Source organism: Neovison vison, chromosome 7 (assembly GCF_020171115.1).
Source record: "Neovison vison isolate M4711 chromosome 7, ASM_NN_V1, whole genome shotgun sequence".
Classification (NCBI taxonomy): Eukaryota; Metazoa; Chordata; class Mammalia; order Carnivora; family Mustelidae; genus Neogale; species Neogale vison.
The window spans coordinates 123,568,684-123,640,772 of NC_058097.1; the positions used below are offsets into that span (position 1 = coordinate 123,568,684).

General features: G+C 40.1%; 1 long non-coding RNA gene across 1 annotated transcript; it reads left to right on the top strand.

Moving 5' to 3' along the window:
* Positions 1-16,863: 16,863 nt before the first annotated feature.
* On the top strand, positions 16,864-42,324 carry LOC122914058. Its single transcript, XR_006385764.1, has 3 exons — positions 16,864-16,891; positions 17,780-17,867; positions 42,248-42,324. It is a non-coding gene; the product is annotated as an uncharacterized LOC122914058 (long non-coding RNA).
* The last annotated feature ends 29,765 nt before the right edge of the window (positions 42,325-72,089 follow it).

Genomic DNA, 72,089 nt, shown 5'->3' on the forward strand with positions numbered 1-72,089 from the left:
AGTTATTAGATCAGCTTTTCACCTGAGACCTCAGTTCTCTAATACATCTAAGAGGAGGTGTTTTGTGTTTGGCTTTTTTTCTTGTTGTGAGGACAAGAACATGGCTTCATTTGGCCTGGCAATGGAATTTTGAATCTGCCTCTTTCCTCAAACCCATCCCTGTTCCTAATTTCCCTTAGCCTAGGAAAAACTGATGATTTTTTTTTTTTTCACTTACAGGAGAAAAAAATGTTATAAAGTGGAGGCATAACCATATTTCAACTCATCTTGTTGTTTGAAAATGGTCTTTGGCACTTTGGAAACCCAAGTGGGTCTGTGGTGGGGAGAGTGTGGAAGGTTGCCAGCAGGTTTTGCTCTTCTTCTCTGAGATGTTTCTCATATTTGTGTACAACTTTACTAACTTATTAAGCAAATCTATATTGTTGTCTTCATCTGCAAGAACACAAGAAAAAATATTTTCTTGTTCTTGACTTCTACCTGCATACACACTCAATCGTTCCATTTAAGGAAGTTTCAGGAACCTGTCCTTCATCCCTCATCTGCCCTGGCATAGTGCTCATTTAGAGGGTCTCAATAAATCCTTGATGAGGTGATAAATGGATAAATGCTCACAGCTCCTTTCTTTAGAGTAACAAAAGCAACCTTCCACACTGTAAGCTTCTGATCAGGATGGGCGGCCTACACGATTTTTAGGGCCCAGTTCCAAATGAAAATGGGGGACCCTGTTCACACATGATTAAGAATTTCAAACTACCCCAAAGACACAGATGTCGTGAAAAGAAGGGCCATCTGTACGCCAATGTTTATAGCAGCAATGGCCACAGTCGCCAAACTATGGAAAGAACCAAGATGCCCTTCAACGGATGAATGGATAAGGAAGATGTGGTCCATATACACTATGGAGTATTATGCCTCCATCAGAAAGGATGAATACCCAACTTTTGTAGCAATATGGACGGGACTGGAAGAGATTATGCTGAGTGAAATAAGTCAAGCAGAGAGAGTCAGTTATCATATGGTTTCACTTATTTGTGGAGCATAACAAATATCATGGAGGACAAGGGGTGTTAGAGAGGAGTGGGGAATTTGGGTAAATTGGAAGGGGAGGTGAACCATGAGAGACTATGGACTCTGAAAAACAATCTGAGGGGTTTGAAGTGGCGGGGGGGTGGGAGGTTGGGGTACCAGGTGGTGGGTATTATAGAGGGCATGGCTTGCATGGAGCAGTGGGTGTGGTGAAAAAATAATGAATACTGTTTTTCTGAAAATAAATAAATTGGGAAAAAAAAGAATTTCAAACTAGTGACAGTAGAGCATTAAAACAAACACAGGGTCCCATGTGATTATATGGCATGCATACCCATTCAACTGGACTGCCTCTGAATCATGTCTTTCTCAGGCTAAGCTCCTGGTCTCCTCCACTATGGCACAGTCCCTCATGTGACATGGTCATCATCCATACCGCCTCAAGTTTCTGTTATCCTGCACACTGGTAATGCAAACAAACCACTTGCAAATTTGTCCTTGCTGTGTGGTACTCTGAGCAATGAGTCCCATTCCTGAATGTTTGTCCTGGAATTGAATCAATGGTTGCCCTGTCCACCTGCCCTAGATGTGACTGCTGAACTTTCTAGCAACACAGACTTAGAGTCATTTCTGGAACCTACATTATGTTGTTAACCATTGTCAGCCTAGTCTCAAGTACAGCCCTTACATTCATACTTTACATTGAGTTAACCAGCTCATGCTTCTATAGTTGTTGAGGTCTTGGAGCTAAGTGCAGAACATTGTCACAAAAAAATCATTTTTGTTAATTTTTATACATTCATGACCTTCTGAATTCTGTGATTTCCAACTTGAAGACTCCACTAACAGTTAAAATTCACCTCATTTAGATCATTTTTTTATTATGTTATGTTAGTGACCATATAATACATCATTAGTTTTTGATGTAGTGTTCCAATATTCATTGTTTAGGTATACCAGCCAGTGCTCCATGCAATACATGTGCGCTCCTTTAAACCCATCAGTAGGCTCACCCATCCCCCTCCATCCCTCCCTTCTAAAACCCTAACTTTGTTTCCCAGAGTCCACAGTGTCTCAGGGTTCATCTCCCCATCCATTCCACCTCCCCCCCTTCATTTTTCCCTTCCTTATCCTAATGTCTTCCATGCTATTTCTTATGCTCCACAGGTAAGGGAAATCATATGATAATTGACTTTCTCTGCTTAACTTATTTCATTCAGCATAATCCCCTTCAGTCCCATCCATGTTGATGCAAAAGTGGGTATTCATCATTTCTGATGGCTGGGTAATACTCCACTGTATATATGGACCATCTTCTTTATACATTAGTCTGTTGAAGGGCATCTCAGCTCTTTCCACAGTTTGGCTATTGTAAACATTGCTGCTATGAACACTGGGGTACATAAGGCTCTTCTTTTCACTATATCTGTATCTTTAATAAAAACATTAACTATGAAGAAATATATTCCTTTTGTAAATGAACCCAAATTTGTCTGCCCAACGGTGTAGCAAAGTCAATCATGGAGACATCAGGTATACAGTGAGGAAAGGGTTCATTTGAGAGACGCCTAAAAGAGACAGGAGAGCAAGTTTCCCCTCTTCTGCTTCCATGAAATGGGAAAGAACATGTTTTTTTTTTTATCATCATAGGGGTTGAGATTACATACATATTGATGAAAAGGGCAAAGAAACATGATAATTAATGAGGAGAGATGGAGTATGTACATCAAGTAAATATATAATAACATATATCCCATGTTCACTCTGGGCGGACACAATACCAGAATGAGGCAAAATTCAGCCCCTGATGTTAGGAGGTTATCTTAGGATAAGGGAAAGGAGCTATAGGCATGCTCTGAGAGCAATACAAACCAGATGGGTTCTTGGGCTGTGTGACAATGCCTTGCAGAAGGAGTTCAGGGCCTTGCTTGTTCACAGGCTGGGTCATATCATTGACTTCTGGCTTCTGTGGAGACAGCTAGTGCTTTTGTTAGTGGGGTCTTAAAAGACATGATAGGTGACTAGGGAGAAATATTTCTAGGAAAAACAAGATTTAGTTTTTCTGCTAGTTTCAATCTTCACTTTGGGTATAATTTCCTTTTGTTTTTAATCTTTAAGAGATCTTGGGGAAACAGAAACCAAAGTCCATCCTTTTTCCAAATATCTGTTAAGGTTCATTTAGCCAGAATAGAAATGTAGGTGAGGCTCCTGCTATCAAAGGACCTGTGAATTAGTCAGAGTTATGGTACATATGAACACCCCCATCCTGGGCCTTGGATGGGAAAGGATGAGTAGGTGTTATAACTATCGCACACTGGTATATCAGAAGAGGGAAGAGTGGGGGCTAATGTGGCAGAGACAGACGTTATGTGAGAAGGTTGCTGAATTTAATATGGGCCAGTACTTAGCATACAAGGACTGAAATGTCTGCAGGGCAATGTCTATAACAGTCATCACCTGGCAAGCCTGGGGCCTGGATGTCCTGTAGGAATTCAGCACATCCAAAGGGAGCTGAGGGGGGTAAGAGGGCAGCCTGAGGGCCAGAGGGACCCACACAAGTGTCAAGGACAAACATTCCCATTTTGCCATGCTGCCAAGGGCCCTCTAGGGACAAGATACTTGTCTCGTTTGCTGACTGGTTTGTACTTCCTGGTCCCCTATCTAGGTGCCTCTATGTCCTTCTCCAAATTCAGTAGCTGAGTTAGTTCTCTAAGACCCAAATAGAAGAAGTATGTGCTAGAGATAAGTGGTAGCCCTGGGAAGGAACATCAGACTGGCTTCTTAGGATTTCATCTGCAAGGTTGCCCTTCTCCTTCTCCTGGATGCCTCTTCTTCCCACCCTCCCTTTCATGGATGCTTATAGCAGGCTCCCAAACTTCTGATTTTGTCCCTCAGACATCTTCCTCAGTTCAGAGAGCTCCGGGGTAGGGGCTCACCTCCTGAGGGTTTGCTGGCTTCCCTGATGGCTGGATGGGCTGAATGTCTCTCTTTTCACAACACTTTGCTCTCAAAAACACTTTGCAGACACATTATTAGTCTACCTGTGTCTGACAGAGATCTAGCTCCAGTCGTCTCTCCCTTCTGGGTAGTGAGGCATCCCTCAGGGCTGCTGTGGCTTCTTCCCCACAGCCATGCTCAATCTCTCTGTCCCTGGCAGCTGTGGCAGAAAAGGAGAGAGCTCAGACCCAGATCCTGGAGGCATGGGACAGCAGCATTGACATGCTTCCAGCAAACACGAATTTGTGAGCTGTGTACAGAGCCCCTGAATGCCATCTGTCTCAGACTATGTCTTTAGGCAGATACAGTATTTGAAAAAGCAAAACCAGTCACCCATGGTGTGTTTCACTTGCTGCCTGGAGGTCTGCTGCACATGGGGCCATGTTTAACACCCTAGGAGACAGGCAGACCTACAGGAAAAGCAGCCCAGGGTTTCATTTATTGAGAATCTAATGAGTCCAGATACTCTGCAGGGATTTTCCCAGTGTTCCTTTGGGAAAACTTCCATAGGCCCTCAGGGCCAGCTCAGGGTCCCTTCTCTTGTTTTTCTATCACGGCAGTCTATAAGAATTTCCTATCCTTTCACTGTGCTAAAATCTCTATGAAGGAAAGAAGTGGATTTGTGCCTTTCTTAGAACAGGTTGTTAATAAATTTTGTATATATTGTATATATTGTATTGTATATATTATTGTATATATTGAATCTTTCCAACAACTCCAAATCATGGATATGATTAGCCCTATTTGAGATTTTTGTTGTTGAATATTCTGGGCAGGGACTAATACGTGTCTGACTCAAAAGCTCAGGTATTTTCATTTGCCTGTGGAACCCTGTCGTGAAAGGAGGGCACAAAGCATTCTGGTCATTGTACTTCCAGGAAGGGATACTGTGTTGAATTGCCTGGCTGCCTTCAAGACTGACTCCAACCTGCAGAAATACTGGTTGACACTTCATTGACCCTCTCCAACAATAACCCTCTCCTGAAGGAAGATGGCCCACCTAAGATGATCCCCTTCACTGGAGACAGCTGCATCCAGAGATTTGTGAATTCAGCATTACAAAACGCCATAAGATACTCCTAATCATAGGAAACAAACTGAGGGTTGCTGGAGGGGAGCAGGGTGGAAGGATGGGTTCACTGGGTGATTGGCATTAAGGAGAGCATGTGATGCAATGGCTATTATGTAAGACTGATGAATCATATACCTGCATCTCTGAAACCAATAATACATTATGCATTAATAAAACAAAACAAAACAAAACCAAAAAACCAAAAAACCAAAAAAGCAAAGCAAAGCAAAACAAAACAAAACAAAGCAAAAAACCCACAAAGGCCTTTCTGGCTTTTGTGGGGACAACTCCAAAGGACATCTCAACTCCAGAACTCCTGGTAAGATAGGCTGTTGAACTCTCTCTTGCAGTTGAATCACTGTTTAACTTCTGTTTATGGCCAAAGTGACTTCTCTAATCTCTTATGGGTGTTATTCCAAGAGCACCTTTCAATAAACTTTCTGTATGCAAATCTTAGAGTCTTGGCGTCTGTTTCCCTGGGAACTCAACCCACATCAGTTGGTACAGGATGTGATCTTAGGATGCAGACTCTAAAATGGGATTTTGGAGATGCATCATCCACTGGGGCTGGCAGCAAGGGCCCATTTCATAGTGAAATGTTAAAACTCTCACTGGTGATGATCTGGGCTGGGATAATAGTGGAAGAAAATACATTTGTGAGGGCATTTATACACACTAGAAGAAGCAGTATCAGGTAATAGAGAAATTTGGGGGAAATCATAATTATTATGGGTGATGGAATTTGATGGTCTTTGTTGGATCATTCAGTGCATTGGAGGAAGACAATAAAAAGTAGGAGGTAATTAATCACCGGTAGAAGGACACATGTGGAAGCAAGAGTTTCTCCTTGGCACTGTATACAGACACTCCTTTCCTCTGCAGACATAGGGCAGAAAAAGCTGAAAATCAGACCCAAACTTTCTATGAGTAACAGAGCTCCAGAGAAGTTGGAATGGAATTCTCAACTTCTTTGCCATGTTCAGGATGTCTTGGCCTGGTAAGACTTCACCCTGATTAGAAAAGCATGGGGCCCTGAAACTGGGAGTAGAAATACTTAGGTCAATGCTCTTGAAATATTGAACGTTAGGATTCTCTGGGTCTTCTGGATCTTCAGAATTCACCTAGTCCTCCTGCCAGAAGGCTGGCACTTGAAGGCATTGTAAAGGCTGCTGCCTTGGAAGACAACAACTGTAACACACCCTCCTGATCGTCATACCAATAATTAGGGTCCCATCATGATGTGGAAGTGTTGGGCTGGCTAAAGAAAGAAAAGGGCAATATGCTGATGTAGCTGAACCAAATGTGTATGGCAGATTCTGGAAGTCATGAGACAGAATCAGTGGACTGGATCAGGGGAGATTATATACAAAGTTAGTAAGGAAGAACATATTGATACAAGAGTAAACTCCTCTGGTACAGAGTTTCATATCAGGCCATAGGCCCCATTGCTCTTATGTTGCTATATTGGCTAGAAGTTTGGGCAGAATGATAGTCCACATTAAGAGAAGTAGAAGTGCCAGTACTTCTAAGCATATGGCAGAAGAAGGGAAGCCTCAGAAAAGTGAGAATAAAAGTGGATAAATCAAAGAGGACAAAACCAAAGAGTTGATTGTGTTTGAAGAACACTCTGAGGATATTTAATTAATTAAAATAATAAGAAATGCACTGGTGAGAAGGGGTACTGAATAACACTAAGCATTGTTTACAGATCTAGAGGTCTAGGATGTGCCTGAGCATCATCTCCAAAATTAAGAACAACTTATTACACAGTACTTCCCAGAACTAAGAAGAAACGTAACAAACATAACAACTTTTAGGTTTATTCAGGCTCTTCAGGCAACAAATCTACACCTGGAAATCCTGTTCCTACTCAATATGGAGTGTGGTCTAAAGAAAGACTGTATGTGGTTTCTGGCAAGCCCCAACAGGAACATCATATTGGAGACACCTAGGGTTTGGGATCAAGAACACAATATCTGAAGCAAAAAATTATATGCACGTTGGAAAAAGAGCTTTTATCTTGGCTTGCTACTGTACTCTGGTAGAGATGAAATTTAAATGTGGGATAATGGATGAGCATGTGGCCATGACCACCCAACATGAGTTGGATTTTATTAGATCTACCAACTCATAAGGTCAGGAAGGACCAACAGCAATGCACTGTAATATGGATTACAATATGGTAAAATCAAGGTAGCTCCAGGTTCAGGTGAAAGCAGGGCTAGAGAGCAAAAGGGAGCTACATAAGTAGGTGAACCCCCATATCATCCTCCAAAGTTGTACCTGTATCTCACCTTCAGATCACACCTGTGGACAGTCCTGTATGACCAGATGGCGGAGTCTAAAAGGATCAAAATTTTTCATAGATGCTTAGGTGGGTGCAAGATAAAAAAGGACCATAATATTCTATAAGATCCCACAGGGGGTCCTTAAAAAACAGTGGTGATGGAAAAGCTTAACACTAGGAAAAGTTTTAATAATGCACTTGGTCATTTACCTTGTGTGGAAAGGAGAGAGGCCAGGAAATATATATGGTTTCATGGTCAGCGGTAAGTAGCTTGACTAGTTGCTCAGGACCCTGAAGCAGGAAAAACTGTAAGACAAGAACAAGGAGGTGTGGAGAAGAATCATGTGGATGGACATACAGTGGACAATATGGAGTAAACATTAGTATCCACCAAGGAGCATTTGCTACAGAAGAGGATAAAACAAGAGGATAAAAGCAGAGAGAGCGATTTCTCCATTTGACATCAGATAGCTCCTACTATTGGCCAGCCTATTCATCTGTTAGTGCCTGAGTGGAGTAGCAGAGATGGGAGAGGTGGAGGTTATGCAGGACTCAGAATATAGGACTTTGCCTTACTCAAGTAGATTTATCTGTTGCTACTGCTATACTTGGAAGCAGGAGAGACCAGCAGAATCCCCAATACTGCACCATTACTTTAAAAGACCAGCCACTCAGTGATAAGCTGATTGTATTGAACCCCTTCCAACTTGGAAAAGGCAAAATGCATTTTCAGAGGAAGCAGTCCATTCTGAGTAAGGGTTTGTCTTTTTTGCTTATAGTATCTCAGCCAGTGACCCTGTTTGAGGGCTTTCTTAGTGTTCATTCTACTAACACTGGTTCCTGCATTATATCACACTGAGCCAAGAGACCTGCTTTGAACTTCTTGTGTCAGAGGCAAGAAATAGAGACACCATTCTGGCAGGAGGAATGGTTCCTCATTACTTCTCATCTTTTGCTCTATAGCTTCCCATAGGACCAACTGAGGCCACTGTTGTAACTGCATCAAGGTTCAAGTTTTCCTTGTGCCCAATCTTGTTTTCCTTACCCCTCACAGACACTGTTGCTAATAAATCTCCCAAATAGGGAAGTCTTGTTTCAGAATCATTTTCCTGGGAAATCCAACCTGTGACACATGCTTTATCAGTACCAGCCAACTCAGTTCCACAGACAGTTTCAGTTGGATGAGAGCTCCATAGGGAAGCGGCAGGGATAAAAGAACCGCTGTCAGCCACACTAGGTAGAATACTTGGACAGACTGGCACAACAGGATTTTGAGTGGTGTGTTTTCAGGAACTAAATGAACCTTACTCCTTTTCCCAGATTAGATTGAAGAGAAGGGAATGGCTGGCCAGATTGCCTTGTGGGGATGAAGTGTGAGTGCCCCAAAACAACTCTAGTTTAAAATAGGGCACAGATTGCATGGAGCACTGGGTGTGGTGCAAAAACAATAAATACTGTTATGCTGAAAAGAAATAAATAATTAAAAAAATAAAACCCTAAATCCTTAAAAAAATAAAAAATAAATAAAATAGTAGCTACTGATGTATCAGAGATTTATAGCAGAGGAAAGAGGGCTGGCTGATCAAAAACAACAAAAGCAAATAGGTAGGGTTTCTGCTACCTTCTAGGCCTGGAGGGAAGCTCTGTCTATTGACACATCAGATGGCAGGTTCCATTCTTATATTCAGTTTGTAGGGATTTGAAAATTGCACTTTCCCTTTGAAATCTCATCGACTGGTGTGTTTTTTCTCTTCCTTAGGGTTGTGTGCACTCTGAGGATAGGAACATGACTTCTTTTCATTTTTCTGATAAATCCCTCCTCCCAGGATAGGGTGACATTCTTGATTTCTATCCCCAGTTTCCCCACATCAGGCTGGCTTACTGGTGAATGTCCGGTATTCATCACCATTCTTGGCACAAAGATGTGTGAATAACTGGGTGCAAGTGTAGAAAACACACACTTTCTGCTGGACAGATGTTCAGCTCTTCACTGTAGAGTCAACAAGACAGGCTTCTTACTCAGGGTTGAAACTGCTGTGTAGCTACATGGAGAATTGGTCAGAAGGAGGTGACAATTTACCTCCACTGTAAGAATACCAGCTGATAGGGCTGCATGTGTGTATGAGCCCAGCTGTCTCTTAGCTCTGTCTAAGGGCTCTTTTCCTTTATCATACTCTATATACCTTATGTTTTATGTATTGAGCAAGGAGAGACATCTCATCAGGTGAATTAATTTTCCACAAAGAATGATAATGCCATTGTGTTTAATGCCTATGTCTATACTTTGAAGTGTAATACGTGTATGGGTGTGGTTTCCCAAAGAGGATCCCAGGGGTCTTGTCTGTGGCTGTGTACTCCTTCTAGGGAGTCCCTGACTGAAACTTTCTTCTAAAGGAGCTGAAGTCAAGATCTGGGCAAACTCGGATGGTTCATTCCCATACTTCTAGGAAAACATGTTGGAGTGGGGACACAAACATGCAGAACACAAGTTAGAGTGGGGACTAGGTGGGGAAGGCATGCAATATAATGATGGTTTCCTTCTGATACTCGTTATGATCTTGTTAAGACCCCTCAGACAGGGGAAGAAAGCATTCTGTCACAATGCTCTGCACCAATGACAAAGCTGAATAGAGTATGACCACCCTGGGGGCCCAAAGGGCCAGCCCAGAGCTGACTACTAGTGAAACAATGACCATACAGGTGGAGGTTGTGCCCCCTGGAGACTCCAACCAGAGGACAGCCATGTATCAGAGGGTACAACTGTGGAAAGTAAAGGCAGGAATTCCTTCAAGGTCCTATGGTCTTAGGGAGATAGTTAGGCTGAAGTGTCCATTGGTCCTTAACCAAAATCAAGAGATCCCCTGAGAACCAGTGGGGAAGCTCCACCAAAATTAACTGGGTATATGAGTAGTCTGGGAGCTTCAGTAACTGCAGAATGCCTTCTGCCTCCCCACCCCCCACCCCCCACCAAGAATCTTGATAGTCCAAGGTCTAGGGAAGCTGTCATAACAGAGTTGGAGCTCAAACTGGAGATAAAGTTGCAGAATCATGCTCATGACCTTCATTAAAGTACTTCTAATTCAGACAGTTTGCCTTCCAGCCCATGCCTTTTGCCTGAGTGTGTGCACTTAATTCATACTTAATATATATACTTACTGTATTTAAATATAGGAGGCCTAGCTGCTTCCCAAATCTCCACATTTTTTATGTCCACATGCAGGCCAGAAGGACCTCTGGAACTTCAGGTCCCAGAGAAGTCAGAAAAAGGATGTATTCTTTATTTCAATGGATTTGTTCCATGAGTAAAGGAAAAGTTAGTCAAGTCCCTTGAAAAAGCTAAAGTTAGTGTCAGCCTCTGAGCAAAGGACATGCCCTATTCAATCCAGACTATTCTGTCTGATAAGTGAGACAACTGAGGTCCAAATATTCCAGGCCTGAGTCTGATCCCAGAGATAAGATGGGGCTTGAATATGCAGAGAAGTCAACATGAGGAACTCTAGGTCCAGCTGATGCTACCAGCTGGACATTGCTGTGATTATAGGCTGCACTCATTCCTCAAGCAGAGCAAAGTGATCTTAGAAAGTCCAGCTGGGACACAGACATACCAGATAAGAATAAATGATAATAGTAATAATTATGCACATGCATTATGAATTTGGCCATAAAAGTTATGGAAAATATACATTTAATTGAAATTATGTATTCTATACAATTTGATTTTTTGCTCCAAAAAATGCTATTATTTGAACAAAATAATAGCATACTTATATTTCTTTCTGTTTTATAAAGTTTCATAACTATTGACTATTTACATGTTGCAGGCTATTTTATTATGTATTTTAAAATATATAAATGTGGGACCTGTATTTACTTATTTCTAAAGGTTTTGTTTTAATCATCCAGTGCTTATTATGACAAGTGTGCTTCTTAATTCCCATCACCTATTTTAACCATCCTCCTACCCATCTCCCTCTGGTAACCATGTTCACTGTCCATTGTTAAAACTGTTTCTTGGTCTCTCTTCCCTTCACTCTGCTCTTTGTTTTGCTTCTTAGCTGTCAGGGACCGCCTCCGGCTGGGAAAGTCCCCGCCATTACAAGACACGCTTGGCTCACTGCCAGCAAAATACGCTGCAAGTAAACAACGAACATTCTGGTGAAGCTCGCCTAAAGGAGGACATAGTCATTGGCTGTTTCAAATTTAATCAGCATAGTAACAGGACTCTCATTGGCTCTCCCCATTGTTTGGCCCCTTATTGGTCACCCTGCTCGCTGATTGGTCATGTAAACGTATATAAGTGTATAGACTTGGGGAAATAAGGAGGGAGATGATACATCTGAACCGGGGCTTCTGGTGCCGAAACCCGGGAATAGTTAATGAGTAAGTAAACTTTGCAAGGAGAAAAACCGCAGGTAAGCAGGGAAGGGACCACGATTAAAGTGGTGGGAATCTTGTACAAGACCGCAATAAGAAGCAGGGCAGCCATAGAGCCGGGATTTTCTTAAGGGACCACGATAAGTGGTCGGAATCTTGTACAAGACCGCAAGAAGAAGCGGGGCGGCCCTAGAGCCGGGATTTTATTCCGCGGTAAAGCGGGGAGTAAAGGTCGACTGAAGTATATGCGTGTAAAAAGTTAATGTGCTAGTTAGTGTCTTTAACGTCCGCTGTTGTCTGTGTGTTCATAATGGGATAAAGCCAATGGAACTCCACTAAAAGCAAAAACTGCTCAGGCCTTTTTGAATATAGTGGAAAAGGTGGCTCCATGGTTCCTAGATGAAGGCTTGCTAAACATACCTCAGTGGGACCACCTGTGATCCAGGGTTTGGCCCATGTGAAACCTATTAATGCCTCGGGGCCATATCAACCTTTTAAGTTGCCCAGGTGCACCAATAACAGGGTATGGCCACCGGAGTGGTCTGGATGTCAGAGTACCTTGCGCTCAGTTTACATCAATGAAATGCATAGCTTTACATTCACTCCACGCTTTCCTACTTATAAAAATAATACCTTTACAGGGTACAATTATTCCTTTCAAAATCCTAAGCAAGGCAATATGCATGGCAGGTCTAAGCAAGGCAATCCCTCCTCTCCCTTTGATGCATGGCAGGTCTGTAACTTGCTAGGAGCATGTACTAATATCTCAGATATTAATACAGAATGTCTCCCCACATCTCTCCCAGTATTTTCAGGGTGCTTGGTCTGACGATTTTCAAAATTTCACACGAATATGCGTGTGCAACCAGTTTCCCTCCCAGAGCTATTTCAAACATTCAGCAATATGTTCCAGTTTACCAAACAATGGGCTGGCACAATTGGTCTTCTTGTCCTCCTTCTTATTGGCATTCTGCTTCTATTCAGAAAAGTTCGCCAATGGAGAACACAGCAGCGAGAGCAGAGCCGAGCTATAGTACAAGCCCTTATGTCAATAGAGGCTGGGACATCTCCCCAGATATGGCTAAGCATGCTAGATCGGTAGTCAAAGACAGGTAAGATCAGTAGAGAAACCTACCAACCTAAGACAGGACAGAGATCATTGATATCTTGTGTCTGATGATGGGTAAGGATGTTTTCTGCTACTGACGACCTAAGACAGGCACGATCTCTGCCATAAAACAAAAAAGGGGGAGATGTCGGGGACCGCCTCCGGCTGGGAAAGTCCCCGCCATTACAAGATGGCGCTTGGCTCACTGCCAGCAAAATATGCTGCAAGTAAACAACGAACATTCTGGTGAAGCTCGCCTAAAGGAGGACATAGTCATTGGCTGTTTCAAATTTAATCAGCATAGTAACAGGACTCTCATTGGCTCTCCCCATTGTTTGGCCCCTTATTGGTCACCCTGCTCGCTGATTGGTCATGTAAACGTATATAAGTGTATAGACTTGGGGAAATAAGGAGGGAGATGATACATCTGAACCGGGGCTTCTTGTCGCCCTTGCGGGTCGAGGGCGACACTTAGCATTATACTCTCTAGTTTCATTAATGTCACTGAAAATCACAAGATTTCATTCTTTTTTATGGCTGAGTCATATTCCAATTTATCTATACCTATATACCTATGCCTATATCATCTATCTATCTATCTATCTATCATCTATCATTTATCACCTCTTCTTTATCTATCAATCTTTATTCATCAATCAATGGACACACTTGGACTGATTTCATATCTTGACTATTGTAAATAATGCTGCTATAAATATAAGGGTGCTTGTATACCTTAAATTAATGTTTTTTCATTCTTTGGGTAAATACCCAGTAGTGGAACTACTGGATCATATAGTAATTCTATTTTTAATTTTTTGAGGAAACTCTATATTGTTTCTAGAGTAGCTACAGCAGTTTGCATTCCCACCAACAGTGCAATAGGATTCCCCTTTCTTCGCATGTTCACCAACATCTGTCATTCTTTATGTTGCCGATTTTAGCCATTCTGACAAGTGTGAGGTGATATCTCATTGTAGTCTTGATTTGCATTTCCCTGATGATCAGTGATGTTGAACATCTTTTCATATGTCTATTGGCCATCTGCATGCTTTTTGAAAAATGTCTATTCATGCTTTCTGCTAATTTTTTATTTGATTGTTCAATTTTTGGGTGTTGGGTTTTGTAAGTTCTTTATAGATTTTGGAGATTAACCCATTCTTATCAGGTGTGTCATTTTCAAATATCTTCTTCCATTCCATAGGTTGCTTTTAGTTTTGTTGATTGTTTCCTTTGTGGTGTGGAAGCTTTTTATTTTGATGATTTCCAATAGTTTATTTTTGCTTCTGTTTCTCTTGCCTCAGGACAAATATCTAGAAAATAAGTGTCTGGACCATCTTTAGCCACAGCTGATGTTAAAGAGGTTAGTTACTTCCTGTGTTCTCCTATAGGATTTTATGGTTTCAGGTCTCACATTTAGGTCTTTAATCTATTTTGAATTTATTTTTATGTATGCAGTAAGAAAGTAGTCCATTTTCATTCTTTTTGCATGTTGCCATCCAGTTTTCCCAACACCATTTTTGAAGAGATTGTTTTTTCCCACTGGGTATTCATTTTTGTATTGTTGAGAATTAATTGACCATATAGTTGTGGGTTCATTTCTGGGTTTTCTATTCTGTTCTATTGATCTATGTGTCTATTTTTCCCAAACAGCATGACTAAATATCCAAACAATAAAATATATTTGTAATATAACTTGAAGTCTGGAACTGGGATGCCTTCAAATTTACTTTTCTTTTTCAAGGTTGCTTTGGCTATTCAGGCTCTATTGTGGTTCCATACACATTTTAGGATTATTTGTGAAAAATATTCAGTATTTTGATAGAGATTGCATTACATGTGCAGGTTGCTTTAGGTAGTATAGACATTTTAACAATATTTGTTCTTCCAACCTATAAGCATGGAACATCTTTCCATTTCTTTGTATTTTGTTCACTATTTTATAATTTTCAGAGTAGAGGCCTTTCACCTCTTTGGTTAGGTTTATTCCTAGTTATCTTGTTTTTTGGTGCAATTGTAAATGGGATTATTCCTTAATTTCTCTTTCTGCACCTCATTATTGATGTATAGAAATGCAGAATATTTCTGTATGTTGATTTTGTATCCTGCACTCTCTGAATTTATGTATCTGTTCTAGCATTTAATTTAATTTAATTTAATTTAATTTTTGTGGAGTCTTTTGGGTTTTCTATATATATAATATTATGTTGTCTGTTAATGGTGAAAACTGACTTCTTCCTTGCTTATTTTGATGTCTTTTATTTATTTTTGTTGTTTGATTACTGTGGCTAGGACTTCCAGTACTATGTTAAATAACAGTGGTGGGAGAGGACATCCCTGTCTTGTTCTTGCCCATAGAGGAAAAGCTCTCAATTTTTCCCCATTGAGGATGATGATAGTTGTGGATTTTTCATAGATAACTTTTGTTATGTTGAGGTATGTTCCCTCTTAAACCTTCTTTATTGAGGGATTTTTATCATGAATTGATATTGTACTTTGTCAAATGCTTTTTTTGCATCTTTTCCTGCATCATATGGTTCTTACCCTTTCCTTTGTGAATGTGGTGAATCATATTGATTGAGCTGTGAATATTGAACTACCCTTGAAACCTTAAGTTAAATCCCACTTGGTTGTAGTGAATGATTATTTTTAATGTATTGTTGTGTTCAGTTTGCCAGTATTTTTTTGAGGATTTTTTCATCCATGTTCATCAGAGATAGTCTTTAGTTCTCTTTTTTAATGACGTATCTATCTGGTTTTGGAATCAGGGTAATTCTGGCCTCACAGAATGAATTTGAAAGCTTTTATTCATCTTCTATTTTTTTTAATAGTTTGAGAAGAATAGGTATTTAATTCTTCTTTCAGTGTTTTGTGGAATTTGCCTGTAAAGCCATCTGGCCCAGAACTTTTGTCTTTGGGAGATTTTTGATTGTTGATTCAATTTATTTGCTAGTTATCAATCTATTCAAGTTTTGTTTCTTCCTACTTAAGTTTTGGTAGATTACATGTTTCTAAGAATTTGTCCATTTCTTCTAGGTCATCCAATTTTTTGGCATATAATTTTACATAATATTATGATTGTTGGTGCTTCTGTGGCTTTGGTTGTTTTCTCTTCTCTCATTTGTGTTTTTATTTATTGGATTTTTTCTTTTTTATTTATTTTTTGATACATATATATTTAATTTCTATATCATTTATATCTGCTGTAGTCTTTATTATTTCCTTCTGGAAAATTTAGGCTTTGTTTATTGTTCTTTTTCTACATCCTTTAAGTGTAAAGTTAGGTTGTTTATTTGAGATTTTTCTTGCTTCTTGTGGTAGGCCTGTATTGCTATATACTTGTCTTTTAGGACAACCTTAATATATCCCAAAGGCTTTGAACCATGATGTTTTAATTTTCATTTTTTTCTATGTACTTTTTAATTTCCTCTCTTATTTTCTGGTTAATCATTTCATTGTATAGCAGCATATTGCTTAACTTCCATATATTCATGGTCTTTCTAGATTTTTTCTTGTGGTCAATTTCTAGTTTCATCACATTATGGTCAGAAAAGATGCATGGTATGATTTCAATTTTTTTTGAATTTGTTGAGGTCTGGATTGTGACCTGATATGTAATGTATTCTGGAGAATGTTCCTTGTGCACTTGAAAAGGTATATATTCTGTTGCTTTAGGATGGAACATTCTGAATACATCTGTTAAGACCCTCTGGCCCAGTGTTTCATTCAAAGCCATTGTTTTCTTATTGATTTTCTGCTTAGATCATCTGTCCATTGACATAAATGGGTGTTAAAATGCCTTACTATTATTGTATTATTATCAATGAGTTCCTTTATGTTTGTTATTTATTGCTTTATATATTTGGGGGCACCCATATTGGGTGTATACATATTTACAATTGTTAGATCTTCTTGTTGGATCGTTCACTTTATGGTTACCTTCTTCAACTCTCGTTACAGTTTTTGAACTTCCTAAAGCCTACAGGACATCCTTCTTTTCTTTAATGAAATGAAGTGAAATGAAATGGTAAGAAATAGTAAGAATGAATACGGACAATGACAAAATTCATTTTGACCTGAAGAACTGCTTTTATGGGGTGTTAGTCCAGATAAATACCAAGATAAATTGGTATTTATCTTGATGATATCAAGATAAATATCTCCTCAACAAAAGCATACACGTGTGGGTTCTTAGGATTTTACTCACCAGGAACAGCATGCTTTATACTTGTAAGAATTAGTTTCTAACTCTCAGAAAACGTTTATCCACTTTGAACCTGCATGCTTGTTTTTGTCACTTAGGTTGCCTACATCTTAAATTTATCACATAGGCTTTCCATATCCATGGTGTCCATTTTAAAACACTCTAAAGCACACTGGATGCCATCACATGTTAAATATTTCTTTCTCAGGAGAAATGATTTTATAGCACTGAATAAAACTTGTGATGTCAAAGTTGGGTTTAAAGCAAGTTATGGTTTTAGTCAAGAAATTAACAAAGTTCTGGTTAACTTGGCTTCTCTTTTCTGGTGACACTATTTTGAGTAAAAAAGTGGTCTTGTAATAAAAAAAAAAGTAAGCCACTTGCCACTTTGTGATATTTTTTGAAACCCACACATAACCCCAAACAGCTTAGATGAAATCTGCTCTTCTTTTTCTTGCTTTCTATGGCCTCCTCCAGTTTAGAGAAAGAGCATAGAAACATTTATTTTACTGTAACCCTTCTCTCCATTTTCATCCCAAGTGTATTTCCAAACTAGACATGGTCGTTTATTCTCACAGTTGGAAAATATGAATTGATGGTAGGCCAACACTTGTAAAACAATGTCAGTAATGTGGTAAGACTATGACTAAGGAAGTGAAATCTTCCAACTCCATCAAATTAGAAGTCTTTGTGTTTCTGTCCATTAATGAGGAACTGAAAAGTGACCCAGTCTCACAGAGAAGCAGACTGCACACTACTGAAGTTGTGTGGTGTACAAAGTGTGCAGGAGAGTTAACAGGTAAGTCCTTTTCATTTTCTTTGGTAAGTTTACAGACTGAGCTGAATTTGCCAAAATTCACATTTGCACAGTCTGCTAAATATGCAGATATATGAGCAAAGTCTAGCTTATATTTGGACAATAAAATATCTTCTCAGGTTTCATTACAATCTTCATAGAAATCAAGATGATTTGAAACTCTTTTTCTCCCCCCAAATCAAAGTGTCTAAGAGTTTGGAGACTGTTTTTTTTGTTGATGTGATTCCACACATCACCTAATACATTGTACAAAGTATGATTGCTAGTAAGATCTGACAGAAACAGTTCTTAGTTTCAAAGACCGACACATCTGTCGTCAAAATTTTATTTTTGTTCTCCCACTGAGCATCCTAGTTGCAACTTCTCAATGAAGGAATATTACTTAGCTCAGTGGCATAGAACATTCAAGAGAACAATACAAAAAGACAATAATGAATATTCATTCATGCTGTAGGTCCAAGCCAATTCAAGTATTACTATTTACAACTGAGCTTTGGTATTTTTTTAGATGAAAACTTTTAATTGATTGAGAAGTAGTTACCTGAGTCTGGACTTGTGAGATTTGGTTTCCACATATACCTTCTTATCTTCATCATGCCCAGTCCCCATTTTCTGTATGTTGTGCAGGGAGCTCTGCTTTGGGTTTTGTGTATCTGTCATTAAAGTGAAGCAATCCTTTAGCCGTCTTTTTCATTGATATCTGGGTCATACTGACATTGATATTGCAACTATTCTCCTTTTTTTTAAACTTTTTTATTTTTTATAAACATATTTTTTATCCCCAGGGGTACAGGTCTGTGAATCGCCAGGTTTACACACTTCACAGCACTCACCAAAGCACATACCCTCCCCAAGGTCCATAACCCCACCCCCCTTCTCCCAAACCCCTCTCCCCAGCAACCCTCAGTTTGTTTTGTGAGATTAAGAGTCACTTATGGTTTGTCTCCCTCCCAATCCCATCTTGTTCCATTTACTCTTCTCCTAGCCACTTATGCCCCCATGTTGCATCACCACTTCCTCATATCAGGGAGATCATATGATAGTTGTCTTTCTCCGATTGACTTATTTCGCTAAGCATGATATGCTCTAGTTCCATCCATGTTGTCGCAAATGGCAAGATTTCATTTCTTTTGATGGCTGCATAGTATTCCATTGTGTATATATACCACCTCTTCTTTATCCATTCATCTGTTGATGGACATCTAGGTTCTAACATAGTTTGGCTATTGTTTATTTGTTATATTGTTATAAGTTTATTTTCGCTTTTGTTTCCTTTGCCTTTGGAGACGTATCTTGAAAGAAGTTGCTGTGGCTGATATCAAAGAGATTACTGCCTATGTTCTCCTCTAGGATTCTGATGGATTCCTGTCTCACGTTGAGGTCTTTTATCCATTTTGAGTTGATCTTTGTGTGTTTGGAGATTTTTGATGACTGTTTCAATCTCCTTATTGATTATGGGTCTGTTCAGGCTTTCTATTTCTTCCTGGTTCAGTTGTGGTAGTTTATATGTTTCTAGGAATGCATCCATTTCTTCCAGATTGTCAAATTTGTTAACGTAGAGTTGCTCATAGTATGTTCTTACAATAGTTTGTATTTATTTGGTGTTAGTTGTGTTCTCTCCTCTTTCATTCATGATTTTATTTATTTGGGTCCTTTCTCTTTTCTTTTTGATAAGTCTGGCCAGGGGTTTATCAATTTTATTAATTCTTTCAAAGAACCAGCTCCTAGTTTTGTTGATTTGTTCTTTTTTTTTTTTTTTTTGGTTTCTATTTCATTGATTTCTGCTCTGATCTTTACGATTTCTCTTCTCCTGCTGGGCTTAGGGCTTCTTTCTTGTACTTTCTCCAGCTCCTTTAGGTGTAGGGTTAGGTTGTGTACCTGAGACCTTTCTTGTTTCTTGAGAAAGCTTGTACCGCTATACATTTTCCTCTCAGGACTGCCTTTGTGGTGTCCCACAGATTTTGAACCGTTGTATTTTCATTATCATTTGTTTCCATGATTTTTTTCAATTCTTCTTTAATTTCCCGGTTGACCCATTCATTCTTTAGAAGGATGCTGTTTAGTCTCCACGTACTTGGGTTCTTTCAAACTGCCTCTTGTGGTTGAGTTCTAGCTTCAGAGCATTGTGGTCTGAAAATATGCAGGGAATGATCCCAATCTTTTGATACTGGTTGAGTTAAAATATTTAGCAGAAGAAGAGAAAAAAAATGAAAAAGAAAAAAATTAAATTAACTGCAAGACTAAAAAAATTACAGGGAGAAAGCCATGAGTTATGTGCTTTGCTTTCTCCTCCTCTGGAATTCTGCTGCTCTCCTTGGTATTGAAACCACACTCCTTGGTAGGTGAACTTGGTCTTGGCTGGATTTCTTGTTGATCTTCTGGGGGAGGGGCCTGGTCTAGTGATTCTCAAGTGTCTTTGCCCCTGGCGGAATTGCACCGCCCTTTCCAGGGGCCGGGTTGAGTAATCTGCTCGGGTTTGCTTTCAGGAACTTTTGTTCCCTGAGCGCTTTCCGTAGAGTTCTGGCGGACAGGAATACAAGTGGCGGCCTCCTGGTCTCCATCCCGGGGGAGCCGAGAGCCTGGGGCCCCACTCCTCAGTGTGCCCTCAGAGAACAGCGCCCAGTAAGTCCTGTCTGCCTGACCTCCAGCCGCGCTCCGAGCTCACCAAGCCTGCGGCTGGTTCAAGGTAATCTCGAGCTGTGAGCTTACTGTTGGCTCTGTCTCTGTAACCGGCTTTCCCGTTCCAATCCCACAAGCTCTGCGACACTCAGACACCCCCGATCCTTCTGTGACCCTGCAGGACATGGGGCCACGCTGACCCCGCGTAGGCTTCACCCCAGTTTAGCCTCTGGAGTGATGTCCCTCAGCGGAACAGACTTTTAAAAGTCCTGATTTTGTGCTCCGTTGCTCCACCACTTGCCGGGGTCTATCTTCCCATCGCTTTGGATTGACTTCCCCGCCAGTCCTACCTTTCAGAAAGTGGTTGTTTTTCTGTTTCTAGAATTGCTGTTCTTCTCTTTGATCTGCCTATGGATTTGCAGGTGTTTGCAATCTTTAGATAAGCTCTCTAGCTGATCTCCTGCTAGCTGAAGTAGTCTCAGCCTGCTACTTCTCGGCCATCTTGACTCCTCCCTGCAACTATTCTCCTATTCATGATCTGAACTCTCAGGAAACATGGTCACAATATTCACCATTTTAAAAATCAGACTAGTGCATTTTTTTTTTTTTAGTTTTATTTTTTCAGTGTTCCAAGATTCATTGTTTATGCATCACACCCAGTGCTCCATGCAATACACACATTCTTGATAGAGAGCATGACAATTATTCCACAGACAATGTCAACGATGGAGCTGCTGTTCACCACTACACCACAGTTGCACTTGTTAAGTCACATCACTCCAAAGGATGCAACGATGTATATACAACATTGATGTTAGCTGCAAATCATGGTGGCCAACATCAAGAGGAGAATAAGGGTCACTCTGTAAGGTAGCTAATCTGTGCCATTGTCATGTCACACTCAGACAAGTGTTGCTCCTAACCCGTGTTTGGGGGACTGAAATATGAGTTTTGTATATTTTCCTTAAACTTCTGTATCCATTCCCCAAAATCAGAAGAGAGTTTCCCAGGATGCAGAATTTTCAGTGCTAAAACCAGGATAGCTTTGAACTAATAAGGATGGTTGTGCAACAGAGCATATACACCTGGTCCACATCTATCTCTTTTTTTGAATGACCCCACCTCTCCAGAAGTTTCTTATAGGAAACTTATCTGAGAAAGATTCTGTTACTATTTCTGTGAGCTGCTAGCTCACAGCTGCTTAGCAAAGTGATTCCAGCTTTTGCATGGCAGTAACTGTTACAAGGTAAACATGTTTTTATTGAAATACTTCTGCCCATTAGCATTTTTATTTTATTTTACCTTACTTTACTTTTATTTTAATTTATTATATTATTGTATTTTGGAGGAATGGCTTTCTGCACTTCTGCCACTGAGTGAGGGAAGGACTGAGAATAGTTTACTTTTTTTTTTTTTTTTTTGATCACAAGAGGCTAGCAGATTGGGTCTGGCAAACTCACAGAGCCCATGTGTCAGCATAATGTGGATTACAGTATGCCCACAAAGTTGTGCAAACCTGAGTAAGTCATTCATCCTCTTTGGCTCTTGTTTTCAAATCTCAGAGAAAAAAGCCAAATAGACTAATTAAAAATTAAAAAAAAAGCCTTCAAAAGATAGTTTTCCAAAGAAGATGTACAAGTGGCCAATAAGCACATGAAAGACAATAAATGTTACTGATCATCAGGGAAATGCAAAATAAAGCACAATGAGATATCATCTCACATCGTTAAGATGGCTATCATCAAACAACCCAAAAGATAGCAAATGTGGGCAAGGATGTGGAGAAATTGGAACCCTGTGCACTGTTGGTGGGAATGTAAAATGGTGCAGTTACTATGGGAAACAGTATGGAGGTTCTTCAAAAAATTAAAAATAGAAATACCATATGATTTCACTTCTGGGTATTTATCTAAAAGAGTTGAAATTTGGATGTCAAAGAGATATTTTCACTCCCATGCTCACTGCAGTGTTATTCACAGTAGCCAGGATATGAAAACAACCTAAGTGTCCGTCAATGGATTAATGGATAGAGTAAATGTGGTATCACATACAATGGAATATTAGCCCTGGAAAGGAAGAAAAGCCTGATCTTTGTAACCATATGGATGGACCTGATAATCTGATATTCTAATATTCTGAACCTATGTTAGGATATTATGCTAAATGAGATAAGCTAGTTACAGAAAGACAAATACCGCATGATTCCACTTACATGAAGTATCTAAAATAGTCAAACTCATAGAAAAATAGTAGAAGGTATTTGCCAGGGGTTGGAGGAAGAGTGGAAAGTTGCTAATCAACAGGTATAAAGTTACAGTTCAATATGAATAAATTCTAGAGAGCTGATGGACAACACAGAGCCTGTAGTTCACAATATTATATTGCATGTTTAAAAATTTTTTAAGAGGGTAGATCTCATGTTAAATGTTCTTACTAGAATAAAATAAATAAATAAGAAATGAGGTCTCTGCTCTTCTTTTATGGAATTTTCTGGGTGCTGTTATGTGTTAATAAGCACTCTGCTAGGTGTATTGGTGAGCTGTCTATCACTGACCCAAATAGACAGGATGCTTGCCTGAAACACATTTGCCTCGGGGAAGAAAGATTGGCAGATGTACCCTTAGGAATTTCAGTATCCTCTCGGAGTCCTGGTCTCGTGCCAATTATTGGCTGAGTTTCCTGTTCTCTCCTCAGGCCCCATAGATACCAAGATGTTAGCTACATTTTTCCCAAGGGTGCCACCAGTCTAAGAACTGGGAAAGCAGTCTGCACACCTGATTCTAAAGAGTTACAGAACTTCTTTACACCCCATCTTTAAAATGGGTAAGTAATAAAGTTGGGATAGGATTTAATTAGATGGTACTTAAAAGACTGCAAATGGTGCCCACCACCTAATAAGCAATCAGTGAATATTTGCTTTTGTTTTTATTACATCTCAGAACTACATGATTGCTGGGGTCCTCCACACTCTGAACCTCCATTTCTCAGAGACCCCAGCGTCTTTTATAGAAGATGATTATTCTAGCTCTTTGGTCAACCTTCAGCAGTATCACCTTTGATATCATTGTCTCTTGGAATTTTTTTTTTCTAATTTCAAGTCAAACCCCACTCATAGATATTTTAGTTATTTTTCTCTTATTTCCCTCCTACCACTTCCAGAAATGATAACTCCAATTATTATAATAAAATAATAAATTAATTCCAATTAACAATAAATAATTATTATTTATAATAATTATAAAATAATAAAATAATTCCAATCCCTTCCTTGCATAACAGTGCAAGGTTCTTTTTTTAAAAATTTTTTAAATTTATCTATTTTCAGAAAAACAGTATTCATTATTTTTTCACCACACCCAGTGCTCCATGCAATCCATGCCCTCTATAATACCCACCACCTGGTACCCCAACCTCCCGCCCCCTTCAAACCCCTCAGATTGTTTTTCAGAGTCCATAGTCTCTCATGATTCACCTCCCCTTCCAATTTACCCCAACTCCCTTCTCTCTAACACCCCTTGTCCTCCATGCTATTTGTTATGCTCCACAAATAAGTGAAACCATATGATAATTGACTCTCTCTGCTTGACTTATTTCACTCAGCATAATCTCTTCCAGTCCCGTCCATGTTGCTACAAAAGTTGGGTATTCGTCCTTTCTGATGGAGGCATAATACTCCATAGTGTATATGGACCACATCTTCCTTATCCATTCATCCGTTGAAGGGCATCTTGGTTCTTTCCATAGTTTGGCGACCGTGGCCATTGCTGCTATAAACATTGGGGTACAGGTGGCCCTTCTTTTCACGACATCTTTATCTTTGGGGTAAATACCCAGGAGTGAAATGGCAGGGTCATAGGGAAGTTCTATTTTTAATTTCTTGAGGACTCTCCACACTGTTCTCCAAAGAGGCTTCACCAACTTGCATTCCCACCAACAGTGTAAGAGGGTTCCCCTTTCTCCACATCCCCTCCAACACATGTTGTTTCCTGTCTTGTTAATTTTGGCCATTCTAACTGGTGTAAGGTGATATCTCAATGTGGTTTTAATTTGAATCTCCCTGAGGGCTAATGATGATGAACATTTTTTCATGTGTCTGATAGCCGTTTGTATGTCTCGATGGGAGAACTGTCTGTTCATATCTTCTGCCCATTTTTTGATGTGTTTGCCTGTTTCGTGTGTGTTGAGTTTGAGGAGTTCATTATAGATCCTAGATAACAACCTTTTGTCTGTACTGTCATTTGCAAATATCTTCTCCCATTCCGTGGGTTGCCTCTTTGTTTCGTTGACTGTTTCCTTTGCTGTGCAGAAGCTTTTGATTTTGATGAAGTCCCAAAAGTTTATTTTCGCTTTTGTTTCCTTTGCCTTTGGAGACATATCTTGAAAGAAGTTGCTGTGGCTGATATCGAAGAGATTACTGCCTATGTTCTCCTCTAGGATTCTGATGGATTCCTGTCTCACGTTAAGGTCTTTTATCCATTTTGAGTTTATCTTTGTGTACGGTGTAAGAGAATGGTCGAGTTTCATTCTTCTACATATAGCTGTCCAGTTTTCCCAGCACCATTTATTGAAGAGACTGTCTTTTTTCCACTGTATATTTTTTCCTGTTTTGTCGAAGATTAATTGGCCATAGAGCTGAGGGTCCATATCTGGGCTCTCTACTCTGTTCCACTGGTCTATGTGTCTGTTTTTATGCCAGTACCATGCTGTCTTGGTGATCACAGCTTTGTAATAAAGCTTGAAATCAGGTAACGTGATGCCCCCAGCTTTATTTTTGTTTTTCAACATTTTCTTAGCAATTCGGGGATTCTTCTGATTGCATACAAATTTTATGATTATTTGCTCCAGCTCTTTGAAGAATGCCGGTGGAATTTTGATCGGAATGGCATTAAAAGTATATATTGCTCTAGGCAGTAGAGACATTTTAACAATGTTTATTCTTCTGATCTAAGAGCATGGAATGGTCTTCCATCTTTTTGTGTCTTCTTCAATTTCTTTCATGAGTGTTCTGTAGTCCTTGAGTACAGATTCTTTACCTCTTTGGTTAGGTTTATTCCCAGGTATCTTATGGTTCTTGGTGCTATAGTAAATGGAATCGATTCTCTAATTTCCCTTTCTGTATTTTCATTGTTAGTGTATAAGAAAGCCACTGATTTCTGCACATTGACTTTGTATCCTGCCACGTTGCTGAATTGTTGTATGAGTTCTATTAGTTTGGGGGTAGAGTCTTTTGGGTTTTCCATATAAAGAATCATGTCATCTGTGAAGAGAGAGAGTTTGACTTCTTCATTACCAAATTGGATACCTTTTATTTCTCTTTGTTGTCTGATTGTTGTTGCTAGGACTTCTAGCAAATCGAATCATTAAGAAAATGTTGAAAAACAAAAATAAAGCTGGGGGCATCTATGTTGAACAGGAGTTGTGAAAGTGGGCATCCTTGTCTTGGTCCTTCCTGATCTCAACAGGAAGGCTGCAAGCTTTTTCCCATTGAGGATGATATTTGCTGTGGGTCTTTCATAGATAGATTTGATGAGGTTCAGGAATGTTCCCTTTATCCCTATACTTTGAAGCATTTTAATCAGGAACGAATGCTGGATTTTGTCAAATGTATTTTCTGCATCAATTCAGAGGACCATGTGGTTCTTCTCATATTAATTTGTTGTATCACATTGATTGATTTGTGAATGTTGAACCATCCTTGTAGCCCAAAATGAGTCCCACCTGGTCATGGTGGATAATCTTTTTAATGTGCTGTTGGATCCTGTTGGCTAGGATCTTGTTGAGAATCTTAGCTTCCATATTCATCAGTGATATTGGTCCAAAATATTCCTTTTTGGTAGAGTCTTTGCCTGGTTTAGGGATTAGGGTAATGCTGACTTCATAGAAAGATTCTGGAAGTTTTCCTTCTGCTTCAATTTTTTGAAACAGCTTCAGGAGAATAGGTGTTATTTTTTCTTTGAAGGTTTGGTAGAATTCCCCAGGGAATCCGTCAGGTCCTGGGCTCTTGTTTTTTGGGATGTTTTTGATCACTGCTTCAATCTCGTTATTAGATATCAGTCTATTCAGGTTGTCGATTTCTTCCTCGTTCAATTTTGGTAGTTTATATTTTTCCAGGAATGCATCCATTTCATCTAGGTTGCTAAGCTTATTGGCATATAACTGTTGATAATAACTTCTGATGATTGTTTCTACTTCCTTGGTGTTAGTTGTGATCTCTCCCTTTTCATTCATAATTTTATGAATTTGGGCTTTCTCTCTTTTCTTTTGGATTAGTGTGGCCAATGGTTTATTGATCTTATTGATTCTTTCAAAAAACCAGCTTCTAGTTTCATTAATACATTCTACTGTATCTCTGGTTTCTACCTCATTGATATCAGCTCTAATCTTGATGATTTCCCTTCTTATGTGTGGAGTTGGTTTGATTTGTTGTTGATTCTCCAGTTCTTTAAGGTGTAGAGACAGATGTTGTATTCTGGATTTTTCAATTTTTTTGAGGGAGGCTTGGATGGCTATGTATTTCCCCCTTAGGACAGCCTTTGCTGTATCCCATAGGTTTTGGACCAAAGTGTCTTCATTCTCATTGGTTTCCATGAATTGTTTCAGTTCTTCTTTGATCTCCTGGTTGATCCAAGCATTCTTAAGCAAGGTGGTCTTTAGCTTCCAGGTGTTTGAGTTCCTTCAGAACTTTTCCTTGTGATTGAGCTCCAGTTTCAAAGCATAGTGATCTGAGAATATGCAGGGAATCATCTCAGTCTTTTGGTATTGGTTGAGTCCTGATTTGTGACCCAGTATGTGGTCTATTCTGGAGAAGGTTCCATGTGCACTTGAGAAGAATGAGTATTCTGTTGTTTTAGGGTGGAATGTTCTGTATATATCTATGAGGTCCATCAGGTCCAATGTGTCATTCAATGCTCTTGTTTCTTTATTGATTTTCTGCTTTGATGATCTGTCTATTTCTGAGAGAGGTGTGTTAAGATCTCCTACAATTAGTGTATTCATATCAATATGACTATCTTGATTAACAGTTTTCTTAAGTAATTGGCTGCTCCCATATTGGGAGCATAGATATTTACAATTGTTAGATCATCTTGGTGGATAGTCCCTTTAAGGATTATGTAGTGTCCTTCTGTATCTCTGACTACAGTCTTTAGTTTGAAGTCTAATTTATCTGATATGAGAATCGCTACCCCAGCCTTCTTTTGAGGCCCATTGGCATGAAAGATGCTTCTCCATCCCTTCACTTTCAGTCTGGGTGTATCTTTAGGTTCAAAATGGGTCTCTTGGAGACAACATATGGATGGGTCCTGTCGTTTTATCCAATCTGCAACTCTGTGCTGTTTTATGGGTGCATTTAGGCCATTCACATTGAGAGTGATTATTGATAGATACGTTTTTATTGACATCAAGTTACCTTTGAAGTCTTTCTTTCTGTAGACTGTCTCTATATTTCTGTTCAATGCTATTCTTGGGATTTTTCCTCTTTTATAGAACTCACCTTAATATTTCCTGCAGTGTCGGCTTGGTGGTTGCATAGTCTTTTAAGCCTTGCCGGTCTTGAAAACTCTTTATATCTCCATCCATTTTGAATGTCAGTCTTGCTGGATAAAGTATTCTTGGCTGCATGTTCTTCTCATTTAGTGCCCTGAATATATCTTGCCAGCCTCTTCTGGCTTGCTAGGTCTCTGTGGACAGGTCTGATGTTATTCTGATGGGCTTTCCTCTGTAAGTAAGGAGCCTCTTTGCCCTGGCGGCTTTCAAGAGATTATACCTACAATTATAATTCCTCAATTTGACTATCAGGTGTCGTGACTTTTTTTGAGGTGTATAATCTTTGGTGCAGACCTTTCAGCCTCTAGTACATGAATGCTGGTTCCATTCGTGAGATTGGGAAAATTGTCATGAAGGACTTGTTCCACTATATCTTCTAGACTTCTTTTTTTCTCCTCCCCTTCAGGGATTCCAATAATGCTGATGTTGGAACGCTTCATGGCATCATTTAGTTCCCTGATTCTGTTTTCATGGTTTCTAAGCTGTTTCTTCCAGGCTTCCTCCTGGTCCTTTCTCTCTATCTGTTTGTCTTCCAATCACTAATTCTATCTTCTGTCTCAGTTACCCTAGCTTTGAGAGAGTTTAGATTAGATTGGAACTCATTGAGAGCATTGTGAACCTCCTCCCTGGTAGCTTTAAGCTCCGCCCTAACATTGTGAACATTCTGTCTGGTCGCTTTCAGTTCGGCCCTAATCAATTCGGTTTGGTCATCCATGGCTTTCTCCAACCTAGCTATTGCCTGAATAATTGTTAGCCTGAATTCTCTTTCTGACATATTGTCTATGTTGATAGCTGCTAGCTCTGTTGCAGAAAGTCCATCCTCTGTATTTTTCTTCCTTTGGGCATTCCTCCTCCTAGTCATTTTGGTGGGAGATGACTGAACAGATGTAGCTGGATGTATCAACTGTGGTGCAGTCAAGGTGCACCCTGGAACACTTCTGAGCAATCAGGATTCCCCACCCAAACAAGAGACAAAAGAAAAGAAAAAGAAAAAGAAAGAAAAGAAGAAAAAAGAGAGAGAAAGAGAGAGAGAGAGACAGGAAAGAAGGGGAATATGAAAAAGAAGGTTCAGCCCAGATGGCCCCAAGGTAAGATTTATGAAGTAGACAAACAAAAAGAGATAAAAAGACTGATACAAGTATATGACAAGAGAAAAATATATATATATACAAATAAAGAAAGAACCTCGTCAAAAAGAACCCCAAGTGCAAAATTTATATGCTATCAGGACAAACACATAAAACACAGAAACACTGGTGGAAGAAGATGGGAGAGTTCTTATAAATTCTCAGTGTGTACGAGGAAGGTTGTTTTGATTCTTCCTGGATGTATCTTGATATCGTTGTTAAAGGACTCAACTTTCCTAAGATAAAGGGGATTAAAAATTGGTTTACCTATAGGGGTAGTATTGATTGGGGAAAGGGCTTACTTTGAAGTTTAACTCTATATGAATATTAGAGGATAAAAATAAAAAGGAATAAACTAGACTAAACTAAACTAAAATTTAAAAAAAGGAATTCAAAAAATAAAAATGCAAAAAAGCCCACATAGGTGTATGTATCAAAAAGTTCAGGTTAGAAAGGTATTATGGAATTTGATGTACTGTACAGCTCGCTATGATGGTAAATAGGTTAAAAAATTACCTATGTGTTTAAAAAAAAAAAAAAAAAAAAGAACCGGAATAGTGGGAACGAGTGAACAATCTTTCCTATGAAGTAGTGGTTGTTCTCTTGTAGTCCTTTTTTTTTTTTTCTCTTTTTTTTTTTTTTTTTCTTTCTTGGTTTGTTTTCTGGGGGAGGGGCCTGCCCCGTAGGTTGTCAGTCAATGATGTTTCCTGAGTTAAGTCCTCCCGCCCCCCTCAAGGGGGTGGGCTCAGAGGAAATTGGTTTTTTTTCAGGCTTTTGTTCTCTGGTAGTTTTTATGCTTGTTTACTTTTTTTTTCTCTCACCTTGACCGCCTTTGATGGTTTTTGTAGTTTTAGAGGAAAACAAACCGCACCCTGATCTCCCTCTCAGAGAGAAGCCTCAGTCTGGGTGCAGAGCCTAAATAAGTTCCCCCTTGGCCGCTGGCAGAGAAGGTTCCAAGTTGCAGACCCTGGGAACGCAGGATCTTTTGCTTGTACCCAAAGCCAAGGTAGTGTCAGCTGTCTGGGAGCTCCCAACTGTCAGAGAGGTTCGATTGATCACACACTGAGATTTTGCCTCTGGCCCGGGCTGGGAGTGCCCAGCTTGCGTGCACCTCTTTCAGAGGCGGCTATGGGTCATGCACATGTCTCAGGCACTGAGAACGGGGCACAAGTCCACAAGCACCAGGCTGGGCTTTTGCGCACCTCTGTCAGGGGAGAGTTTGGGGTGCGCTGCTTAGGCTTTGAAACAGTGGCACGGGTCAAAGAGCACCAGCCGGGACTTTGTAACTCAGGGGAGCATGAGGGACGTGCGCGCGTATCTCAAGCTTTGTAGCAGGGCTCGCACATTCTGCCCACTGGCTTGGCTCCCATTTCCTCACAGGAGCTAGAACCCATGCATTCTCTGGCGTGCAGGTGGCTTAGGGACCAAGAGCTGGTTTCTCCGCGGCATTCTCTCTGCCTCAGCGCCGGGGAGGCTGTCTGGGACCGGGGACTTAAGCTCCTGTCCCTAGCCGCCCCGATTGCCACAGTTTCCCCCCGCGATCCTTTGCTCTTTGGAGTGCTTTCAACCAGTCTCCAAGTTAATGCTGGTCCCCAGACGCAGGGCACTCTCGCTCGTATTGGGGTATTACTTTCCAACCAGTCACGTCTGGTGGCTCCCTCCCCCTTTTGTTTATCTTCCGATATCAGTCAGACTTTCCCACTCCACTTTACCTGCCCACTGGCGTCTTCTGCCCCTGTAGAGATCCAGACGTGTATAATTCTGATCTCAGGCTGATTTCATGGGTGATCGGAGTTCTTTGGTAGGTAATCAGCTCACTTTGGGGTACCGGCTGAAAAGGCGCTTCCTCCTACTCCCCCCTCATCTTGTCCCTCTGTGCAAGGTTCTTTGAGTTGTTAACACAGCTCCGGGCTTGGCCCCCTCCCTTCCACCCCTATTCTGTCCTGGATCTCTACAGCCTTGCTCATTTGCACATTCGGAGTGTTCTTTATTACTCTTTCTTGTGTGTTTAATTTTTTCTTCCAACCTCATCCTCAGACCAGAAGCCCCCAGACCAAAGTCTGTATATCCCTTATGACATGTCTTACTTGCTGCTTTATGCTTTCTCAGAATGTTTTCTGATTTATTATCTTATTTGATCTCCACATAAACACATACAAAACCTTTGAACTCTGTAGTGAGAGAGTTATCTGTCTCATCCAAGAAACTGAGATCCAGAGAATTTTCAGGTCGTCATAGGGAAGGAGGATGTTTACAGCCAGGCCCTTGACTTCCCATTAAGAGAGGGTCTTCTACTTATACCAGGTAGCTTTGATTCACTCACACTGAGTCTGTTTTGGTTGTTTCCTACATGCACTTGCTAAACTTGTCCTGGTTGGTTCTGTAACAGGACTTGACATGACTGTCCACAGTCAAGGGGCTCTTCTGGGTGATTATTTCTGGTTGCTGCCAGCTGGTAGACCTCAATGTACCACTCTCTGTATGTGCTCTCTGAAGCTTTCTGCTTGTAAGAACATCCACTGGAGAGTATCTTTCGTGTGTACACTCATCCCCCTGAGCATGTTGCTATGTCGTCTCTTGGGGAGGATACAAGTCTTCTTTTGCCTTCTAGGGGGCTTCTGATAGGGAAGCTTAAATGCCCCTCACATCCAAATACCTCTGCACAGTTTTTGGGAGCCCCTCAAGGGAAGATCATGTGCATGGGTCTGCTCTTCCCAGGACAGCAGCACAGGAATGCTGGCTGTAAATTTCACTGCGGGCACTCTCTCTGCCCTTAGCACTTTCTCAGCTACCTTTTGGTCATGCAGACAAACCTAGAATCATCAGGGAACTGGTTTAAAATTCCCGAGTCACACAAGGAAGGTAAAAGCATAATCTTGGTCCCCTGAGTTTCATTTTTCAGATGCAGAAGAGAGGAGACTGTTTGTAACTATGCAGGTATCTATGGAGGCTGCTGGTGGGTCACCATGCTGGGAAGAATCAGTAGCCTGGGGTAGGGCAGGTCTGCAGCCAATCTCTCCATTGAATGCTGATGTGCTCACAGAACTGGCAGGGCACTAGGGCTTCCACAGGTGTCCTGAAGCCAGAAAGTTGTCTCTGAGCTGCCAGTTTTATACAAAGCGATTGTATCTCTGCTCTCCAAAATCCCAGAACTTCCTAGATTAGACTGTAGAGACATTCATTTCATAATTTGTAAGATTGATTTTTACTTTTCTCTCGGTGTTTTTCTCTCTTGTTTTCTTCTCCATTTTATTATTGATTTTCTCCCCATTGAGTCTAATGAAGTTTGTGTTTCCATATTCTGTTTTGGACCTGAAATCCTAAGGCCTCAATGAAGTTCTGCTTTGCTGTGGCTCCTTCTACTGTTTCTGTAGCAGAGCCTGGGGAGGGGGCCCAAGGGCCAGGTATCAAGTGGGCTGGATCTTTTCAAAATAACCCAAACAATATGGGAATATGGACTGTGATATTGTCCCGTTACATAACCTCTGTGGGTTTCCTTTTTCTTGTCTATAAAATGAGGATAATAATATGTGGCTGCATTTATAGTGTAAGTAGTAAGACAACATGTCCATGTATTTTTCCTTTCATTTGTTCATTTTATTCTTTTGTCAGTAGACTCCTTTATGCTAGATCTGCACACTGAGGATATTATAATGAACAAGATAGAAAATTGTGACATTCATATTCTAGAAGGGAACCCAGATAATAAACAACTATATGAATCAGAAAGGAGTCTGTGTATGTATGGAGATATAGTATATTATGATGGAGAATCCTGTGTTTGCCAATTATGAAATTAGACAAATACACTGATCTTTACCAAGTCCAGCACATACAGCCTGGAAGAAATTCCATGAATGATCCCTCTGAGGATCTCTTTAGGTAATGCAGTGCTGCTAACAGGATGTCTGGTGTTTGGGCAGACCCATGCAGGAGAGAAATGTGCTTTGAAAGAGAGAAAGATGGGATGGCTCGGAGCAGGAAATTTGGTGTCAGAGCATTGTTGCATACTAATATATAACCTTGGGTATGTTACTTAACCTTCCTAAGTTTCAGTTTTCCAAGCAGGACTGATAATGCCTACCTTCACAAAGCCTTTGAATATAATCAGTACTCAATAAATGTTATTTTTAAATGACTTTTCCAGAATGCCATATGATTGGAATTAGGCACTTTGTAGATACTTTCTCTTAGTTACAGGGTTTCTTTCACTTAGTAGTATGCATTAAAGTTTCTTCCATGTCTTTTTTATGGCTTGAAAGCTCATACCTTTTTAGTGTTGAATAATATTCAATTGTCTGGATGTACCACAGTTTCTTTCTTTATTCACCTGCTGAAGGACATATTGGTTGTTTCCAAGTTTTGGCAGTTTTGAATAAAGCTGTTAAAAGCATCCATGTATAAGCTTCTGTGGGCACTAATTTTCAACTCCTTTGTGTATATACTGATAGCCTGATATTCTTTTATTGACATATTAGCAGAAAAAATCATTTTCTAACTTATTTTAAAAATATAATTGACCTGTCAATTCATAACTATTCATTGCTGCTTCAGAGTTATTGATTCAGATAGGATCAACCTCATTTGTTCATTAATTCAGTCAATATTTACAAAGTTTCTCATAAGATACTGAACATGGGGCTGGAGATAGAGGGAGAAATCGGCTGTCACCTCTAAGACTAGTTCAGAAACACAGACAAGGAAATAAAGGAGTGCAATATAAAGGAATGCACAAGAGTGAACAGATGTGAATAGAATGTAAAGGCCAGTTTCTGCATGGTGAGGCTGCTTTAGGAAAGGGTTTTAGAGGAGGCAAAATGGCAAGTCGTCCCCTGAGCCTCCCTTCATGTCTTCCCCAACCCCTACAGTTAAGGTTGTGCTACACTCTCCTGAAGCATTGCACTTTGATGGGTATGCATGGTAAACTGTCTCTGCAGTGAAGATAACTGTCTTCCAACAGCGATGACTGAATTCACATAAGATTAGAGTGAAGGGAAATAAATTGATGCAGCAACAGCCATTTTGCATGTTCGATCAATAGAAGTTAGTCACTAAGGGGATAAAGTGACAAAATTGAGAGGAAAGATGAATTCCTAGGGTAAGCCTGGACTATATATGTTTATCTATGGGTGGACATGCAAAACATGCATGGACATGTAATTTCTCTGCCTCGAGAAGAATTTGATATGATTGCGGCCATGATTTTTAATCAGGTGACATGAAGATCATGTCCTGGAGGTTGACAGGAGGCTTCCCTGCTCATTAGTTAGGAAAGCATTTTTTTTTTTTTTTAACTTTACTGAGGATAAGATGAGTTGTTTTTGATACATTTATTCAACATGACCAGTATTGTATTTTGGCTTCCCTGAGCAGCCTCTGCCATCCTCTCATCTCACTGATCACAACTGATAGCTAACTGGATTCCATGATACCTGCCCCTGGAAATCCAGAAGAATCATTTCCCTTTTTTTCTGCTTCACCTGCAGCAGATCCCTCTGATTGAGCTGTGTGACCAGGCTCAGTCCCTATTCACAGTTCCATCTCGTATAGCTGATTTGTGATTCCTCTCTACAAACATGCTGATTACTTAAATTGAGTCTTTATGCTCAGACATTTAGCAGAAGTTTCAGATGCAAAATTGTTTACAAATTCAGCCTTTCTTGAGTCTGAACTCTAGATGTGAGAACTATATTTACATAAATCTATGAGTGCTAAAAGGCAGGGACAGGTCCCTTTAAGTACTCATCATGCCAGCTTTCTGCTTGCCACAGGTGTGCTAGAGTAGCTGAGACCCTGTAGGTATTTGGGTAATTTCTTATCTTGGGTATTGTCATGCTAAGATGAGCTGGATACATCTCTGGGTAAGAATACTCTTCAGTTCCTCTTCATAATCTCCTACCACTGAACCATCCCTACACTATGAATACATTTTTACCAGTACCATCATCCCCTCCCCTGCCCTGGCTGCTAGTCAAGGCCCTGGATTTTAATCCCTTATATAAAACCTTCCTGACTTCAGTCTACAGTGGCTGTTAGACATTTCTTAGGTATCTCTTCATATTTCCTCACCTTGTCAGCCTCTCAGTCCTATGGACTTTTCCCATGTATTAGCTGCTACCATACTCACTGGGCCATGAGATTCTGTAATAGGTCTTGATGAATGTCTTGTCCTGGAGTGTGTGGTTTCCCAGTGGCTCTTACTATGAAGCCATGCCTACTAGTCACTTTCTGAGGGTATGGCTTCTTTGACTACATTCAGGTGTGGATGAACTCCATGTCATATTTAGGATCTTGCTGTCCAAGCAGCTGCCAAAAGCCTGGATGGCAGGATCCAACAGAAGGGGAGTTAACTCCCCATGAAGTAAACTAGACAAATTCAAACTAGGATACAAGATGGAAACAGAGAGTTAAATTTTCACCCTACTCTGCCATGGCACTTGTGTGCTTTTTCCTGTAGCCTATGTGAAGAAATTCCATATAATCAAACACATAAATATGCAGAATGATGGTGATTCTCCAATGCTCATTATGAAGCAAAGACCAGTGCAGTATCTCATAATCCTGAATTACTTTTCCTTCTTTTCTCCATCTATTATTTCTTTCACTTTCATGCTAAGAATACATTTTCTAAATAAAGCATGTTTATTTTTAAAAAAATTTTTTATGTAATGTTAGACACTATACAGTATATCATTAGTTTTTGATGTAGTGTTCCATGATTTATTTTTTGTGCATAAAACCCAGTGCTCCATGCAATCTGTGCTTTCCTTAATACCCATCACCAGGCTCACTCATCCCCCTACCCCCTCCCTTCTGAAACTCTCAGTTTGTTTCCTGGAGTCCATAGTCTTTCAAGGTTCATCTTCCACTCCAATTTCCTCCCCTTAATTTTTCCCTTCCTTCTCATAATGTTCTTCAAAAATAAAGCATAAGTTTAAATCTTTATATCAGTTTTTCCCCTCTAAAGAAAGTAGGCTAAATGAATCATACCAGGAATAGTTCTAGAAAGCTAACTATCAAAGTGCAATTTTGGAATTGTATTATGTTGTAACTTTGTTGACATTTGTTAATTGTGGAGCATAGGGTGCTGATGGTAAATCACAGTTCTATAACAGACAACAAGAAAAATTGAAATGGAGAAGTTTATTACCCACAGGTCCTCAAGGAAGTACACAGGATACTTCAAGAGGCTACATGGAAAGGTCAAGACAGAGTGCAGACAGAGAGCAATCAGACCTGGGGCACATCCCTGTATTAGGATCTGTGGGTAGAGTGTTTTGGGACTCCTGGGCTAAGGCTAGATTGTCAATTCAAACCAAAAGAAGAGAGTTTGGTAAGTTCTATGGAGGTTCATATCTAAGGACTGCACAGGGGAATGCAGTGGAGGCACAAGAGTTTGTTGATCACAAGGGCTACTGGGAGATTATATTGGGAATTTCTGTGGGCTGTTTTCTAGGGTGTGCTCTTTCCTGAAGATTTAGTGTCAGTTTATGGTCCCTGCAGGCTGCCTGGACAAACGGAACGAATGCTGGGGCAGTGATACCATGGAGTAGCTTAGCTCAACTATCAACACATTGCTTGTTTGACAGCAATTAGAATTGTATTGATGATGGTAAGTGGTATAGTAGGAACCTCTAGTATTCAGGGTATCTTATATGGTTTTCTTTGAAAGAAGAGCCTAAGACCAGTTGTTGAATGCAGGAAGTTTCTGTGGGATGTGATCTCAGGGAGCAGAAGTGAGGAAGAGGGGAGATTAGAAAAGAATGAAGTATCGTATGGTTTCACTTACTTGTGGAGAATAAGGAATAACATGGAGGACATTGAGAGATGGAGGGAAGTGAGATGGGGGAAAACTGGAGGGGGAGACAAATCATGAGAGACTATAGACTCTGAGAAACAAACAGAGGGTTTTGGGGGGGGTGTGGGTGAGCCTGGTGGTGGGTATTATGAAGGGTGTGTATTGCATGGAGCACTGGGTGTGGTGCATAAACAATGAATTTTGGAACACTGAAAAGAAATAAAATAAAATAAAATGGAAAGAAAGAGAAAAGAATGAAAGAAGGCCAATATAAATATGTGTTATTGAGATAACCTGTATGAGGAAAAAAGTTTAAATTTTGCAGGACTCTTGATACAGAATGACTCCCAGAATCTTTCATTTGAAAATAATGAGAATGAATTTAATCAGAGTCCCATCTTACATTGTTTAAGAATTGTGTAACTGTCCCTCAGAACAACAAACTGCTTAAAATATAACCTATGAGAAATTATACTAGTTACCAAGCATGCTTAGATATAACCTTAAGAAAAACATGTACTGGCAATAGGCCTCTGAGGGTGAGAACGATATATGTCCTTGAAGCTGAGCAACTGGGAACACCTGGCTCGCTCAGGACAGAACCCCACCTGCTTCATTTTTCCATTATCTCCCCTTCCCCAGAGAACATCAGCCGTTATTCAATCATTCTGTTTGAGCTTGCTCACTGTAGGTCATGTACTATGTAACCAGACATAGTATGCCCTTCTTCTTACATATCTACAAGACTCAGGTCAATGTGTAATCTACTCCGGCTTCTTCGTTGGTTGTTAACTCACTTTCTAATAAATATGAGACTGAGGGGTTGTTCGGGGTGACAGTCTTTTCTAGTGTCGTCCCCTGCTCCCATTCTTTTGCAGCTGACTTGTTTGTGCCTCATTCTTCTCCCATACGCTGTCAGGAAGTGGCAAATTTTTTCCAGAGATGTCAGCTCCCCAGGACTTCTACATTACTCTTGTGCTTCAGATAGTAAACCAAGGCAAGAGATGGTTCAGTGTCACATAACAGAATCTCAATATCCAAGTGTAACAGATTAACTCTGGTAGCAAGAGGCTATGGGAGAGGAGGCAAGAGTGAGGAAGGAAGAGGAATGAGATGACATTTGTTGCTTGAAGGGGGACACTTCCACCAGGAGGTGAATCTGGGTTTGTGCGGTATTATCTGTCTCAGGAATGGCTAAAATCAGAGGTGGCCTAAAGGAATGCTATGGGAAATCAAAGAGATCTGCTCTGGTCTGTCCTAGCATCATTTCGATGAGCTGTGCTTTAGTTTATATCTTTATAGGAGTCCATCTTCCTTGCCTCAGGGAACAACTATTGAACCATAGCAATTCATGGAGTACTACCATGAATTTAACTAGGGGAAATCTGTAGTCACAGCTACTATTCTGTATATGGTAAAATTAGTGGAGTAGATAAAAACAGTGTGCCAACTATCATTTTATTATCTCTCACCTCCAAACCTATCTTTCTTTGCCTGGCTTTATGATATTAAATCTGGACCCTGTAAACATTACCAGTGGGTACAGTGTTGCTAGTATATTTTATCAGTATACTTTATCAGTAGTAGGCCCTCAAGGAAAGCTACAGGGCATAACAAAGGTTAGGACTTCTATTGCTGATTCTAGTGTATTTGCTTTTTTTCTACTACAGAGTGGTTGGCTGATGGAGGCATGCAGGGGCCACAGTGGTTCTCCAGTGAGTTTCTCTGGCAATCCAGAGGACAGCTTCCTGTTGACCAGTTCTGGTCCACCAAACTCTGGAGGACTTCCCAACCACCTAGCTGACCACAGCCATAAAGTCTGACTCTTAGCTTTGTGGGTGAGCCTTCTTCCTTCTTTGGCTACACCCCTTCTCTTCTAGAAGTAGTAAGCTACTTCATACATTTGTTATGCCTCTATTCCTTAGAGTTGTTTATTTTTTTATACTTTTTTCAGTAATTGAATTTTACCGTTTTACTAGTAACCAGTTCTTTATATTAAGATTTCCCTGTTCAGATTATTCAAATGGCTGCTCTCTTGACTGGAAGGGTCCAGTCAAGAGCCATTTGAATAACCATTACATCATTACCATTATTCTGACTCTTGACACACAGCAACTTATCTGGTTAGTACTTCTTTGCCAAATCTCATAATAAGGAAGAGCCCAGGCAGCTTGTCTTTATATACCCAGGACAGAATGTACTTGTCCTTGTGCCTCTTAGCTATGCTAACCTTGATCGCTTATCATAATATAGCTCAGGAGAATTTGGATGACCCTGACATTCTAGGGATCATTGTGATGGTCAACCAGAGAACATTGTGCTAGGAACTGGATGGCAAAAACTGGAAATTATACACATAACTTCATAAGATGCAGACATACCAAAAAAATGGGAGATACAAATCATGGCAGTGCATTAATTTCTATAAAACATTGGGTCTAGGTCTAGAGTGTGATGGTGCACCCCATTTAAGATGAAGGTTAAATTGCTACACCTCACATTTTCTATAAGAAGAGGCTTGTTGGTGTCTTTGGATTTTAAGTGCACTTTTCATTGCATTTGCAAATACTTCACTACCAGTGAGCCCCACTGTGATTTGTGACAATTGTCCTGGAAATGCTTCCAGACCCTTGTTCTTCCTGCCCTGTTCTTGCCTGACTCCTTTCTCTTCCAGATCCTAATTGCTAGCTTTGTGACCTTTCCACTCTTCAGGTGTTGAATCGGCTCTCAGGGTTGCATCATAGGTTTCCCTAGAAGATTTTGGCTTGGCTGTGCCTTTGGCTTTCAGCACTGTCAATGCCTATAGTAAAAATTCTCCACTCCAGCTCCAGTGCCGGGCCTGTGTCCTGGCAACGCCAGTAGACTCTCTGAAGTGCAACCCAATCCATGTAGCTAGCTACTTCTGGAGCTGAGTATGGGTTATCTGACTTCACTGAAGCCCTTGTTGGATAGGAGGGTATCCCAGATAGGGTGCTTTGCTCCTTACATGAGTAGGAGTTTTGCAGATAGAAATCAGAGAATTAGTATGGGGCCCATGTTGAGGTTGGCACTGCAGCTAATACAGGACAACTATAACATGCAAAGGGGAAATGAGGCTTTTGTGGAACACAGAAATTGCCTAGGGCTGATAGGAGAAACCCAAGACTCTGGGAATTTCCAGTTTCAGAAGGGCAATAGAACGTAGACTCTCCCACATGTAAGGATTTAAGCCAATTTCATCTAGAAGCTCAGGAGGAGGGTGAACTCAGATTATCTGACTTAAGCAAAGTAAAAGTAAAAATTTTATAAATGCAGGGGCACCTGGGTGGCTCAGTCAGTTAAGCATTTGCCCTTGGCTCAGGTAATGATATTGGGGTCCTGGAATTAAGCCCCAAATGAGGCTCCCTGCTCAGCAGGGAGTCTGCTTCTCCCTTTCCCTCTGCCCTCTTCCCCCTGTTATCTCTCTCCCCCCTCCAAATAAATAAATAAAATCTTCTAAAAAATAAAAAGAAGCTATAAGCATAGATCAAATCACAGTTAGGTCCAATCTTGAGCTTGTGTGATTAATGAGCCCCTTCCTCCTTTATGTCTTTTGGTCCACACCTGCTGTCCAGTTATTTGGGAAGTTTCAGCCCCTGTACCCATAGGCTGCTCTAAGAAGGACTGGCTCCACACTCTGAGCTTCGAGAGAGCAGCCCTGCTGTGCTGTGATTCCTCTTTTCCTAATTGACTGTAGGTCATATGGCAACCAATGTCATCAATGACAAAAGGATCTGTCACATGGAAGGAAACAGGGCTAAAGAGCAACTGCCAGAAAAATCCACATGGAGAAATCAGCATGGTCTAGAGAAGGTGAGAAGGTATGAGGGACACTGAGGCAGATTAAATTGTGCAGGGAGTATGTTGGGTAGTGGCAAGAGTCAAGAAAGGTTAAAAAGTGGGGTCTCTTGAAACCTTCCCAAGACTAACACCCCACCCCCTTATGTTCTTTGCATCAGAGGTGATGGCGGAGGCTCTTGGGACAGCACTGGTCAGCATGGCTGGAGTGAGAGGCAGGCCAGTGCATTGGGGCTCATCTCTGCAGCATGAAGATGTTAAGTTTTATTGTCTGAGTGACCTGAGGCAAATGACTTAAACTCTTTAAGCCTTAGCTTCCTATTCTATAAAAGAGGGGTAATGATTTTATATATATATATATATATATATATATATATATATATACACACACACACACACACACACACATATACATGCACACACATAAAAGATTTTTATATATTTATATATAAATATGCATATTTATATATATCTAAAATATTTAATTTATTTATTTGGCAGAGAGAGGGCACAAGTAGACAGAACAGTAGACAGAGGGAATCAGAGAGGTAGCCTCCCTTGCTGAGCAGGGATTCCCCACATGGGGCTTGATCCCAGGACCCTGAAATCATGACCTAAGCTGAAGGCAGATTCTTGACCGACTGAGCCACCCAGTTGTCCTATACTTACATTTCATGGGACTGTTGGTGAAGAATAAAATGATATCAAGCATATTAAAGATTTACCTAAGTACCTGACACACAGCAAGTGCTCAGCAAATGTGAACTGTCCTTATTATACTTCAAGGGAAAAGTGGGGCCAGACATTCTGGAGGGGAAATGCCACCTGACCCAGGTCTCAGAACCTGTTCCATCCTTGTTCTCCTTCCTGGGGGGCAGTATACAGAAGTGAGAGCAGCATCAGAATGAGGCCCAGGAACCCAGGGCCCCACGCTGTTGTGCTAATTTACTCTTGCCTCTTGATTTATTCTCTCTGTATCTCACTTTCTTTGTTTACAAAATGGGTCATTTCTCTCTGATATCATGTGAATATTTGGGGCCTGAAACAACATGGACAGAAGAAATTCACAAGATTGAAGGGGTCACAGATGGTATAGACAGGAAGGAGGAACATTCCGGGGAAGTCTCAAAGATGATGCTGATGGTTGATCCCCATTCCTGTGCTGAAGGTAGCATGAAATCTGTGTCTACAAGGGGAGCAGGAAGAGAGAAGGTGCTAAGATGGAGAGGGCAGGGTGTCAAGGGGGTGTTTCAGATTGGAGCACCGGGATGACAGGACTTTGGATCCCAGCCCTCTGTGCTCTGAGGCAATCCAGTGAGACCCCTCAACCCTCAGTGTGTGGGCCAATGGGAAATACCTCTCCAATGTTGATAAGCTGTGCTTTGGACATAAACACATGAGACTGTTCTGTATTTCCACTGGGACACAATGATGAAAGGTTGATTGTTTTCATGTAGGGGAAGAGACCAAGGGCAGCTGTAACAAAATTCAGACAAAGGAGGAGAGCACAGTCCTGCCCCAGAAAAATCTCTAGACTAAGGAGGAAGAAGGTACGTTTCACACTGTAAATAGTACATAGACAGCTGAGAATTAATATGATTGCTCAGGAGACTTCTAGGATGTCATGGGAACAAAGCACTGAACAGTGATGAGAAGCCTTGGGCCCACCACTTACCACTTGTACATCCTTGAGCCAGTCTCATAACCTCTCAGAGACTTAGCTGTCCGTGAAGCTTTTGGTTCTGCAGAGAGGTGTTTGGCAGGACTCCAAACATCACTCTGACATGTAAGTATGTCAGTTCTATGACATGTCCCTGGAGCACAGCAACAATTTACAACTTGATGCAGAGGAACTAAGCCTTCCTGTTTGCATACTGGGTTAAATATGGGGAAGAGCAAATGGAGTCTGGTTTTGGAAATTTGTCTCTTCTACAGTTCCCTTTCTTTTCACAAGGACTCATAGCGCAAAAAAATCATGGCTTAAATCAGAAGTATTTAAATTCTTCCCCGTACTATGACCTTGAGCAAATCCTATGATGATCAATGAGGTGCTAGGGGTTAAAGCTTTCTGTAACTTTGAAAGACCTATGGTAATAGTGGAGCTTTGATATTATAATCTCTAAAAGCCTGTCGTTTCTCCTCTGGGCATTACCACCACAAGGTGTTAGGCTTGAGCTGCCTGAGTCCATCTTATGGCATCGGAGTGGATCCACAAGCCTGTGCAGGAACATGGAAAATGCTTCCAGGCTGTTTCCTAAAAGGAAGTTCTCCAGACATTCCTATGACTAGGCAGCTTTCTGGAAACACCACCCCCCAAGGTACTGATGGCTCTTCTCTACAAAAAGCTTCTCTGGCCAGGCGGGCTAGGTTTTTGAGGAAACCCCTGTCACCTACAGTCCTCTTTGGTCTCCTTTTTGCACTGCCTATCAATATGAGGTTAGAGTTTGTGGTGTCAGAGAACAATTTACATCTGAAGACATATGTGGAATTTTAGCCTAAGGAGCAACTTTTGGTTTAGTGCTGATTAACCCAGCTGGTGGGCCCCTCACAGATTATTTCCCCAGTGTTTTTGTGAGGAAGTTGGCCCATTTCTTGGGCTCAATCATTGAATGACAGATTATTTGTCTAAGAACACATCTTTTCATGTACTCTTGTTGAGATTTTCTCAGTCTCCCAGGACCAATTCAAAAGTGAAAACTCTTTTTTTTTTTTTAAAGATGTGATTTATTTATTTGACAGACAGAGATCACAAGTAGGCAGAGAGGCAGGCAGAGAGAGAGGAGGAAGCAGACTTCCCGCTGAGCAGGGAGCCCAGAACCCTGGGATCATGACCCAAGCCGAAGGCAGAGGCTTAACTGACTGAGCCACCAGGCACCCCAGGTGAAAACTTTTGTACACATACCACCCACCCATTCCATATCGAACACATGGAAGCATGATGCTTTGCTTATAACTTGATCATGATGTTTTCATTTTCTGGCCATATCCTGTTGCCATTTTTGTAAGTGGCTTATCTCCTTCCAAATATTCTGGTTTTCCATGAGGCCAGGGATCCTCTTCATCTTTTTTGTACCCTCTGCTCTAAACTCTGCCCTGTGTCCATCAGTCATGATGATCAGCCATGGTCCCTGAGCTCAAGAGGCACTGTAGTTCTTAACGTAGCTTTGGGCACATAAGAGTGTCTATTGAGTGGATTCTGAAGGGGTTGTCCTCATTATGGAGGTGAGAAAACAGAGGCCCATTGAGCTTAAGTGACCATTTTAATGTAGGTAAGCATTAGAGGCTAGACACAAATTCAGGTTTTTTTGTTTTTTTTTTAAAGATTTTATTTATTTGTCAGAGAGAGAGAGAGAGAGAGCGAGCACAGGCAAACAGAATGGCAGTCAGAGGCAGAGGGAGAAGCAGGCTCCCAGCCGAGCAGAGAGCCCGATGTGGGACTCAATCCCAGGACGCTGGGATCATAACCTGAGCCGAAGGCAGCTGCTTAACCAACTGAGCCACCCTGGTGTCCCAGGTTTTCCAATTCTAATGGCAACACTTTTTCTAGCAGAAGAGAATCCAGTAAGGGGTACAATCATTATAAGGCTATGATTATGTTTCTTAGCCTCCTTGGTCAGAAGAAAACATGGTCTTTTCCACTGTGGCTCCTGGCCTGTCTTTCTATTCCAGCTCAAATATTGCTCATTCTTGAATACGAATCCCAAAGCTAAAACCAGAACTTCCTAACAAGTGGGCATGGTGGCTGGTTGTTCTGAAAGCAGGTTCACACATAGGCTGAGATTTGGATTCCTCGTCCCTCCACATTGGGGCTTAGCACTGCCAGGGATCCCAGTTATAGGGATCCTGCCTCCAGGCAGCCAATAACAGCGTCATCAATTGATCCTTGCTTGACTTAGCAATTCTACCATACTCCTTGTGTGCCTGCCATAAAATAAAACAGGGACAAGGTAAGCATCATCCATACCCAATACACGCACGCACACACACACAACACACACATACACCCCTCCTCCTCTAAATAGCTCCTGGTTGCAGAACACCTCTCCTAAACAGGTCATAGACAGTTTTCCTGGTTGTCTCACCCTTATCCAGGCTGCGGTGTGCCCTCCCTAGCTCACTTTAAAGAAATGTCCCTCTTCCTTCCATTCCCCAGAGAGCATCCCATGTGGGATGCCTTCTTGCACCCAAGTCACCCAACCCCACAGAGGGTTAGATGAACCAGGCTTTGGAGTGAGACCGATCTGGGCTCAATTCTAGCTTCTCAGGTTCCAGCTGTATACCCTGGGCAACCATTTATTTAGTCCCTCTGTTCATCCACTTCCTCCTCTGTAAGATGAAGAAGGACTGGAATGGGGAAAAAAAAATGTGTGACATTTGTTACCACCATCATCATTATTATGATTACCCAGATTTCGCTATCATCTGAAAACCTCCATCTGGATGCATCAGTTTGACAAAATCAGATACCATGCAATAAGAATGCAAGAGCATTATGAAATATTCCTGCACAACAGTAAGCAAGAAGCTAATCAAACCTCTATATTTAAGCTCCAGGTTATGCTTAAGTTAAACTTACCATTTGGCTAAATACAAAATGTGGGAAATTCTATAGGAACAAATGAACCAGTTTCAACAAAATAAATGGCATGCAAAAAGGGGGAAAGGAGTAGTGTGACAGATTTAAAGTCAACAACTCCAATGTGCGCATTTTATATAGATCCTGATTAAATATGCCAAATGTAAGAAGGCTTTTTTTTTTCTTTTTTTTTCCAATTTATTTATTTTCAGAAAAACATTATTCATTATTTTTTCACCACACTCAGTGCTCCATGCAAGCCATGCCCTCTATAATACCCACCACCTGGTACCCCAACCTCCCACCCCCCCGCCACTTCAAACCCCTCAGACTGTTTTTCAGAGTCCATAGTCTCTCATGGTTTTTTTAAGAAAATCAAAAAATTTGAACATAAGCCAAGTATTATTTGATATTAAAGAATTGTTAGAGATTTTATTAGATGTGATTATAGAATTGCAGTCATTAAAATATTATAATCATAAAATATTTATAATCATAAATAAACTTGAAGTTTTTTCAGATAAAATTAGTATAATGCCTGGGATTTGCTTTAAAATCTGCAGTGGGAGAGGAGGGTGGGTAGGTGAAATAAGATGGGCACAAGTAGATACTTTGAAGCCATAAGATGGGTACAAAAGGGTTAAGTGGACTGTTCTTTACTATTCTTTTCTTTTCATGCATGTTGGGAAATTTCCATAATGAGATAGGTATAAAAGTAAACAAAGCTCTCACTGATCTGACTTTTCCATTGTCCTCCATTTGTGGCACAGCTGCATATACTTTGGCGGGGGTACTTTTCCAGACCCAGTAATCAGAGGGGACTGGCTCCCACAAATTATCAACCCACCTATCCCACCATATCTGCCACCTGCCACTCAGGACCCTGCACCAGCCCTTGACCTATTCAGCCATATACTAGATATGCGTGATCTCTGGTCAATGACCTAAACCCTCTGAGCCTCAGAATCTCTTCTCAAAACTGGAAATGGTGACATGAATGTCCTAGCTTGAATATTCATGACACATTACTCTTTCCTCCTCTCCCAACCTCTAGTTTCTCCTGGTTTAGACAAACCTCAGATGGCTAGGCAAGCCAAGCACTTGTAACCCTATAGACAGAACACTGACAGTATGAAGGAGGAAGACCTAACTGTCTTTGGTGTATGGAATACAGCTTGTGGCCAAGCTGTCTCCTCTTTCCTGTGCAACTTTGTGAATCATAGCTTCAAGATTCTCAGCTAAAAATGTATCATTCACTGTCACGAAGAAGTTCCACATGAAATCAAGAGTTCTTAGCTATACAAGTTTTATATATTGGCCTAGAAATGGGAAATCTGGGCCAACTTAATATCTTTGTTCAAGAATTTGTAGGTATTAATGCCAAGAATATTTTACTAGCTTTCTACAGCTCCGGTGAGGAATGAACCAAAGGAGCCCAAAGGAGCTGCATTTGACCCCTGTGGATTCAGATTCCACCACAGGTGTGGGCTTGAGACACAGGTGTGGGCAAGAGGTGGAGCCTAGCGTCTGCCACTGTCTCAGCAGAGGGGACGAACATGGAGGATCAGTAGCCCAGACAGTGTCAGGCCTTGGAGGCAATGGTAAGAATTTTGATTTATATTTAAAGGAATTGGGAGAGTTTGGAAAGTGATGCAATCTGATTTTCATTTATAAAATGACCACAACTGGACTCATATCTTTAATTAGTTGTAATTAGTTCATCCCCAAATTAATAAAATTAATGAAGGTTTTAGATCAGGTGGTATTCTGTAATGAGCCTGCACCTGGGATATTTGTTAAGACCTCAGAGGTCGGCAGAGTAACAGAACAAGTCATGCTCGTATGACCCAGGCACCTGGTGAGGTAGAGTCCCCATTGATGCCCTGACAGGAAGATGCAGGCCTCCCAGGCCACACTGGAAGAATGAAGCGTGGTAGATCTGGATGTTGCTCAGTAACCTTATCCTCTTTCCCAGTCTCTGCTAGAGGTCATTTAGTTTGTGTTGCCCAGCTGTTTAGTTGCTCATGGCATGTGGCCAAGGCCTGAAGGTGACCTGCTGGTACACCATCTCCTGCCTACTGGCTCCCTCCCCATTACCAGACAGGTCCCTGGCAAGCTGGCCTCAGCCTCATAAGAGGCTGCTCCACAACTCCTGGCATCAGGAAATCTTCTTGGAATCTCAGACAAGTCTCCTCCTGTGCCAAGAACCTTCTGTTTTTACCTCCAGGAGTTAAGCAATAGTTGGTCCTCCCCCTCCTGCAGGTCACCCATTATCCATCTGTCGCCACCCAGGGTTTGTTTCTGTAGCCCGTTTCCATTTCATTCCGTGCCCTTCTCCCAGTCTTCCAAACCAGGAAGGCTTTTTCCTCCATCAGAACTGTCTAGAGCTACTGGTGGGGATGTATAAAAAGCCTGTATCCACTCCCTTTTTTTTTTTGATTAATTTTCTTTGCTTTATAGTTAATATTTCAATAACTATTGTATTTTATGCTACATCTTGTTTTTTAATCTTCTATAATAAGCATTTTTCACCTTATTTATACCATACATTAGTATGTATGTATGTATGTATTTTTAATTTAATTTTATTTTTTTCAGTGTTCCAAGATTCGTTGTTTATGCAACACACACAGTAATCCAAGCAATATGTGCCCTCCTTAATACCCACCAGCAGGCTCACCTTATCCGCTATCCATCTCCCCTCCAACCCTCTTACACTGTTGGTGAGAATGCATGTTGGTGCAGCCACTTTGGAAAACAGTGTGGAGATTCCTTAAGAAATTAAGACTAGAGATACCCTATGACCCTGTAATTGCACTATTGGGTATTTACCCCAAAGATACAGATGTAGTGAAAGGAAGGGCCATCTGTACCCCAATGTTCATAGTAGCAATGACCACAAGCCCCAAACTGTGGAAAGAGCCAAGATGTCCTTCAACAGACAAATGAATAAAGAAGATATGGTCCATATACATGGAATACTATGCCTCCGTCAGAAAGGATGCATACCCAATATGGGTATCCTCCATCAACATGGAGGGGACTGGGGAGATTATGCAGAGTGAAATAAGTCAAGCAGAGAGAGTCACCCACTCCTATTTTAACTTCAACAATTGGGTAAATCTCTTTGGCATCTTCAGAGGAAAAATTTTATTATAATTCTTAAAAAAACTTTTAGAAATATCAGTGTGATCATTATAATGCATTATTCAGCTAGTTAAATGTGCTTTAAAAAAGTACCACGAAATCTATCTTCATTGTAAGGGCATCTGTTGTTTCTTCAAATGATTAGCTGTCACTGAATCATGAATTTTTTATTTTATTGTGTGTCTAAGGCTATTTGTCCTAATTGAGGGCATGCATGGAGCGAAACAAACTTACCTCAACCTGTAGAAACAGAGCTTTCAGCCTTGTTCTAACAATCCTAAATATCCTGGATCAAACCCCAAGAGTGGCAAGTTCCAAGCCTGTGAACAGGGATGTGAAAGTCCTGTGATTTCAATCCCAGCATTGCAGGAACACTGAAGCCTACCAGGACCACTGAGGCATCACAAACAGGAGTTCAGCCCTTGTCCTCCCCGCCGGCCCATTGTCATGCTGATTCACTAGAGAGGACTGTCTGAAGAGAGGGAGCCCTGGGAGTTCACTGTCTTGCTACTGCTGGCTCAGCTTGGTGCTGGGGAGATTCAGGGCCACTGTGACAAGTGGGAAGCTGGGATTGCAAGAAACAAAAGCTGGCAATAAGGGAGGTCCTGAAACTAGGATTCCCCCCTGAGATGCTTTCCCTGAGAGATTCATCCTCAACCTGTTGGCTCATCTACCAGGTTCCAGGGCACAGACAGGAGGAAGGGGCAGTCTGAGACAGTGCAGGTGAGGGTTGGGCTTGAGGGGGCAGGGAAGGAGAATGCATGTTTACTAAGAGGCCTCTGTGTAATGAGTGTTATAGAGAATAAGGCAAAACTAAAGAGTGACAATGATAATGAGCTGATGTAAGACAGTTTTATGGTTTTCCCTCAGGCCATACGAAATCTACCAAGCATAAAAAATGGAAATAAAAACAGAAATAGAGTTGTCCCTTTCAAAGGACTGTTCTGAAGCGAACACCTCACATAGATGGATTTGGCCTTGTATGGGATGTGTGTCATACTGCAAACTCATTCTTATCCCTTTCCCTAAGTGACCCCCACATTCCCTCCCCCTGCATAGGTCCTTCAGTGAGACATCTCATCCCCACTTCATTCCAACACCCAGAGACCCTGTCTTTCCCATCTTCCAGATTCTTCCTAAGACCTTACTTGATAGCCCCACTCTGGCAGACTATCCTTCCGTCCCCAGGGCTTTTTCATTCTTTGAAGATGATCCAAGATATTCTATGGCTAAAAGGCTTAGAAATCCAAACAATCTGTTGGATCATAGTCCAGTTATAGAAAGCTTATGTGATTTGGCAAAGGTGTTAGTATCAAGACTCATAATGCTGTTGAGCTCTGAGTGTGTGTGTGTGTGTGTGTGTATGCATGACAGAGAGAGAGAGAGAGAGAGAGGGAGAACACCTTACGCTACAGGATCCCTACACTCAGTGATGTGATATTCCTGGGGTAGGATTCCAGTCCTGGTTGCTCTTCTACAAAATTAGAAGAAACCACATTAGGTTCTTTTGAGTATGATATGGAATGATTTATGCACTGTTGACTCATAGGCTCCTGGCATAAAACTCCCTTTTTATATTTTGTGATATTATTATTGGGACACAATAATACAAGTGTGATTCCACACCTTCTAATTCCTTGTCTGTTAGTGTAATTGAGAAGACATACAGATCAAGGTGTTTATTATGTTCTAGACTACTTGGGGTGCATAAGGCAAACAAACACAGGCCTTTGATTTAGACGTGACATAGTCCAGAAGTGTGGGGACGTTAAGTTCCCATGAGGCTAAGGAACAATAGGGGGAAGAGAAGGGAGAATGGGTACATTGGCTTTTGGTTCTGGGATGTAGTAGTCCTGAGATGCAGTAGTGCATATGACCTCTGTCTTGATAACATAGGCCTAATATTTGCTCTCTCTCCTTCTCTCATTCCATCCTGCCTCTCAGGAGTACCACCCCAATGAAATGGTACCACATAAATTTCTTTGTTTTTAATTTGACTTTTAATTTGACTTTTCACTTTAAGATAATTATAGATTCATAGGTAATTGAAAGAAATAATGGAGGAAGATCCTTGTGTCCTTTACTCCTTTTCCCCTGATGATAACATCATGCAAAGCTATAATGCAATATCACAACCATGATATTGATTTGATATCGCCAGAACACATCCCAAGAATACTTACATTGCCCTTGTGTAGGGATACTCCTTTCTGTCTTGTCCTTTTTCCTTTTCCCTTGGTAATTATTAATCTGCTTTCCATTTTTATAATTTTATCATTTCAAGAATGTCATATGAATGGAATTAAACAGTATGCAACTTATTGGGATTGGTGTTTCTTACTTGTCATAATTCCCTGGAGATTCACCCACATCAGTTACTTGCTGAGAGCCTTCCCATGGTATGGAAGTGCCACCATTCTGTGTTTAACCATTAATCTGTAGAAGGACATCTAAGTGGTTTCCAGTTTGGGCTATTATAAATAAAGTTGTATGGGCATTTGTGTGGATGTTTTGTGTGAAAATAGATTTTCATTTTTCTGGAATAAATGTCCGGAAATGCAATTTCTGGCTTGTACGATAGAGTACAGTATGGCTGTACCAGTTTATATTCCCACCATTTTATACCCTCAGTATATGGCTAATCCTGTTTCTCTGCAATCTCATCAACATTTGGCACTATCACAGTTTTCTTTTTTTAAATTTTAGGCAATCTAATAGGTGTTTAGTGATATCTTATTGTGGTTTTTCTTTGTATTTCTCTAATTACTAATTCAACATGTTGAATATCTTCTCTTGCAGTTATTTACTATCTGCATATTCTTCTCTATTCTCTATTCATATCTTTTCCCATTTTCCTGTTGCTTTATTGTCATTTTTCATTTCTAGAGTTCTTTATATATTCTAGATATTACTCCCTTATTGGTTATTTGGTTTGCATAAATATTTTCTCCCATTTATGAGCTTATCTTTTTATTCCCTGATAGAGCCTTTTGCAGAGCAAAACCTTTTAATTTTGATGAAGTCCAATTTACCAATTTTTTTTTCTTTTATGGATTATGCTTCTAATTTCAAGTTTGTCCCTAAACCCCCAAATCCTTGCCTATTTTTAAAAATATTTATAGATTTATATTTTGTATGTAAGTTTGAAGTTGATTTTTATACAAAATATAAGACTTAAGTCAATGTTATTATTTATTTTTTTAAATCTTTTGGCCATAGATAGGCGTCTAATTGCTCTAGCACCATTTCTTAAAAGGGTTGTCCTTCTTTCATTGAATTCTTTTGCACCTTGGTAAAAATCAGGTGGACATATTTATGGGTCTATTTCCGAACTCTCCTTCTTGTTTCATTAATCTGTATGTCTATCCCTCTACCAACACCATGTAATCTTGGTCACTTTAGTTGTATAATATGTCCTAGAATATACTAGAGTGATTTCTCCAACTTTCTTCTTTTTCAAAGTTGTTTTAGCTTTTCTCATACTTCCCCCCTTCCATGTAAATTTCAGAATAATCCTGTTTGTGTTTATAGAAGAAAAACCTTGCTAGATTCATGATGTTATGAGTACTAGTTGTTATATACAACTAATGAATCAATGAACACTACATCAAAAACTAATGATGTATATATGTTGGCTAATTGCATTTAAATTAAAAAAAAAGAATTGCTTTAAAGCTATATTCCAATTCAGGGAAGAATTGACACCTTTGCTATGTTGTCTTCTAACACTTACAATTCTTGAACATGGTGTGTCTCCACTTATTTAGACCTTGTCCTATTTCTTCCATTAGGATTTTATAGTTTTCAGCATACAAGTCCTTTTATGTTTTGTTAGATTTACTCTTAAGTGTTTCACATTGCTTTCAATCATTATAAATGGTATTGTAACTTTAATTTTGGTATGCATGTGTTCATTGTTAGTATTTAGAAATATGATTTTTTTAAGGTTAATATCCTACGTTGTGACCTTATGAACTTACTTATTAATTCTAGACATGTTTTATGAATTCTTGGTGATTTTTTCCTTAGGCAATCATATCTGCAAATAGCAACAATTTTTTTCTTTTAAAACAGATTATTTATTTATTTATTTGAAAGAGAGAGAGAGAGAGATAGAGAGCAAACATGAGTGGGAGGGGCAGGGCAGAGGGAAAGGGAGAAGCAGGTTTTCTGCTGAGCAGAGAGCCTGACATGGAGTTACATCCTGGGACCCCAGGATCATGACCTGAGCTAAAGGCAGGCATTTAACCAACTGAGCCAACCAGGTCCCCACGTTTATTCTTTTCTAATCTGCAGGCCTTTTATTTCCATTTTTTGTCTTATTGTGCAGACCAAAATTTGTAATGTATGTTGAATGAAAGTTGTTGAATGGACATTCTTGTCTTATACCACATAATGGAAAGTATTTAATCTTTCATCATTGAGTATAATGCTAGCTAGAGCTTTTTCAGGCATTCTTGATCAAGTTGAAGAAGTTGCCTCTATCATTAGTTTTCTGAGAATTTCAAGAAGTTACTTTCTTGATAGTGTTTTTGTCCAATCATCACTTACTCCAACTTCCCAAAGATTTATTCTTATGTTTTCCTCTAATAGAATATTTTAGTTTTAATTTTATATTCAGTTGGTTTTGTCTTCCATTTTGAGTTAATTTTTACACACGGTGCAAGATAAGAGTCTAATATCATTTTTTTATATGTGGATATCTAGTTGTATCAGCACCATTTGTTGAAAAAAATCTTATTTCTCCATTGAACTGTCTTGGAATTCTTTTATTTATATATTATTTATTTATTTTCTTTTTTGTTGTTGAAAATCAATTAGCCATAAATCTATGGATTTATTACATTCATTACATAAATGTATAAGTCTATGTTAGACTTTCAATTTTATTTCATTGATCTATATGTCTATTTTAACACTGATACAACACAATCTTGATTACTATAGTTTTTAATGTTTTGAAATTAGGTGTGTGAGTCCTCTACTTGGTTTTACTTTTTTAAGATTGTTTTGTCAACTCTAGGTCCCTTTACTTTCCATAAGGATTTTAGGATTAGCTTTTCTATTTCTGCAAAATAGACAGCTGAGATTTTGATAACAATAGTGTTAAATCTGTAGATCAGTTTGGGGTGCATTGTCATTTTAACAATATTGCATCTTCCAGTCCATGACCACAGAATGTCTTCCCATATACTTAGATATTCTATAATTTCTTTCAATGATTTTTGTAGTTTTCAGGATGCAAGTCTTGTACTTTTTATCCTAAAATTTATTTCCTAAGATTATTCCTAAGTATTTTACCATTATGATGTTTTGTATATTGAATTATTTTCTTAATTTCTTTTTCAGATTGCCCATTGCTAGCACAGAGAAATTAACTCATTTTTGCATGTTGATTTTCACACTGAAATTTTACTGAAATAATTAGTCGTAATAGTAGTTTAGAGGATTACTTAGCATTTTTTTATAGTGGAAAATGCAGATATTCTTGTCCTATTCCTAATGGTAGAAAAATTTTGTCTTTCACCTTTAAGCATTTCAAAACGGGTTTTTGTTTTTTGTTTTTTTTAAAGATTTTATTTATCCATTAGAGAGATGGAGAGAGAGGCCACAAGTAGGCAGAGCAGCAAGCACAGGGAGAGGGAGAAGCAGGCTCCCCTACCGAGAAGGGACCCCAAAGTGGGGCTTGACCCCAGGACCCAGCGATCATGACCCCAGCCAAAGGCAGCCGTCCAACCGAATGAGCCACCTAGGCGCCCCTCAAAACGGGTTTTTTTTCCCCAAAGATGTTGGTAATTAAGTCAAGAAAGTTCTCTTCTATACCTAGTTCATTGATTGTTTTTATCATGAAAGAGCATTGGATTTTCTCAAGTGATTTTTCTGTCTTTTGAGATATTTATGTTTTGTTTTCATTATTCCATAATCTATTGTTTCACATTTATATTTCTTGATATTTATATGTTGAGCTAGCCTTGAATTCTTCATAATAATGTTTCTGGGATCCATGTTGCTGGATTTTGTTTGCTAGTATTTTATTGAGAAATTTTGCACTTATATTCATAAAAGATACTGATATGTAGCTCTTTTCCTGTGGTTTCTGTGTCTAGTTTTTACATCAGGTTAATATCAGATCATAAAATGAGCTGAATTATGTTCCCTCTCTTCTGTATTTTGGAAGAGTTTGTGAAGGGTTGGTGTTATTCTGTAAATGTTTGGTAAAATTCACCAATAAAGTCATCTGACCTTGAGTTTTATTTGTGATAGTTCTTTAATTTTTTTTAAATTGCTAACTCAACCTGTCTACTTATTACAGGTCTATTTAGATTTTTTGTTTCTTCTTGAGTCAGATTTTGCAGTTTATGTCTTTCTAGGAACTTGTTTATCTCCTTTAAGGTTATCTAATTTGTTAGCATAAAATTATTCATAATCTCATTTTTTTTTATTTCTGTAAAGTTGGTAGTAGTGGCTTCTCTTTCATTTCTACTTTTAATAATTTGACTTTTCTTTTCTTGGTCAGTCTAGCTAAAGATCTGTCAATTTTATTGGTTAAAAAAAACCCACTTCTGTTTTGATTTTTTTCTATTAATTTTTAGTCCTTATTCCTTTTTCCTCAACATAATGATGATTGTTTCCTTCCATTTGCTGGGTTTAGTTTGCTCTTCTTGTAGTTTCTTGAAGTGGAAAGTTAGGTTATTGATTTCAGATTTTTTTTTAATATAGATATTTGCAAGGTTTGTCTCATATGTTTTATATGTTTTGGGTTTGCTTCTGTTTTACAATATTTTCTAATTTTTATGGGATATATTCTTTGACATATTGCCTGTTTAGAAATGTTTTGCTATTGTTTTACATATTTGTGAATTTCTTAAATTCCCTGGCTTTTTAAAAAAATTTCTAATGTAATCCTTTTTATAAATAGAGAATGTGCTTTGCATGATTTAAATCCTCTTAAATGTATTGGCATTTGTTTTATGACCTAACTTAATGGTCTACATGTTCCCTGTGTACTTGAGAAGAATATATAATCTGGTACGTTGGATGGAGTGTTCTATAGATGTAAATCAGATGTAGTTGGTTTATAGTTATATCTTTTTGTTGATCTTCTATCTTGTTGTTTAATCCCATATTGAAAGTAGGATATTGAAATGTCCAACTATTATTGTTGAATTATCTTTTTCTCTTTTCAATTCTGTCAGTTTTTCTTTCATGTATTTTGGAGATTTCTTTTCAGTATATGTGTGTTCATAATTGTTTTATCTTCTTGATAAATTTGCACTTTTATCATTATAAAATGACATTTTTGTTTGTAATAACAACCTTTGTGTTAAAGTGCAATTTGTCTGATATTAGCATAACTGTTCCAGTTCATTTTTCACTACTGTTTATGTGGTATGTCTTTCTGTCTATTTACTTTCAATTTAATTTTGTCTTTGAATCTTAAGTGTGTCTCCTGGAGTAGCATGTAGCTGGGTCCTGTTTTTCTAAATAAATTCTGATAATCTCTATTTTTAAGTTAGGGTTTTAAATCCATTTTTAGTATAATTACAACAAGTAAAGACTTACTGGGGCACCTGGGTGGCTCAGTCATTAAGCGTCTGTCATGATCCAGGATCCTGGGATTAAGCTCAGCATCAGGCTCCCAGCTCAGTGGTGATTCTGCTTCACCCTCTCCCACTACCCCTGCTTGTGTTCCTTCTTTCACTGTGTCTCTCTGTATTCAATAAATAAATAAAATCTTTAAAAAAAGTAAGACTTACTCTTGCATTTTGCTACTTATGTCTTATGTCATTTTTCTCCTTTATTTCTGTTACTTTATTTTGCATTTAAAAATACCTTCTGGGGCGCCTGGGTGGCTCAGTGGGTTAAAGCCTCTGCCTTTGGCTAAGGTCATGATCCCAGGGTTCTGGGATTGAGCCCCACATCGGGCTCTCTGCTCAGCAGGGAGCCTGCTTCTTCCTTTCTCTCTGCCTGCCTTTCTGCCTTCTTGTGATCTCTGCCTATCAAATAAATAAATAAAATCTTTAAAAAAAAATAAAAATACCTTCTAATGTAACATTTTGATTCCCTTGTCATTAATTTCACTCTTTTTGAGTTAATTTCTTAGTGCTTGCCCTGGAGATTACAATTAACATTTTAACTCATAACCATGAAATCTGAATGAATACTAACTTAATTTAGTATAAAAAACCGTTGCTGCAGTGTGAGTGAGGTGTAAAACCCCTCCCACAGTTTACAACCCTTTACCCTCCCCATTTATAATGTAATTGTCTTAAGCATTTCTTCCATATACATTTAGAAATACATTACACTGTGTTATAATTTTTGCTTAAAGTTCCAAGCAGAATTTGAAAAACTCAGTAAGAATCCTAAAGCTATGTTATTTACCCATATTTCTGCTGTTGCCATGTCTTTTTGTCATATGCTCCAAGACCTCCTTTTTTATTATTTTATTTCTGTTTAGAGAATTTTCTTGTTTTGCTTTAAAGAATGTCTCTGGCAATAAATTGTTTTGATTTTTCCTCTTTTTTTTTTTTTCCCCCAATTTATTTATTTTCAGAAAAACAGTATTCATTATTTTTTCACCACACCCAGTGCTCCATGCAAGCTGTGCCCTCTATAATACCCACCACCCGGTACCCCAACCTCCCACCCCCCCGCCACTTCAAACCCCTCAGACTGTTTTTCAGAGTCCATAGTCTCTCATGGTTCACCTCCCCTTCCAATTTACCCAAATTCCCTACTACTCTCTAATGCCCCTTGTCCTCCATGCTATTGGTTATGCTCCACAAATGAGTGAAACCATATGATAATTGATTTTTCCTCTTTTGACACTGTCTTGATATCTGTTTCATTACTGCAGGATATTTTTTCTCGATATATAATTCTGGATTGATAGTTCTTTCTTTGGCACTTGAAAAATATTGTGTCCGTACTTTATTGCCTTCATGGTTTCTGTTAAGAAATACATTTCCATTCAAATTGTTTTTCCCATATAAGTAAGACGTCTTTAGTTTTCATGAATTTGACTGTGGTGTGCCTGGATGTCTTTGGGATTAGTTTGGCTTCTTAAAACTGTTGGCTTATGTTTTTTGACAAAGTTGAGAAAATTTCAGTCATTATTTCTTTGAATATTTTTTCAATCCCAACAGTTTTCTCATCTTCTTCCAGGACTCTGATGACACATGTGTTAGATATTTTGTATAGTACCACTGTTCCCTGAATCTCTGTTCAGTTTTCCCCCTCCATCTATTTTTTCCTGTTGTTCAGATTGGGTAATTTCTATTGTTAAATTTCAAATTCACTGATTCTTTTCTTTGTCCCGTCCATTCTAAAATTCATTGAGTTTTTAAATGTTTTTTATTGTGTTTTTCAGTTCTAAACTTTCTATTTGTTTTTTCTTATCTCCTATTTCTTTGCTGAGATTTTAAAAATTCCATTTGTATGGAACATTTGCATTATTTATTATTGAAATATTTTAACAATGACTGTTTTAAAATCTTTTTCAGGTAATTCTAACACCTGCTTTTTTGGTATCTGTCAACTATTTTACCATTCAAGTTGACATTTTTTTGTTTCTTGGCATGACCGATGATTTTTAATTTGGACCTAGATTTTGAATATTATGGAATGTAACTCCATATCTTATTTAAATCTTTTGATTCTACTGCCATGTGGCAGTAGGTATTCAGATTACCAGTTGATCTCGATTGACTAGGTAGGGAGATCTGCTTGTTACTTCTGGGTAGGAGTTGAGATTCTGGTTCCCAGGGTCTTCCACTGCCAGCAGCCTGGTTGAGAAATAGGAACACTCCGTTCCTTCTCCTCAGTTGTCCTCCACTGACACCAGAGGCAGAAGTGCTTCTTTACCATAGGCAATAGTGAAAGTTTTGATTTCATGAGATCTCTCCTGATCCCTCTCAGCAGAGATGGGAAAGGAACATTTCATTACTGCCAGGTAAAAATGAAAGTCCATGTTCCCTATATGGTCTTCACTGACATATGCCCAAAAGAGATAAAATCTGTTTCCTACTCAGTCTTCTCTGCCACAGTCCTGATGAGGTAAGTAGGTATGGTGAGATGCTTCAGTATAGCATTGTAAGGATGGAAATCAAGACTCACCACTCTGCCTTTCCTGACATTGGGTAACTTGAGACCACAGGTATTTTCTGTGGTGTTTGCCTGGATGAAAGTAATTATTGTCTACTTTTTCTGTCTTCTGTGCTGTCCTTTTCCTGATCATTTGACTAGAGAGAGTATATTTTGTTGGGGTCATTTTTGTTGCTGTTGTTTATTCTTTTTGGTGTTTCTGACTTCCTGTCCTTGTCTCCAAATCTGGAATATGAGATAGAAAATTCAGAGAACTGAACATGGTGTTATTCCTCAAGATTTCATACTGGTCTGCCTTTTCTTTCCACCTTTTAGTGTTTTCTTATATTTTTTAAAAAGGTAATGTACAGTGTTTTTAGTCATACTTAATAGGAATAATAGGGAAAATAACTTCTACTCCACCTTCCCAGAGCCATACACCTCAGTACCACATAATCTGTTGCCACATAATCTTGAGTGCCCAAATTTGACAACGGCACTTATAATCAAATCCTCAGAATGAGATTTTAGGTACCACACTGTTGTTAATGAGTGGGATAGTGAGTGATAGTATTGGCTATATATTGGCCTCAAAATTCTAAGGATTTTGTATTGGGATAAAGTGAAATTAGAAGTTGAGAATTTGGGATGTGAATAGTGATAATGCTTGATTTATATGTGTGCAGTGTAAATACAAAAATGTGGTATTGGCTGACATTTATTGTGGCATTTGAAATCTTGCAAATGTATGTGGTATTTAAATGCATATATACAGATGAAAATATTTCTTCTCATTTATTTATCTCCTAGGCTGAATGAAAGGTATAGTTCTTTCCATGAGGGGCAATCACTTAATTGCCAAAGAAGTTGCAGAATCTGGCTAGTGTTGCACGAGTATGGAAATTGGAACAATTGTGGAAGTATTCTGAGAGGGTGTTTTAGAAGATCCTTGAAGTTTAGCTATGACAAAGGTGAATAGTGAATGTGGTAGAGATGTTGGAGCTTCCTTGCTGTAGCATTGAGGAAGGGCTCAGAAGTCTCACGAATTTAAATAAGCTAGAATACATTTACCATGTAAATCTTGGGAATACATCTTCTGACCATGTTTCCTTGAATGGACAGGAGAAAATTATTCTTACTAAAGCAAGAAGAATTCAGTGGTTAGAAGGGCATTAGAGTATGGAGAAGATTAGTGAAAGAGGAACTATGAAGACTAGCATTTACAGAAAAGGACTATGCAAGAAACCTGTGTTCTCTAACATCAACAAGGTCTGTGGAATTCTGGAATGGGATGGGAGAAGCCAGATCTTAAGTATTAGAAGAAAGGTGGACATAATTACCATAATGTGCAGAAAAATGAAATGTTAATCAGTATGTTTTGACTTATAAGGATTCACAGCAATGACTAACAAGCTATCGTATCTAGGGACAAAATACGTACACTGGGGCATAGGATACAGCTTGGTTTATATGATGATGACGCCAGACTGGGGCTTTCTGCATGGGCAGACATGGGAATGGTGGGGAGTCCTAGCAATGTGATCTCTCTTTGGGGTCTGTTTTACACAAACAACATGCCACCAGTGAAACAAAGATTCCTGCAGGTGGTGGACGTGGGCTGCACTCTTCCTTTGCTCCCCCTACAAGACGGGACTGCAGGTATGAGGCCCTGGCCTTACTTTCTGGTGCTGCACAAACCAGAGTCTTAGAGGTTCTAAAAAAGACATTGCTTTCATGGTTTTCTTTTTTCCTTCTTTCCCTTCTTTCCTTCCTTTCATCCTTTCCTTCCTTTCTGCCTTCCCCCCACCTTTTTCTTGTCTCTTCTCCTCCCTCTTTTCTCTCATTTTAAATCAAATATCTCTTGGCAAACTCCAGAATTTAACAAGGAGGATGTACTTCTCACTCTGATCTTTGAGATAATTTGGTTCATTCAGTCTGCTGTTCAAAGTAACTAAGTTACTAAGTTACTAGGGGCGCCTGGGTGGCTCAGTGGGTTAAGCCGCTGCCTTCGGCTCGGGTCATGATCTCAGGGTCCTGGGATCGAGTCCCGTATCGGGCTCTCTGCTCGGCGGGGAGCCTGCTTCCCTCTCTCTCTCTCTGCCTGCCTCTCCATCTACTTGTGATTTCTCTCTGTCAAATAAATAAATAAAATCTTTAAAAAAAAAAAGTAACTAAGTTACTATATGTTTTATGGATTCTCACCATACTTGTTGAAAAACAAATAAATTTCAGTTTGGCTGAACAAAGTGATTTATCCTTGGATGCTAAGAAATACCCATGGTTAGAATTCTAGTCAGGGCTGGAGCTCCTAGGTGGCCTGGTCACCTGTCCCTGATGACAAGAGCCAAGCATGGCTCCTCCCCTATGCTGTCCCCAGAATTGTTAGGCCTTTTGATCCCACAGATCTACTTGTGGGCACCCAACTCTTTCTCTTTCCTGGCCCAGGAGATATCTACTCTGTTGTGAATGCTTCTCAAAAAAGTTCAGTGGCACTGTAGCTTTGTAAATGTGCTGAGTCAAGGCAATTTTAAAATGCCTTGGTCATTTGATTCTAACCTATCCATGACCCATCCCTTTTATTGTCTCCCTCAAAGGTGTGATACATCAGACCTTGGAACCTAAGTACATATTCTCACACAGTGTTATGACTTTGGATGCTGCTGACCTTCCTTTTGAGTCTGACTTTCTGTTTCCCAGTCAGTAACCCTGCCCTGGTTAGAAGTGAGAGGAGCAGGCAGGTGCTGAGGACATCTGCCACATGCAGGGTTTCAAAGTGGTTCTTAGTGCAGGTGGCCCATCCCTAGCTGAGGAGGAGGAAACTGGTCAATCTCCTCTGGGATGAAAGAAATGTCCTGGTTTGAGAGATGGTTTCTGAACAAACGCTAAGTGGTAACCTCAGGGTCTTCTTGTCCAAGAAATAAAAAGCACTGAAGATAATGCAGCTCAAGCTTCACAGAGAACTGCCTCTGAGAAATATAGAGGTAGGTTGAGAATGAAGTGTAGGACAGAGAGGGAGGAAGGGGGAAAGAGAGAGAAAGAGAGGAGAAGTAGCAGAGGAGAGGGAGAGAGAAAGAGAGGGGAGGGAAATGAGGGAGAGAAAGAGGGGAAGAGGAAGGGAGAGGGAGGAGGAGGAAGGGGAAAGAAGGGAGGGGGAGAGAAGAAGGGAGGGAAAGAGAAAGGGAGAGAAAAACAGGGAGGGAGAGAGGAAGAGGGGAAAGAAGGGGACGGGAGAGTGATGGAAGAGAGGAAGAAGGAAGGAGCGATAACTAGGGAAGGGGAAGGGGAGAGAAATAATAGAAGGGGAAGAGGAAAAAAGGAGGAAAAGGAAGAAGGAGGAAGAAAGAGGGAGGGAGAAGGAGATACAGAGGGAGAGAAAGAGGGAGAGGAGAAGGGAGAAGGGAGAGAGGGAAGGAAGGAATGGGCAGAGGAGTGGGAGGGAGGAGGAAGAAAAGTGAAGAGGAGCCTGTGGTGTACAGGTGACCTCTAGCTTCTGTAAGAATCTCATTAACAGGGGCGTTTGGGTGGCTCAGTGGGTTAAAGCCTCTGCCTTCGGCTTGGGTCATGATCCCAGGCTCCTGGGATCGAGCCCCATGTTGGACTCTCTGCTCAGCAGGGAGCCTGCTTCCTCCTCTCTCTCTGCCTGCCTCTCTGCCTGCTTGTGATCTCTGTCTGTCAAAAAAAAAAAAAAAAAAAAAAAAAAAAAAGAATCTCATTAACCGAGCCCTAGGAGCCTCTTCTGCACATTTCTATCAGGTGATAATCCTTCCCTGGCAAGAAAGAGAGGAAGCACATGATGTCTACTCAGGTTGTAGCCTAGATTACTTAGTGCTGAGTCAGTTGAGTGCTGAGCCTTTTCACAGAGCACTTTTTCTTCAGGTGAAGCAGGCTGAGCATTACAGGAGAGGCCTGTAGGAGAGAAGAATTTGCTGGGACAAACTGACAAAATCAGCCAGTGGCTGAGCAGGAAGGACTAGCATCCTGTGGTAAGTGCTGCTGCTCCATCATGTCTGTCTTGTAGGGGAAAGATGCTGCCTTATCGGTTCCTCAGCCTATTAGAGTTGGCATTAAGGTCAGTCCACATATCCTACTATGTGGAAGGCTCTAACCTGGACCTACAGGCCCCTCAGTGTTTTGTTCTCCACACCTGTGACACAGTTGAGGAGTTGGTGGGTGGGGGCATTTAGGAGCCCTGGAATGTTTGGGTGAAGCCTTTTGGGAGAGTAGAAGGCATGCTAAAGCAGTAGCAAGTTGCAGGAATTGTTTTAGGGGGTGGGGTTTTGTTTGTGATGTTATAGCATCCCTTGTTGAAATAAACCCAGTTTTAATGGAAAAGTCTTGCTCATGGATGGGGAAAGTTGTCATGGTAAAAGAGAAGTCATGAATGAAATAGTTAAAATCAAAGTCACTCAACTGTGCCATGAGTGTTGAATAAGAAACCAAGAGCAGCCCAACTTTTATGGTGGTGATGACATTTCTTCTTGATTCTGACATTAGCTTTTATTTTCATTGCCCTTTTCTTGGATTCTTTTTCATGACTCAGTTAACCTGGGCTAAGGGAAGCCCTGAGTGTTCTCAAGTGGTCAGTAAAGGAGGCAGCTAAACTACTCCTCTATTGGTCTCTGAGAGCAAAAATCCTAAGACCAGGTGAAGAAGACTCTTCCAAGCAAAAACCCAAACAGCGTCCTGAATTATTGCGAAGGGTCAGGCTTCCCAAGGTGGCAGGCTCCCTCAGGGCAGGGCCCAGCTAGAAGAATAGCCATAGGAGCTGTGCCATGGGATCTGATAGGTGCAGTCACTGTCTTCTGTTCTGGTCACATTCCTTTCTTCTTACATTGTGCCTGTGTGCATGTGTACTATGTGTGTGTGCATATGCATGTGTGACTGTCATCACATGATTACATCCCCAGGCAGTAGCCTGTTCACCCAGGAGGATAGCCCTGTGAAATTTAGTGTGAGAGGATCCCTTCTCCCCTCCCCAAACCTGTCATACCCACTCTCTTATCTAAAAACTGGTGTTTGAGGGAATCCTTTGAAATAAATCCAATCATTAAAAGTCAGACTCAGAAAGGGAGATAAGAGATTCCTCTTTTTCCTGGATATGTCAGTTGAAGATTCCTGGGAATAAATGGACCATGAGAGGTTCTGGAATCCAGGTGAGAGGGTGGATGAACTGAGAGCAATGACGTTCTCACATTAAAATCAACGAGGGAAATAATCACACACACAACACCTCTAACGTGTTTTCTCTTATTTTCCTGTGAATAACTCAAAATTCACAACCTGGCTGTGTAAACTAAGAACACCCTCAGGCCCGTGACCAGTCAGTGCTGGTACACGTATGTTCATGTGTGTGTTTATGTGCACCAACTACATCCATGGCCAACTTTCCAGAAAAAAATACAATTCTTTAAACTCTCTAAAACATGATAAACTTGTCTAGTCTGCCACATAGTAATTAATGAGTACCCTAATCTCACCAACCCTATGCTTGGTGTTTGGGGCAAAAATATGACAGACACCCAGTATTTGCCCTCAAGGGGCTTTTATTCCAGTCAGGGAGAAAGACAAGAAGAAGTAAAAACAAACATATAGTTAATTACAAGTTGTAGCACCCACCTCAAAGGAAGTAGCAAAGTGCTGTGAGAGAATCATGGGAAGATCTAATTTATGTATGACAGGCAGGTGGCAGAAAAATGGCCTCTTTAAGAATGCATTTTATTTATTTATTTGTTTAATATTTTATTTATTAATTTGAGAGAGAGTGAGCATGAGTGAGAGAACAGAAGCATGAGTGAGAGAGAGTCAGAAAAAGAGGGAGAAGGAGAAGGGAACCTGACATGGGGTTCAATCCCAGGATCTTGGGATCATGACCTGAGCCAAAGGCAGATGTTCAACCGACTGAGCCACCCACACACTCTTCATTCATTTATTTAATCAAAATTTAAAAAATATCTACTAAGTGCCTACTATTCTTGGCATTGAGTAACACACGGTGAACAAAACTATGAGCTCCATGTCCTCAATGAACTTACATTCCAGTAAGAAGTGATAGACAAGAGCCAAAATACAGAAATAAATACTAATGCATGTAAGAAGTGATGAGTACTGTGGAGGGAATTTGAACAGGCACTGGGAATGGCAGTGGTGGGCAAGGCCTGCACATTTACACTGGGTCACTGGGTTGGGCTTCACAGCAAAGGTACCATGTAAGGTAAGATTGGAATAAGTATGATATCAAGCCCCATGGATAGCCTGGGAAAGACCCTTCCAGGCTGAGGTAAGAGAAAATAAATGCAAAGGCCCTGGGGCAGTGTGGCTGAGGCTGGGTGAGGGGAGGGGAGTGTGAGAAGGAAGGGAGGATAGAGGAATCTGCCCAGAGAGTGCAGGGCCTGGGTGCACTGTGAAGATCCTGGCTATTACCCAGAGTGAGACAGGGAGCTCCTGGAGGTGCGGGGCAAGATAGTGACTTGATCTGATTTGTATTTTCACAGGTCCTCTGGCTACTATGTGCAGCAATGAGACTACTGAGGCCGAGACTGGTAGAGGTTGGTGGGAGCATTTTAAAGGGAAGGGACAGAGATGATGTACTTTTTCTCTCCCAGATACTTCATGCCCCCAATCCTGGGCTTCAGGCCTGGAGAGAAGAGACTAGGGGATGAGGATAAACAGCCAAGGACCATGGAGTCCCAAGTTGTGCTTGTTGGTGACAAGCTCAGAGTCTTGTCTGTGCCCTGTGATGGCCTGCGTAGGGTGGAGGAAGACCACTGACTTTAGAGGTAAAACACCTAGGTTGATGTCCCAGTTCAGTCCTGGATTTCTCATTCATGGTTAAATGAATAGTACTCGTACCAATTTCATTCAACAGGTTTGTTGCACAAAAGAGAAGAATGCCAAAGTGCTTCAGATATTTTAAGAGCAGCACAAATCTAAATGTAAAAGTAAATCTAAATTCCCATTCTCATTTTAGTCTCTCAAACTTCCAGATTTGAGAAGACTGGAAACTTTCTCCTTAGGAAATTCAAATGAAAAAAACATTTTTTTTGAAGAGACTGTCTTTTTTCCACTGTATAATTTTTTCCCGCTTTGTCGAAGATTATTTGCCCATAAAGTTGAGGGTCCATATCTGGGCTCTCTACTCTGTTCCACTGGTCTATGTGTCTGTTTTTATGACAGTCTTGCAGCATGTCTTGGTAATCACAGCTTTGTAATAAAGCTTGAAATCAGGTAACGTGATGCCCCCAGCTTTATTTTTGTTTTTCAATATTTCCTTAGTGATTCGGGGTCTCTTCTGATTCCATACAACTTTTTGGATTATTTGCTCCAGCTCTTTGAAGAATACTGGTGGAATTTTGATCGGAATGGCATTAAAAGTATAGATTGCTCTAGGCAGTATAGACATTTTAACAATGTTTATTCTTCTGATCCAAGAGCATGGAATGGTCTTCCATCTTTTTGTGTCTTCTTCAATTTCTTTCATGAGTGTTCTGTAGTTCCACGAATACAGATCCTTTACCTCTTTGGTTAGGTTTATTCCCAGGTATCTTACGGTTCTTGGTGCTATAGTAAATGGAATCGATTCTCTAATTTCCCTTTCTGTATTTTCATTGTTAGTGTATAAGAAAGCCACTGATTTCTGTACATTGATTTTGTATCCTGCCACATTGCTGAATTGCTGTATGAATTCTAGTAGTTTGGGGGTGGAGTCTTTTGGGTTTTCCATATAAAGAATCATGTCATCTGCGAAGAGAGAGAGTTTGACTTCTTCATTGCCAATTTGGATAACTTTTATTTCTCTTTGTTGTCTGATTGCTGTTGCTAGGACTTCTAATACTATGTTGAACAAGAGTGGTGAGAGTGGGCATCCTTGTCTTGTTCCTGATCTCAACGGGAAGGCTGCAAGCTTTTTCCCATTGAGGATGATATTTGCTGTGGGTCTTTCATAGATAGATTTGATGAGGTTCAGGAATGTTTCCTCTATCCCTATACTTTGAAGCGTTTTAATCAGGAACGGATGCTGGATTTTGTCAAATGCTTTTTCTGCATCGATTGAGAGGACCATGTGGTTCTTCTCTCTTCTCATATTAATTTGTTGTATCACATTGATTGATTTGCGAATGTTGAACCATCCTTGTAGCCAGGGATGAATCCCACCTGGTCATGGTGGATAATCTTTTTAATGTGCTGTTGGATCCTGTTTGCTAGGATCTTGTTGAAAATCTTAGTATCCATATTCATCAGTGATATTGGTCTGAAACTCTCCTTTTTGGTAGGGTCTTTGCCTGGCTTGGGGATCAGGGTAATGCTGGCTTCATAGAAAGAGTCGGAAGTTTTCCTTCTGCTTCAATTTTTTGAAACAGCTTCAGGAGAATAGGTGTTATTTCTTCTTTGAAAGTTTGGTAGAATTCCCCAGGGAATCCGTCAGGTCCTGGGCTCTTGTTTTTTTGGGTGGTTTTTGATCACCGCTTCAATCTCTTTACTAGATATTGGTCTATTCAAGTCGTCAACTTCTTCCTGGTTCAATTTTGGGAGTTTATATTTTTCCAGGAATGCATCCATTTCATCTACGTTGCTTAGCTTATTGGTATATAACTGTTGATAATAACTTCTGATGATTGTTTCTACTTCCTTGGTGTTAGTTGTGATCTCTCCCTTTTCATTCATAATTTTATGAATTTGGGCTTTCTCTCTTTTCTTTTGGATTAGTGTGGCCAATGGCTTATCAATCTTATTGATTCTTTCAAAAAACCAGCTTCTAGTTTCATTGATACTTTCTACTGTATCTCTGGTTTCTACCTCATTGATCTCAGCTGTAATCTTGATTATTTCCCTTTTTATGTGTGGAGTTGGTTTTATTTGTTGTTGATTCTCGACCATTTTCTTTCACCGTACACAAAGATAACCTCAAAATGGATAAAAGACCTCAACGTGAGACAGGAATCCATCAGAATCCTAGAAGAGAACATAGGCAGCAATCTCTTCGATATCAGCCACAGCAACTTCTTTCAAGATATGTCTCCAAAGGCAAAGGAAACAAAAGCGAAAATAAACTTTTGGGACTTCATCAAAATCAAAAGTTTCTGCACAGCAAAGGAAACAGTCAAGAAAACAAAGAGGCAACCCACGGAATGGGAGAAGATATTTATTTGCAAATGACAGTACAGACAAAAGGTTGATATCCAGGATCTATAAAGAACTCCTCAAACTCAACACACACAAAACAGACAATCGTATCAAAAAATGGGCAGAAGATATGAACAGAGACTTCTCCAATCAAGACATACAAATAGCTATCAGACACATGAAAAAATGTTCATCATCACTAGCCATCAGGGAGATTCAAATCAAAACCACATTGAGATATCACCTTACACCAGTTAGAATGGCCAAAATTAGCAAGACAGGAAACAACATGTGTTGGAGGGGATGTGGAGAAAGGGGAACCCTCTTACACTGTTGGTGGGAATGCAAATTGGTGCAGCCTCTTTTGAGAACAGTGTGGCGATTCCTCAAGAAATTAAAAATAGAACTTCCCTATGACCCTGCCATTGCACTCCATTGCAATGGCCACGGTCGCCAAACTATGGAAAGAACCAAGATGCCCTTCAACGGATGAATGGATAAGGAAGATGTGGTCCATATACACTATGGAGTATTAGGCCTCCAACTTTTGTAGCAACATGGACAGGACTGGAAGAGATTATGCTGAGTGAAATCAGTTAAGCAGAGAGAGTCAATTATCATATGGTTTCACTTATTTGTGGAGCATAACAAATAGCATGGAGGACATGGGGAGTTAGAGAGGAGAAGGGAATTGGGGGAAATTGGAAGGGGAGGTGAACCATGAGAGACTATGGACTCTAAAAAACAATCTGAGGGGTTTGAAGTGGCGAGGGGGTGGGAGGTTGGGGTACCAGGTGGTGGGTATTATAGAGGGCACAGATGCATGGAGCACTGGGTGTGGTGAAAAAATAATGAATACTGTTATGCTGAAAATAAATAAAAAATAAAAAAAAATTTTCCCTTATTGTGATTAAAATATTTTTCTTGGAATTATTTTATTTTATTAAGATTTTATTTATTTATTTGACACACAGAGAGAGAGAGATCACAAGTAGGCAGAGGGGCAGGCAGAGGAGGAGGGGAAAGCAGGCTCAGCAGAGAGCCCAATGTGGGCTCGATACCAGGACCCTGGGATCATGACCTGAGCTGAAGGCAGAGGCTTAACCCACTGAGCCACCCAGGCACCCCTCTTGTAATTATTTTAGATTTACAAGAAGCTGCAAAGATAATATAGAGAATTTTCACATTACCTTTACCCAATTTCCCCTAATGTCAATATTTTATATAATTATAGTACATTTGTCAAAACAAAGAGTTTACCTCTGGCATTCTACTATGAACTACACTCTATATTTTATTGAACTTCATAATGTCATAACTTCACTAATGTCTCTTTCTGGTTCCAAGGACAGCACATTGCATTTAGAACCTGCTCTATGACAGTAGCCTGTGTGGGTCTTTAGAGAGAGGGTGAATGATGATGGTGTTAAATATGGTGAAGATGATTGCAAGGGGTCTATGTAGAAGCAGATGATAATCTCTTGTTTTTAGAGGCCGTGGAGAATGGAACTGAAGGGGGTAAAACAAGTTTTAATTTCAACAGAATTTATTTAAGGTAGATAATAAAAAAAAATGCATCTTAAAGAAAGGCTGACCAAGGTCTTGGGGGGAGATTACCAAGGTAGCTTGTGAAGCTCCCTCCACTGGAAAACATCCATATGAAGTAAAAAGTATTATCTCTAGAGACAGAAAGAAGGAAAAATCTGGACCATGGATTCCAAGAGCAATGGAAACAAGGAAACAGGATAAGGAGAATAATTTAGCAGCCTACAAACTTATTTCAGTTTACCCTAGCTAAGGAAGGACTGCACACTACCTACTCAAAAGACAAATTATTTGGTTTCATATGGGTGGGCAAATGTAGGTTGAAACTGGATTCTGCACAAATAGATCTCTAACCTATGCTTTTTTTTGGGTTGGAAAAAGCCAGTCTGATCCCATGGGACTCATTCTGACAGGCCTGTCCAAGTACAACAGGGGCAGTGAGCCCTTTACCAATATTAAAAATTGGTATTTTAATATCAGTATTCCAATATTGGAAGCTGACTTTCAGGATTGGAGCTTATGACTGACTTTTCCAAAGTGTTTTTATGGTAACCGTAGCTGTCTGGCAAATTTATGAAGGGTTTATAAATCAGGGAGTCTCCTCATAATTGTTATATCTCTTTACTTTGGAACACTGTCCCAACACCCAAGTGGGTCCCAACACCTGGCTTCCTGAGGTGATTTTCTCATTGAAATGGGATGGGTCTTGAACTCATCGTGTTGGGGGGCAGGGAACTGCAAGTCACACCCCTCACAGGATGAAGGGGAAATAGGGGCAAAATGAAGTTTGTTCCAGAAGGCAGGGTGCTTGCAGGAACAACAGCCAGCTAGCTAGCTCTGATGTTGAGGACAGAGGCTGGTAGAATGTACTCAGACTGGTAGATTTTGGTTCACATAACGAGGAGAAGGCTGTCGATTTTGTGGAATATGTATATGTGTGTGTATATATATATGTATGTGTGTGTGTGTGTGTGTATAATTTTTTTTCCACAGAGAGGCACAATTTGCTGATGATCAAATACTTCATTTGAGCAATTCCAATAAAGAGTGGAAGACAAAGTGAAGGAGATATTAGAGATGACATTCATGAATTGAATGCAGAAAAGTTACCCAGATCTATCTCTAAGATATCTGAAACCCTGTGATTCTATGACTGTATGAAGTTTATGTGAAATGACATAAGGTCAAGTAGGGATTCACACTTTGGGTGTCTTCAGTTCAGCTCTGCTCCCAGTAATGTGGAGTATGAACTAGGAAAAATTTTTACTCTTAAACAACCCCCTGTGCCACCCAGTCCATCCCTTTGAAGAAGTATAACTCATTTGCTCACATTCTTCAAGGCAATTAATTGTCCCCATGATCTCATTCAGCAGTTTTCATTCTCTGCTATTCAGTAAAATAATTTATGATCATTTTTGTTAACTGCAAATACTTGTTTCTCAGGGCTAAAGCTACTGAATCAGCATCTCTCAGGTGGGGGACAAGGATCTAATTTTATAAATCTTGACAGAAGACCCTAACTTCAGATTGGGAACTACTTGTGTCCTCTAAATCCCTCCTGCTGCAGTGCCATACCAGAGACTCCCTCACGACCACCACACAGTATCTCTGCAGATGGTCTTATGTCTCTGTCCCCAATGTCCTCTCACCTCAAACGCTATGGAGCTAATACCTGTAGACATCCTGGCACCCAAAGGGGATTTAGTCAAAGGATAGGTGGCTGTGTGTGCCAGAGATACAGTTGCTGGAGGATAGCAGGCTGGATAACAGACAAGAAATCTGTAGGTTTTATTTAGCACTGTGTTGTGTCTCTTTGCTTTATTTCACTTAAATCTGGGGAAAAATGCATATACCATTTCAAAGCAGGTTTGAATTGAACTTGAATTTGCAAATTTTACCTGATACCATGTTATTTTTAAAATTGATGGAAAAGGGGTGGCCTCTCTTTTGAGAAGGCTCAGATATGAAATGGAGTTTGGGGGTGCCTGGGTGGCTCAGTGTCTTAAGCCTCTGCCTTTGACTCAGGTCATGATCTCAGGGTCCTGGGATTGAGCCCTGCATCATCTGCTTCTCTGCTCAGCAGGGAGCCTGCTTCCCCCTCTCTCTCTGCCTGCCTCTTTGCCTACTTGCGATCTCTCTGTCAAATAAATAAATAAAATCTTTTTAAAAAATGGAGTTTGGGGGATGGGAGGAGGCAAATGTTTTATCTTTGGCTGAAAACCTTATGGAGCAGAAAGCTAGCTTTGCTCATGTAAATGAAGTGGAGAGTGCTGCAACACTTAATTGGAAAAGCCGAGAAAACAGCCTGATACATCAATTCTGGCAAGTTGGAAACCCATAGTTAAAGGCCTCATTGGGACACCAGAAAAAATTGTTTATGGACTGTCTGGGTGTCAACTTATTCAAATATGTGTTCTACATATGATCACAGAGGCTTTTAACTCTAAGGAGGAACTGCATGTGATTTTTCACTTTTCTTTAATAAGAAAACTAAATTCTGATTTTAACAGTTCATAAGATGAGTAATTATCTTATTGAAAGTAGAATTTAGCATCCCTTTTCATTTTATGATACTTCATTTTCTTGAAAGTTTTATCTAGGGAAGATGTTATTCCATTTTATTAATATTCATTGTAGAAAGGTGCACTTCACACCTTGATACTGTTTTTCACACCCTGAAAGCTAGCATTAGAGACCAGATCCAGAAATTTGCTCCCTATTCACCTGCGAGGGAATTCAGGGCCCAGGTGCCCCTTTTCCAACCCCAGTCCTTGAGGGGATCTCTGAGCTCCAGTGTCACTGTAGAACTTTGTAGGTTTCCATTG